General features: G+C 39.1%; 3 protein-coding genes across 3 annotated transcripts in view; 2 read left to right on the top strand and 1 right to left on the bottom strand.

The window, feature by feature from the left end:
• Positions 1-5521, top strand: part of lyn (LYN proto-oncogene, Src family tyrosine kinase) — a 14985-nt gene extending 9464 nt beyond the window's left edge. Inside the window, exons 9-13 of the mRNA XM_065276394.2 lie at positions 431-613; positions 754-830; positions 3497-3650; positions 3728-3859; positions 4073-5521. Coding sequence (XP_065132466.1) covers positions 431-613; positions 754-830; positions 3497-3650; positions 3728-3859; positions 4073-4275 — 749 coding nt within the window. The 3' untranslated portion in view covers positions 4276-5521. The remainder of the gene's footprint in view (positions 1-430; positions 614-753; positions 831-3496; positions 3651-3727; positions 3860-4072) is intronic.
• Positions 5522-8036: 2515 nt separating this feature from the next.
• On the top strand, positions 8037-16400 carry urod (uroporphyrinogen decarboxylase). Its single transcript, XM_065276393.2, has 10 exons — positions 8037-8195; positions 9454-9566; positions 9734-9813; positions 9893-9955; positions 11319-11516; positions 11723-11884; positions 12225-12362; positions 12674-12774; positions 14970-15036; positions 15449-16400. The coding sequence occupies exons 1-10, from the start codon at positions 8176-8178 to the stop codon at positions 15611-15613; spliced, it is 1107 nt and encodes a 368-aa protein (XP_065132465.1). The 5' UTR covers positions 8037-8175; the 3' UTR covers positions 15614-16400.
• Positions 16401-22727: 6327 nt separating this feature from the next.
• Positions 22728-62221, bottom strand: zswim5 (zinc finger, SWIM-type containing 5). The gene is made up of 14 exons (XM_065276392.2): positions 61625-62221; positions 36853-37209; positions 34457-34605; positions 33871-34021; positions 32471-32647; positions 32198-32374; positions 31580-31726; positions 31320-31457; positions 28656-28913; positions 27844-27979; positions 26734-26891; positions 26492-26655; positions 26317-26398; positions 22728-26222 (listed from the first exon to the last, which is right to left on the bottom strand). Exons 1-14 carry the CDS (start codon positions 62121-62123, stop codon positions 25360-25362), a joined length of 3456 nt encoding a protein of 1151 aa, XP_065132464.1. The 5' UTR covers positions 62124-62221; the 3' UTR covers positions 22728-25359.
• Between the last annotated feature and the right edge of the window lie 9868 nt (positions 62222-72089).

Below are 72089 nucleotides of genomic sequence, written 5' to 3'. Positions count from 1 at the left end.
CAAAAGTATGGAGGTCGCTTATATAGTGAACAAAGAAGGAAATGTTGTTTTAAAGAAACAAAGGATGAACTTGCGTGTTCAAGGTTGAGAAATAAATTTGATGTCATTTCACTTCTCTTTGGTTAGTTACTGTGTTTCACTTTAGCGGTGCTGTGTCATCAGTTCTAAGAAGTGTTGGGTTTATGGACAGCTGTGAGTTACATAAGACCTCTGGTGAGAAAGTGTGAGGATTCAGTGTCACATACTATTAAAGTTTTTTTTCCAGTGCAACAAGCAGCTACAGCTCTGCCAATAGATAGTCCTAAAAGTTTGTGATTCTTGCTAGGTTTTGTCTGTTCTGTGATCTGACTAGTCCCATTCAACAATGAAATCCATTTGAACAGGATTGATTATCATTATAAGCTGTGAAACGTTATCTACTTTTTTGCAGCTTACTACAATAACAGCACAAAAGTGGCGGTGAAAACACTGAAGCCAGGCACAATGTCAGTGGAGGCTTTCCTAGAGGAAGCAAACCTTATGAAAACCTTACAGCATGATAGACTGGTGCGCCTTTATGCAGTGGTCACCAAAACTGAGCCCATCTACATCATCACTGAATTCATGGCAAACGGTAAAGAAATTAATAGAAAGCTATTATAAATAATTACTGTAGATATTACATTTTATGTTAATAACATTTTAATGTCTTTGTCTGTTTGTTGTTGTTTCCTCGCGTCTTTAAAGTGATGATAATGTTTTTTTCCCTGACAGGAAGCTTATTGGACTTTTTGAAAAGTGATGCAGGCGCCAAAACACAGTTACCAAAGCTAATAGATTTTTCAGCGCAGGTAAATAACTTCCTACACTTTAAAAAAACTGCTGGCTTATTTTAACCCATGGTTGATCCAAATTTGGCCATTCTGGAGTGTTCTGAAACTGGAGGCCTGCGAGATTTATAATGAGATTTTATAAAATACATGAATTTACCATAATTCTGTGTAATTAAATATCAGAAAAATAAGGCTATTAACCAACAGTACTATATTGTATAATCATGTTTAGTATTGATTTTGTGGACTTATTTCAGTGACTTCTAAAAAAAAAAAAAAAACGTACATATATGTTGCAGTGTTACATATGTACAGTGTTATGAGACTTTTGCCATTATTATGTTTTTACTGAAAAAAGCACAAATGTGAGTGCATGTCAAAACTGCTCAAGGATGCCTTTGGTGACAAAGGACCCCAGAGAGTTAGTTTTGTTTAATTCAAATGTTATGTTTTAAAAAATGTTTTATGTCATACATTTTCTTTGGGGGAGAAGGGCATGGGGGGAGGCACACGCTGAAAAAAGTTTGAGAACCACTGCTCTAAGGGGCAGTTTCCCGGACAGGGTTTGTCCCAAACTGAAATGCATGAATGAGCTGCCTTAATTTAAAAACGAAATAAAAAAAATAGTGCAAGGTGTTTTTAAATGAAAGCAGCTCAAACATGCATTTTAAGGATAAAAATGTGTCCCTGTCCGGGAAACCATCCCTATATGTTAACTTAACCCGGCAACTGGTTTTTCTTTTTTATATGGATTTTTATAGATCTATCTGAGGTTACTTCAGCTTTTTTGTGTGTGATGTCACATTTTCCATTAGCTGAAGAAAAAGAGGAAGCTCTTTTTTTGTGGTAACTTCGAAACTAAGAATAAAAGAATAAAAAAACGTATTTAATAGTTTATTTTCTAGAATAAAAAATCACATTATACAAACAAACAGGCATAATTTTAAAGTGAAACGTAAATAACGTGAAAACTATCAATCTGCTGTAACCTGTGTAATGAATGGTAGAAAGCAATATATCGTTAGTTATGGGACAATATACTGTATATTTTTATAGTATAGGCTACTTAAACTCAAAACTATTTATATAAATTATATATTTAAAGGCTTTCTGTATAAGTGACTGTTATGTTTATTTAAATGCTTAGGTTTTTTCCAGAAGTGTATGTCCAAACATTCTAGTAGGTTTTGTGAGTTTGTCTTTTTTTACTTCTGGTAAAACCACACCAAATGGTAAAGTTGCACATCCTGTTACAGAGAGTGAAAGAGGATGCAAATGGGGAAGTGATACATCAACATTTTCCCTGTGTTAAAGCAACTTCTACAGTTGCTTGTGCAGCTAAAATTAACCAACTACACCCTGTCCAGAAGTGAAAAAACACAAATGATTACTTCACTGTCTAGATCAGGGGTCTCCAGTCTACAGATTTTAGCTTCAACACCAATCAAACACAGCTTAAGCAGCTAATCAAGGTGTTTAGGGTTGCTTTATAATTACATACAGGTGTGTTGGAGCTGAGTTGGAAATGAAGTCTGCAGGATTTTTTAAATTTAACACGTTCTCAATTCAATTCAATTTATATAGCGCTTTTCACAATTTGTAATTGTTTTCAAAGCAGCTTTACATTAATAGAAGCAGGGGAAACACCGAAAAATCGACAGACAATATAAGTAGCAAAATACAGCGGCTATGAATAAACTTTACAAGCGAGCGTATTAATAATGTAACTTATACAAGAGGGTGCTAAGTTAAGCCAATGTCGGATGAGTTCCCGGGGTTGAAAACCCCCCTAGGAGAAAAACCTCCTGACTTTTTAGCCAGGAGGGAAAAAAGTCCTAGGAGGAAAAAAAACCCTTGGAAGATATATATATCGACTGTATGTCCTATAGTGTGTGAAGTGCCTCTATGTGGTCATGACAGCACACAACGCACCACCATCAGATTAACTGATTAAAGAAACCCAGGAAACCTCGCAGAGTTCGGGCGATGTTTCTCACGGTCAAACGTGACTTCACAGTAAACAAACATTTCGAACAACGGGCATAAAGATATGGCATTACTACAATGGACTGCTGATCTCACTTTGGACTGTGCCTGCTGCGCCATGTAGTTGTTATGTTTTCATCTTTCTTAAACTCGCTTTCTGATTGGGTATCGTTTCACGTGACAATCTACAGCATGTGTATGCTTTGTCCACACAACAGGATTTCTCATTGTAAACATTCAACACGTTACATTTTTGCGATTTGAACGGCCCAACGTACTTCCGAGCAGATTCAGACACTCTTAACACACCGGGCACCACAGGAAAATCTGATAAGATAAACCGGTTCAACCACAAAGGCGATCGGGACCTTACGTAGGATTGTCCGGAGGGGTCAAATGTATCTTGTGGTGTGTACCCGGCTTTACCGGGAGCAGGGTTGGAGACACCTGGTCTAGATGTTGTAGTCTTTGATGTAGCATTACACATTTTTTTCTTGGACATCCAATTAACATTGGGACTGTGTTTGCTGAGTTGAAGAGAGCTGTTGAATCAATGCCAAAATTATGGATTTATTGACCAACACACACCTTATAAGATGTATACGTTAAATGCTTTGCAAGTCACTTTGGATAAATGTGCCAAATGCATAACTGTTTCATAATGTAACATGTAAATGAGTTTGGGTTTATCTTTGCAGATAGCAGAAGGTATGGCCTACATCGAGAAGAAGAATTATATTCACCGAGACTTGAGAGCAGCTAACGTGTTGGTTTCAGAAAGTCTATTGTGCAAAATAGCTGATTTTGGCCTGGCCAGAGTTATTGAGGATGACCAGTATACAGCTAGAGAGGGTGAGTTTTTCTTCCATTAGTGGTCGAATCAGACAAACTCAATCTTATTGAGATTCTGAATGTATTCTGTATTTTAGGAGCAAAGTTTCCCATTAAATGGACGGCACCCGAGGCAATCAACTATGGCTCTTTCACCATTAAATCGGATATGTGGTCGTTTGGAGTTCTCCTCTATGAGATTATAACATATGGGAAAATCCCTTATCCAGGTAATTTATTTGTGTTTTTGATTCAATATGAGTTAAATCAAAGCATTGTGATACATTAGTATGCTATACAGTACAAACTTATCAGGAGAGAGCTGCAGTGTGGCGATGAATCTAAATCTGCTTTGTCGCCATCTGCTGGTGTAACTCTATTAAATAAGTTTAAGATATTATTTCCAGTCAAGTGATGGTTGTTGACTGTGAATATTTCTCCAGGGATGAGTAATGGTGAGGTCATGAGCTCTATCCAGAGAGGCTACCGGATGCCCCGCCCTGAAAGCTGCCCGCCTGAACTTTATGACATCATGAACTCTTGTTGGAAGAATAAACCGGAGGACCGTCCCACATTTGACTATATTCAGAGTGTACTGGATGACTTTTACACAGCCACTGAGGGCCAGTACCAGCAGCAACCATGAGCCTGCACAACCATTCTTATTTCATTTCACCATCTTTGTACTGTTTCATGACGATCAATGATTTATCTGTAGATTCATGTATTAATATGTAACTAATTGATTCATTTAATCAGTCTGCTTACTTTTAAGTAAGAAAGGTTAATATTTTCTACCTCTGCTTCAAATTGAAGTTTTAATTGCCTGTTATCCTTTATCCTTTAACATTTCATACTTTAGTGGCTGTGTTTGCAAACAATTTTTGCAATGAAAATATATCATTAAAAATATATACAGTCAGTGTACAAACACCTTGCAGAATCTGCAAAATGTAATGAAATAAAAAAATCGATGTTTGTTTTTAATTTAATACTGCATTGAATACGCTCTTCCAAGTATGATGTTTATATACAGTCCACAACACACAATAATAACTGAAATTACCAAAATAACCAAGTTTAAATGTTTACATCCTCTTGATTCTTAATTGTTTTTATGATTTGTCTCCCGTTTAAAATACAAATTCCCAGTTGTAAATGTAGCTTTATGTACTATGCTTGTTGGCTCTGAAGACCAAATGCGAAATATAAATGTTTGACCATTGAGCCATTAAACTGCCCACTAGTCTTCAAAAAAATCCTCCAGGCTCTTTATGTATGTAAACTGTAAACCTCTGTTATGTTAAACAGCTTATTCATGGCAGTACTAAATTTTTATAATTCATCTAATTTACTCTTAACATTTTGCAAATTCTGCAAGCATTTATAACTTCAGCTGTATATATTAAACCATGCAATGCAATAACAATGATTAATCCTATTATTTAAACACATGTACATATTTGTTAGTTTAGCTTTGTTTTAAATAACAATGGCAAGATTAAATCCATGCACTTCAAACCAAGTGTGCACGAGCACAAGACATCCAGTTGTTTAAAAGCTTTGTATTTTCAGGCCGTTGAAATACAAAAAAATTATACTTTACTTAAAAATGACAAAGTTATATATTTTTTAATAAATGTAATATGTAATTAAATCTTTGAACTGCACATGCCTCAGGTTAAAATACACACGTACTCAAAGTACATTTTGTAAATTGTCTAGTAACATGATAAAGTGAATCTTTCGTGATTAAATTAATGATTGTGTAAAATTCTGCATCATATAAGTGAAGCCCAAACTGGAAATGTAACCTCTACATTTAAACCATCCTAGTGAGTTGTGAACACAAATACACCCAGAGCGAAGTGAGTATGACTACGTACTTATAAACAAAAAGTTTTTTAGAGGCAAATTTGATCTCTTTGTTTTGGCAGTCTTTTTCAAATCACAGGAAAGGCATCATTTATCAAATATATTCATCATCAGTGACACAGAATATTACGCTTGCACAGCATAATTAGATTAACAATAATTTATTAAGTCTGAGGTCTGGTGTGATCTGCTTAGTCCTGTGTAGAGTCCAGCACATTTGTGTCTAACCTGGACAAAGAAAAACGAGAAAAAAGTTCAAGGAAAAAGTAAGAGATGATCAGGTGCCTCTGCCTGACATTATTTTGGATTAAACTATCTGTGATGTAAGACCTCCTGTAACTAGAACCGGACTGATTTAACGTTTTGCACATTTTTCAGCCGATATGAACCTGTCATAGATATTGGCGTATATGCAGACGATATAAGGTCACGTGACTGACAACTAAAAATTGGTCTCTGATCAATGAATCACAACAAAGACATGAACCCTAAATTAATCTATTCTGCACTGTTAAAATACTTTTTTTTACAAGATTTAATTGTTTTTTACATGAAAATACCACATTTACTTTGACATCACAGTAAACTGAACCATCTGCTGTCATTACTGCATCTTATTCTTTAAAGATAGATTGTGATTTTCTCCTTAAAATAACACCGTATGTGTGTGACGTCTAAATGTTCGATGCTCTGATTAACTCATTAACATACCTATTGCCTGATAACAATGTCCAGTACGGTCATACTACTAACAACATAAACAAACGCCTTTAGTGGAACAAACGTAACTTCCGGTAAACTTATGCAAATAATCAATAACAATAAATTCCTTTAAGAGTATTTCTGATACGAGCAAAATAAAAAACAAGTAGATAGTAATCATAACTAAAGCATATCGAAAACTACACTGAGCTAACGTTACTGTGTAAAATGATTGTACAGATCGGCTGCCAAACATATATATATATATATATATATATATATATATATATATATATATATATATATATATATATATATATATATATATATATATAACTGAATATATATACAAATGTAAATGTTTCTTAAATACATACATGAATGTGTGTGTGTGTGTGTGTGTATTTATATATATATATATGTTTTATATATAGATATTATATATAGATTAATCTATGCCCAGCCCTATTATTAACCTATGAAAACAAGCAATAAATAAGTAAATGGACAAACTTGTTAGTGCCTTTAGAGTAACTGTTTTCAATGCTTTTTATTTTCTTATTTTATATGTTTCAAGGGGACAACCATAATAAACATTTCTGTAAATGTGCCAGAGCTAGCTAAAAATAAAAAAATCACCCTTAAATTAAAAGTCACCCTAAAAACAAAAACACACAGAATCCACTACTAAATTATCAAAAAAGGGAGGTTTATATAATATTAAATATAAACGGAGATCATGTAAAAAATCTAATAAAAGTTCAAATTGTAGTAAAAACATTAAGAAATAGAGAACTGTGATTAAAACATGCGGGTCGTGAGATCGTAAGACACGACTGCATTTGCTCTAATGGCATTTGCTCCATTAATTTGTTTTAAAGGAGAAGTCATGCTAGGCTAGTCTTGAATATAAGACAAACATCTGAAAATTATATAGTATGGCCTACAAATTGTATAATTCTATTCTTTTAGTATAGTTCTATTATTAAGTATTAAACAATAATAGAAATTAATTAACCGGTTTCTTAAGGGATTTATACAAACAATCCAATCATTTTAAAGTAGTTGTGATCAGTAAATTAGAAATAATCCAAAATACATACATCATACCAGCCTCAAGATACCACATTAAAAATATGACAGAATAAATTTAACCCAGTTGCACACACTTTAAGAACTGAAATCAATCTAAACTCCATATTTATAATTAACTTGCATAATTCCAAGTCATTTATAAAATGTGAAAAAATTACCAGGAGCTCATTTATTTTAATGTTTTTTTTTCTGTGTGAGCATTTTGAGAAGTTACCTGTTATGCACCAACGACAGAACAAAATGAGACTGAATGATGGTATGCCTTAGTTTAAATGTTTATTTAAATCCCTATTTAAATGTTTATTAGAATTATTTAAATCGTCTAACCATTACATCATCGCTCTGATAGGAAAGATATAGCTGAGAAGTTCACATATACACCGCATAACTTGGATTTTTTTTATGAGCACTGTTAGCAACTGCTTAATTATTATTACAGTCGTATTTAATTCGTATTTTTGCATTAACCGTTTTATAAACCCAATCAATTTAAAAACTACAACTCCCAAATGCTCTTATGCGAACGGTACGTACAAGTGACGTTTCACATTACGATTGGCTGTTTTTCATGCCAGTCAACTGAGGGACCAAAAACGTTTTGTGTACTGGCCGACAATAATTTGCTTTAAAGTTCGAAGTTATAGCAAGGACAATAACTTCATCATATGTGCACAAATAAAGAACAAACTTACTCAAACGAGTCAAGATGCGCTTCTGATATCGTCAGTTGTCATGTGACCATATCAAGATGGCCGCGCCCTTGAGTTTGGAGGCGTGGCGTTATATATATTTTGCTGCAGTGTTATACAGTGTTGTACAGTTCAAGTTGGGTTTTCATTCAAGCTTTCCTCTCCGTTGAACCCCGTGGACAACAATGGAAAAGGATCTAATTCTGTAAGTTAACATCGTGAATGTGTTGATATGTTTGCGTAGCTGTCAAATTATGTATTTAGGACCAGTAAGAATAGTTAGTAAATAAAGTAACTTATAATCTGTATTCACAAGAAGGCTGTCATGTGTGATGTTACATATCGAGTTTCGTGACTATAAACTGCATTCAAAACACTTATACAGCACTACTTTTGATTATAATTACACCACTGTTCAAAAGTTGTCAAACTGTTTTTCATCATAATATTGAGGGTATTATACAATATCAAACGAGTTCCCTTTATTCTAGGCTCCTATTGTCTACCATTGTTTGGTCTAGCTCATTTCAAACATGTTTTTAATAATATTTAAGTTTTCTAATTAAAGTTTTTTTATATTTTGTCTGCATAGGTAATGGTAGACTTTTAAGCAGCACACACCTTCTGATGGAAAAGAAATTAAGATTCTAAAAAACATTTTTAGTCAAGGGACTGTAAACGTTTGAACAGTGTTTTTTTTTTTTTAATGATGCTAGTTGGAATAATGATATGCTTTATGATTCCTAAAACAACAATGAACAATTGTATTGGGCATATTTGATTAATGTATCAATATTTGCCAATATATTTTTTTAGTATTATAGCATGACACTATATATAGGCTTTGGTGTATATTGTGTGGCACCCTCTGGATTGTCACCTTATCAGGATGTGAAGAAGCCGTTGGTCCAGTGCTTATCTGCTCTGTTCACTTGTTGCCTAAAACATCTGTCAAACCTGATCACCATATCTCAGAGGAAGGGACGGGCTGATCAGTTTAAATGATACACATGCAAGCAAATCCGGACTGTTAAAGGGACAACTCATGCAAAAATGAAAATTCTGTCATCATTTTCTCACTCTCATGTTGTTACAAACCTGTATAAATGTCTTTGTTCTCATGAACACGAAGGAAGATATTTTGAGGAATGTTTGTAACCATGCCGTTCGTGAGCCCCATTCACTTTCATTGTATTCATTTTTCCTACTATGGAAGTGAATGGTGCTCATGAATGTTTTGATTTCAAACATTCCTCAAAATATCTTCCTTTGTGTTCATAATAAGAAAGAAATTATAGTTTGTAACCACATGAGAGTGATTAAATGATGAGTAAATCATTTTTGGGTGAGCTATCCCTTTAATGATGTGAAAAGTTACTCAAGTCAAGTAGTTCAACCCATTTCATCCATTTCAAATATGAAAACTGAAGTTCATTTACACTCTGCTGCTGTCTTGATCCCAGTCCCAAAGATTTCCCGGAGCTGAAAAATGACACATTCCTGAGAGCCGCACGAGGAGAAGAGGTGGAGCACATTCCGGTGTGGTGTATGAGACAGGCAGGACGCTATCTGCCGGGTATGTACAATCTGTCTTCATCCCAGTTATTTTCAGGTGATGATGTGTACACCTGTCCTACATGTGGTCATTTATAATCAATAAAGGCATTTTTTAAACAAGTCCAGTGTGCTGAAATATTAAATATTTCTGTATGGCTTTTCCCTTCTCTTTTAAATCTTCATCAGAATTCCGAGAATCCAGGGCTGGAAAAGATTTCTTTGAGACATGCCGTTCCCCTGAAGCTTGTTGTGAACTTACTCTACAGGTCAGTACAACCGAAACACTTGTTTAGCCACAGATCTAGGCTTTCTGAGTTTAACGTTGTTTCAAATCACTTTTTGCAGCCGCTCCGACGCTTCCCATTCGATGCAGCCATTATCTTCTCTGACATCCTGGTAGTGCCTCAGGTGAGTAACACACCATTTATATTTCACAAATACTTTCACAATTATAACAAATTTGTCATTTTGCATGTTCTACACTATTGTGACAATGGTTAAAAAAAGGTGATTTGTTGCTGATTGTGAATATTTATCTTGACAAATTTGATATGCATACTTGACACTCCACTTTTTTTTGAAAATATGTTCATTTTCCAGCTCCCCTAGAGTTAAACATTTGATTTTTACAATTTTGAAATCCATTCAGCTGATCTTCGGGTCTGGCTGTACCACTTTTAGCGTAGCTTAGCATAATCCATTCAATCTGATTAGACCATTAGCATCGCGCCTAAAAATAACCAAAGAGTTTCAATATTTTTTAAAAATTTAAAACTTGACTCTTCTGTAGTTAAATTGTGTACTAAGACCGACAGAAAATTAAAAGTTGCGATTTTTTTTTTTTTTTTAGGCAGATATGGCTAGGAACTATACTCTCATTCTGGCGTAATAATCAAGGACTTTGCTGCCGTAACATGGCTGCAGCAGGCGTAGTGATATTACGCAGCAGCCGATAATAGTCCCCTTAGTAACGTTAAATGACAGGGGACTATTTTTGGGCACTGCGTAATATCATTGTGCTTCCTGCAGCCATGTTACGGCAGAAAAGTCCTTGATTATTACGCCAGAATGATAGTATAGTTCCTAGCCATATCTGCCTAGAAAATCGCAACTTTTAATTTTCTGTCGGTCAGAAGAGTCTTAAATAGGAAAGTTTTAAATAGGAAAAATACTGAAATTTTTGGTTATTTTTTAGCGTGATGCTAATAGTCTAATGGTATATTTTCCAAACAAAGTGGAGTTTCCCTTTAAAAGTACTATGAATATTACAGTCCAAAGACAATTATAGTTGTTTTCCATATGTTTTTACTGTCTTTACTAATATGAGTTTACTGTATGTGTACATATGTGTATGTTAGCTGCTTTGCAACAATGCCAAATTGTTAAAAGTGATATAAAAATATATTTTATATATGGACTGCATTTATATAGCCATATTTGCCATATAAAAATATATTTTTATATATGTCCTTACCCACTTTTTATATGTAATGATAGTAAATAAATACTGAGGTTGTTAAGATTTAAAAAGACTGACACGGCGCCATAGAAGTATTATAAAAGTTGTGTGAGGGACAGACCAAAATGTGCGTAATTATTCACTTGAACTTCACTTTTGTGATCCGCATCCATTTTCATTGATCATTCTAGTACTAAACGTTTTTGCGACTTTGATAAATGCTCATGTAGGAACTAAGAAGATTAGAGACTAATCTCTGAAGGAACTTGAATATTTAGTGTGCAGATTTATGCTTTTAATGTGTTGGACTAGGCTATGGGAATGGATGTTGAAATGACTCCAGGAAAGGGCCCCACATTCCCAGAACCACTGAAGGAGCCTGAAGATCTACAGAGACTTAGGAGCAAAGTGGACGTGTCATCAGAACTCAACTATGTTTTCAAAGCCATCACGTTAACACGCCACAGAATAGAGGGAAAGGTTCCTCTTATTGGCTTTACAGGAGCCCCTGTGAGTAGACAAGCACACACTAATAACTATACATCCTTGTTAGCTTTGCAAAGGCCATTGGTTCCATTTCCAAGGTAGACGCATACTCATTTAAAAAAGTATAGTTTTAATGCACTGTAAGTCACATTAGGGTCTGTCGAATGCATAAATGTAAAGTGTTTGGGAATAATGATAATAATCTGTTCTCAATCTTTTCTGAATGGTAGTGGACTCTCATGTCCTACATGATTGAAGGAGGAGGATCCACCACACACTCAAAGGCTAAACGCTGGCTATACAGACACCCAGAAGCCAGCCACAAACTCCTGAGCCAGATCACAGATGTAATAGTGGAGTATCTTCTAGGCCAGGTGAAAGCTGGAGCTCAGGTAAGTGAGACAAAGCTCATACATTCTTTAAGGTCAGTTCTGTAAATATGTGACCCTGCCTGTGATTGCCAGCTAGTCTTTCTTTGTGTGTGTTTTTTGTTTTTTACTTAAATCATCATACATAATTCAAACTAATTATATGAAAATATATCCTTGCAATCTTTATATTGACGGAGTAAAGTCATGTCAGAAAATAATTGTGAAATCAGTGAGTGAAATCAAACTTTGATGATTCTAATCTCATAATTAGATTGTAACCGATTATTAACCAAAAGGGTCACATATTTGAGAATCACAAAACATATGCATTTCAGCTGTAAATACACATTCTCTCTTTCAGGCACTGCAGGTTTTCGAGTCTCATGCTGGTTGTTTGGGCCCAATAGAGTTTAAAGAGTTTTCTCTACCATACCTGAGAGACATTGCCCGCCGTGTTAAGGACAAGATCAAAGAATCCAGTTTGAACAGTGTGCCTATGGTGAGCGGAGCTTTTTTTTTTTTTTTTAAACAAAATGCATTAAATTTGAAATTTTAAGAACTTTTAACAAGTGAAACATTTATAACACGTTTTGCCTTCTTTATATCATTTGCAAATGTTTTTAGTTCTTAAAGAATCAAAATGTTACCAAAATGTCATGATTTTATTTAATTTTATACTCGTATTATTTGAATGAACACTTGTAATAATATAATCTGCCACTAGTGGTCAGTATCAGATCTTCTTTCACTGTAGCTAGCATGAGTCACAATGGCAATCTCTTTACATTAACTCATGTGTTTTCTGTGCAGATTGTTTTTGCTAAAGATGGCCATTATGGGCTTGAGGACCTCTCTGACTCTGGTTATGAAGTAGTGGGTCTAGACTGGACCATTGATCCTCATTTAGCACGGTTAGTCACAGAGATGTGTAGCTGGTACCAGGTTGCAGTGTGCTGCCTTCAGCTTTGATAAAAGAGTTTGCTTTCTGATTTCACTTGTATGTGCCACCACGCATTACATCCAATGCCTTGCAAAAATTTGTCTTAGAAAAACGGTTTAAAAATGTAAAACAATGGGGTGGTTTTACGTATAGTGATTGGCTTAAGCCACGACTAGGCCTTAGTTTAATTAGGAAATATATCTAGTTTTAACAAACATGTCTAAATAAAACATTACTTGTGTGCATTTTGAGACAGCTCTTACATTGATTTAGTCTAGGACTAGTCTAATCCCTGTCCGGGAAAATGCCCTGATGTGATTTTAAGTTAATTCTTTTATTGAAATTTGCTCCAGATTATTCAAGCTAGTAGGATGAGCCGGATACAATGCTTATTTTGAGAAGTCTCTTTATTTAATAAGATGCCAAGTCCTTCTGATAAATATTCAGTAGTCTGTGTCAGAATACTTTTTCAAGGCACTTTGTACATAATATACCTGTCAAAACTCAAGACACATCTACTCCTGTATTATCTTTAATTTGCATTTTTAGAATAATGGCAAATAAGGAAAGCTATAAAATAATCAGTCTGATCTCACAAATGTCTGTGGTATAGTCACAAATATTTTGCTCATTTATCCGTGTCATTGTCATTTTTCCATGGCTGTACCACGACTTTCTTTTCCGTGTCAATTTCACGTATTGGTTACTCATTTGTTTTTCCTATTTTCTTACCATTGTCACTTGGGTTTGGGGTTAGGACGACTTTCTATGTTTCTGTTACATAAAATGTCAACCCAAACACAACTCTAAGCGACAATTGTTTACCAATCAGAGAATAATAGTATAAACCAATAGTTAAAGTGAAACTCCAAATCTAACCCCAAAACCCAAGCGACATTGATTTAAAAATAGGAAAAACTATTGAGTAACCAATACGTGAAACTGACACGGAAAAGAAAGTCCGTGGTACGGACACAGAAAAATGCAGAGATCCATGACAATACCATGGATAAATGAGCAAAATATTCTGTGACTATACCACGGAAATTTGTGAGATCAGGTTGAAAATAACACAAAATGAAGTAGGTATACCTTTCCATTATTTTAAGTTCCTGACGTAGCTGTTTCAATAGTATTATAGTTCCTTTATACTGTAAGATGGACACTTAATAGGCACAATATGTTGTGTACAAAACTACTTTAGGAATTTAAGCATATACATTTATATCAAAAGGTTTTATGTTTATGAAAAATATATTTAGTCATTTAAACTGTCATTTATTTAGTCATTTATATTTATGCATTTAAATGTATGACTTATAATGTATCTGAGCGTTATGGATGTGACATTTTCAGTCAAAAATTAAAATCTAATTTATTTAGATTTTAGAGAAGTTTTTTTACCAATATATTGAATCATCTGCTTATGTTTTAATAAGTCTAGACATCAGAAAAATATCAATTTGTACTCATGTATTATGGATGTGACAAAAGTTTTTGGGAGACAACATACTTTGTATAAATTCTGTGTATAAAAATACACCAAAACCAGTAATACTTGAGAAGGGACGCCTCTTCAAAGAACAAAAAATATTTTATTTAAATTTCCGTGTGTGCATTTTTGAGGAAACATGGGCGTGACAGTTCTGTAATCTGTGCTTTCCTAACAAAAATATTTTAAAAAGTTTGAGAAATGTAAACAGAAACCTCACATCGGTATTTAAGCCACCAAATATGGACATATTCACTCCAAAAAATAAAGGTGCTTAAAACCTTTTTGGTTCAACAAAGAACCACTATGTTCTTTAAATAACCATTTCTTAATGCATTTTTATAATCTGAAGAACGGTTTTTCACTTTGAAGAACCTTTTGTGAAACAGAAAGGTTTTTCAGATGTTAAAAGGTGCTTTAAGGAACCATTTAGACAGAAAAGGTTCTTCTGTGCACCTTTATTTTTAACTCTTTCCCCTTAAGCATTTTTCATGATTCTTCCTGAAAGAGTTAAGAGTGTGAGATACCAGCATGGTTAAAAAATAATTTTAATTTGGTTAAAACTTAATTTTTTCATGGTAAGGTTCATATGTATTTGTTTGTCGGTAAAATAAATTTGTTCTTATTTGGAAATCAGTGTCACTTACCTTTGGTACATTTTGTTTTACTTTCAGTGTGAAAACTGGAGGAAAAGTTAGTTTGCAAGGCAACATGGATCCCTGCGCTCTTTATGCCACAAAGGTGAGCACAAGCATTTAAAAACAACACACAACTGACTGAAACGTTGAACTTCAGCCTAATTTTAAGTTAGCTAAGATGTATTAAAATCTTGAAATTCTGGTTACTCAGTTTCAAAATAAAGAGGCCCTTTTGTTTTTACAAATTTGGGCCCCGCAAGTAACCCGACCCTTATGAACAGCTGTTTTCCACACAGAGCTCTCCCTGGCTTTCATTGCTCATGCATAAAAAGCATGGCTTTCATAGCATTGATGTTCAACCTCCAAAATACATTTCCTCCCTAATCATTTCAGAAGTTATCAGGGAGTGTCTGTCTAGCTTTTTTTGGAAAATTGCAGCTCAAAAACCAGAGAACTAAAGAAGACAAGGTTTGTGTATGATAAACAATTTCAAACTTCTTTGTTTGTGTGTTTAGGAGCGTATATCAGAGATCGTGAGGAAGATGCTGGAGGGCTTTGGCATGAAGGGCTACATTGCTAATCTGGGTCATGGGCTGTACCCTGACATGGACCCAGAAAATGTGGGCGCATTTGTGGAGGCCGTTCACACCCATTCTCGTCAGCTCCTGAAACGCAAATAAGACATGACTCTGCATTTCTCCAATACAAGAACTAAAGCAGAAACAACCAATGAATGTGTTATGCTAAGACTGTGTCTGATTCATTTCAGTTATTCTATAGGCCATCAGTTTTACCTAAATCAGTTTTATAATGGCTTTACAACGATTCATCTGATCTTTAATTAAATTTACATTTACATGCATTTAGCAAACGCAAGGATAATTAAATCCTTCCTCTAAACATGTCTTAGCCAGATTGATGCGTTTTCATTAAAGCTTGATGCACTGAAGAATGTGAAATAAGTGATGGTGGATAAAATCTGATTGTATAAGGAGCACTATATGAGTTTAATACATTATCATAGTAACATCTGGACTTATGAGATACACTGGAATTATGACTGACTCAAATGAACCTTTGAGAACTTGTGTACATATCAATGTATGTTTTATATAAAGTAAAATAAAGGGTGTTTCATTTAAGACAAATACAAATCATCTGCAACCATTTTTGTAATTTTTTAAGGAAGTGGTGTGGGGTTACAGGTTTGATTTATGATTTACTCTTTCTCTTCTTTGGCATTTAGTAATAGAAATGTTAATCCCAGTGGGCGTAATGCCAACCCACGAATAAGCACCCTGCTTGAGCAAATCCTTAAATCCTGTTGTTTTTTTGTTTTTGGGAGGTAGAAGAGGGATTCCCCAGCAACACATCATGCGATGTGACGTATAAGGGATGTTTTTAAAGAACGCTGATTGTCAAAACAAGGATTTAATGGAGATTTTTCTGTCATGTTAGAGCTCTTAAAGCATTACGTTAAACTTTTATATATGTCCATATAGATATTAAATTCATGTATTAAAAAAATGCATTTTTATAATTCTTTTTTTTTTCATTTTCAGCTAAAGTGTTTTCATTTAAGCTGTTTATCTTTCAGCCATGATAGATGTTTTTCAACACAAACACATAAAATCATTTAGCCCTCATTCACCAGCCCTGTCACTGTAAATCTGGCTGTAGTCGTGTGTTAGGTACCATAAGCCCTGTTAAACAAAAATGTCTCCCCTTGCTGTGTTGTTTAATATTTTGAACACTTTCTGTTGCCGGCTTTGTGTCCACAGCTGCCATTTTCTAGATACATACACACATTCTGTCTTACCTCCAGGGGCTTCTGGCATTATTTTTAATTGCAACAATGAATCTACTAAAAAAAGCAGAACTCCCCAAGGCCTCTTTTAAGAAGCCACAAGGGGGATATGAGTGGGGGTTTGTGGGGGGTTCGGGTTTTCTCAGCAAATCAGCAGGCCTGAAAATCCAATATGTTCCTTAAGACAGCAGGCTGTACATCGTTTGTCAGGTCCTGCTACTATCAGCGCTTTATCAGATGGAAAGGTTTTCGGGTCTTGGCCCACGACTGAGTTAAAATATTGCAGAATGAACAATAAAGTATTTTCTGTTTGGTGGGTGCTTACAGAAATTATCACACATATTTGGTGGCAAGTGTTTTGCCTAAACTTCTATAGACGTTTTCAACGGAACTTAAAGGGGACATATCACGGAAATCTGACTTTTTCATGTTTAAGTGCTGTAATTGGGTTCATAGTGTTTCTATCAACTGAGAAAATGTGAAAAAGATCAACCCAGTAACTTAGTTTTGGTAAACCATTCTCTGCAAGCATGTGAAATTTGGCTTTCCCTGTGATGTCAGAAGGGGATAATAGCACCCCTTAATCTGCACTATCCAACCACAGCACTGCCATTTAGTGCAGAGATCAGCTCATTTACATTTAACAGGACACACCCAAAAACAGCACATTTTTGCTCACACCTACAAAGTGGCGATTTTAACATGCTAACATAAATTATCTATATAGTATCTTGAGCTAGAACTTCACAGATGTAACCTGGGGACATCAAAGACTTATTTGACATTTCTGGTCTGTGTTTGATTAATGGTCTGACTATAGCTTAACTGAAGTCTGGAACAAATACCTCGTAGAAAATAAATGTTTAGGTTTCCTGAAGACAAGGGGAGACCACTTGGATCACTGCTATGTGAGGAAAGCCCAGCTGAAAAAAACCCCCAATAAAACCATTACAGAATGGTTTCCATTAAAATACCAATAGGAACCATTAGCTTTTACCATTAAAACCACTACACTGTAGTGTGTTTTGGGCCATATTCCATTAGAACCAATATAAAGAACCAATACATACCATTAGAGACCAACAAAGACCAATACACTGTAGTGTGTTTTGGGCCATATTCCATTACAACCAATACAATTTCCAATAAAACCAATAGAATTTCTGTGATGGTGTCTGTTGGTTTTTTTTTAGCAGGAAGGTTTAGCAGCCAATCTGTAGTTGACATTGTATATAATAATTTTATAGTTAAAATAATGTTAGCTCAGTGTAGTTTTTGATACGCTTGAGCTATGAGTTGACTAAGGTAATCTTCTTGTTATCAGAAATAAACTGCTTTAAAAGGACTTTTTTAGTGTATAACTTTTACATTATTTATTTAGTACTTTCAAGTACATTTTATTTTACTTCGGGTAATCATTAGTCATGATAGAAACATTTAAGTTGATGAAACATGCGCTAAAAAATGCTGGGATATTTTCAATACAGGATTGGGTCAAAAATGGGAGAACCCAGCCCTCTAGGTTGTAATTTAACCTGTGCGGTGTTGTTTCAACTCAAAATGCTGGGTTATTTTAACCCATTGTTGGGTTTCAGTTTTTGTGTTGATTTGACCCAACGGGCTGGGTTCGTACCTTATTACCATATTGTTTAAATAAATAAAAAATAAACTATATAAAAATATAGTGCACTTAAATAAATAGTTATACACTACAAATATACTAAAAATAATTACAGTTCTACTTCAGTAGTACTTCACTATATTTTAAAAAGTAATAAATTCCAGTAACACTTACAGGAAAACACCGCTGTTCAATATTTTACTATGTTCTTACCTCAACTTAGATGAATTAATACCTATCTTTTTTCAATGCGTGCACTCTTAATCTTTGTTCAGCACCTCGTGAATGTGTTAGCATTTATCCTAGCCCCATTCATTCCTATGGCTCCAAACAGGGATGAATTTTAGAAGCCACCAAACACGTCCATGTTTTCCCTATTTAAAGACTGTTACATGAGTAGTTACACACGTAAGTGGTTGCACAAATTAACTTTTGTTTGGAGCCATAGGAATGAATGGGGCTAGGCTAAATGCTAACACATTCAAGAAGCTGTACAAAGATTAAAATTGTACGCATTGAAAAAAATAGGTATGTATTAATTTATCTAAGTCGAGGTAAGAACATAGTAAACTATTGAAAAACTGTGGTGTTTTCCTTTAAATTGATTTTTCATGTATTAAAATAAGCATAATGGCACGGTTGAGTAGCCTACATTTAGATCTTCTAAAGTTTATCTTAAGAAGCATATCAAGTAATTTTGTACTTGTATATCAAGTACAAAATTAGTGTGTGAAAATAGTACATTTACGAAGTGTACTTACAGTAAAGTGTACTTACAGCTTGATCTTTGTTCTTACTTTCACAGTACTCTCCACCTCCCACCTATAAAGTCCCCAGCTTCCCCACCCTTCCTTACGCAGTCTTCCAACAACCCCAATTACAGAGGGATTCTGGGAAAATCAGAGCAGCAGAACAAAGCTTGGCAAATCAGCTCCCCTATGAACACAATGTGTTATTACGCTGACAGCTAAACCTGACGCGCAGGGTACAGAGGACAAAGCTTCCTTTTACTGCACAAACCTGCCCAAAAGTACAACCATTTTCAATGTTGTCTGACAAGCTTGTGTGCACCATTGCTTTCCTTCTGATGATAGCTTGGCTTCTAATTGAAGACACCAGTGAAACATTGTTACGCTTACAAACAATGGCTGTTTTCCCCAGCAAGCCGAGCACCGAGCCCTACTCGACACTCCAATCTGACAGCCTCGTCCCGAGCTGGAAGCTCCCAACAAGGTGGGAGAGCCAATTATACGTCTCTCCTTCCTGGTGTGTCACTCCTGCTAAATCACTGAGCTAAGGAAATGCCGTCTCTCTGCAGCATGGCTAAAAGAGCCAAGCCCATCCATATTTCAGCCGTGCTTGACAAACACTTCCTCAGTGGTCCTCACAGGAGAGCTGCACCAGGTCCGAGACACAATGAAGAGCAGCAGCTGTGAGGGATCCTGATTGATGAGATAGTTTGTATTAGCAGGCCCAAAGAGCATTGTTCCTGTCGACCGCATCTCTAACACAGTCTATCACTCTTGACACAAGGTTTTCATTGAGTTTATTGTGAGCAACACTACGTTTCTAAAGTGGAGATAAGAAGAGCGATATGACACGTTGGGGGTTTTGTGGAGTTGACTGCTAATTCTCGAGTATGTATTAAGACTGTGTTGATGACCTTGTAATGTTGTGCACATTTAACAAGCACTTACAATGATATTTTTTCCCAAAAATGAACCTTTTGTCATCATTTTCTTACCCCCATGTTGTTCTAAACCTGTATGAATTTCTATTTTCTGATGAAAAAGAGGCACACAGATAATAATAGGAAAACTAATATTATAAAAGAATTGTGATAAATGACAAGGCAGATATTTTGATAAATGATGGTAAGCAAACAGTTCATAATACCCATTGAATTCCATCGTATTTGTTTTTCCTATTATGGAAGTAAATGGTTCCAATCCGCTGTGTGCTTACAATAATTTATCAAAATATCTTCTTTTGGGTTCATCAGAAAAAAGAAATTCATACATCTTTAGGACAACATGATCGAAATTATCTTCCTCCCTTCAAACCTTCCAGCAACACTTTACTTGAAGGGTGTTCATAAGACATGACACCTTCATACCCAGGTGAAAAAGTAGTACACTTCCATATTGTACTTAAAGTGCTTTATTTTCGCACACTAATTTTGTACTTAATATACTAAAAATTCATCTGCAGTATTTTTAAGATGTTCTTAAGATTATCTAAGTGTCCTTTACTGTGCTATTTTGAGACACCATGAATATGAACTAAAAACACTTTTAACATACTATATCTGTATTAAAAATGTATTAAGTTAACACTTGTATTAAACTTGAACTCAACTTTCATACAAAGATGGTTTCAAGTTTACCTAAATACATTTTTAAATACATTTTAGCACATTTTAATTCATATTTATGGGGTCTCAAAATAGCACAGTGAAGTACACTTAGATGATCTTAAGAACATCTTAAAGAGTAACTAAACCCCAAACCAACTTTTTTTAGTTAATGATCTGTAAGAATGATGCTTTATTAGTGCTGTTCATTGATTTGAGTAAGTTTTTTGACATTTGGATATAAAGTGTTTCAATACTACAATATATGGTGTAAAAACGTCTGAGTGCTGCCCTCTTCAGGTTGAACGGTGGCTACTGCAGTTGAATTTTCCTATTGGATGTTGGGTCCAAGAAATGACTCGTGACGTAAGCAGGTTCAAGCTCACCACGCCCTTGTTACGATCTCACCACACACTTAGTTCGTCCCCTCTATCTCCGTTGGGATCTGCCCACTTCTCTTGCATTTTTCAAATATTGCAGTGGGTGGAGTCAGGCTCTGACCAGGGGTTTAGTTACGCTTTAAGAAGTACTAAAGATGATTTTTTTTTGTATATTAAGTACAAAATTAGTGTGCGAAAATAAAGCACTTTAAGTACATTATGGAAGTTTACTACTTTTTCACCTGGGTATATAGTCATGACAAGACACGTATCATCAACATAAAGGAGATTTTATGCACGTTTATGACAACTGTCATTAAGTTTCATTTGTTCAATTATGTCATTTTTAATGCAAAGATGACATTGTTTGAGATGTCTTTGTTACTTGACATAAACCAATACATCATAACTTGTCATGACAAATTGACATTACCAAGACAACATAACTGACCACTTTTTACCAGTGATATTGAATCTGTCATATAGTTTTATCACAGTGTCATTAATATTTTTCTTGACCTCAACTACAGTGGTACAAATATAATTTAAATATAATTGTTAATAGTCTGTCATATAGTTTTATAACATCATCATGAATTGATTTTATATCTTAAACACATTGAGAAACTTAAAAAAAACATTATGAACTGAATAATGTTCATGGTAGTTGTAGATAGATGTAGTTGAGGTCAAGAAAAATATTCATGACGCTGGTATAAACCTACTTGAGTATTAAGACTTAATGGAATTTTAATGACAAATTCAATTTGTATAAAAAATGGTCAGTCATGGTAATGTCAAGTTGTCATGACAAATTTTGATGTATTGGTTTATGTCAAGTTGTCATAAGAAAGACATCTCAAACAACGTAATCTTTACATTAAAAATGACATAATTGAACAAATAACATGTCATAAATGTGCATAAAATCTCCTTCATGTTTATGACACATGTGTCATTTCATGATTATAAAGGTGTCATGTCAGTCTTATGCACACCCCATCAAGTAAAGTGTTTCCAAACTTCCTTTACAAAATATTTATTTATAAAATATTTATTACTGTCCAATCAAAAATTCATGCACTGTAGTGGTTCATTATTGTGAAAAAAGGGTCCAAAAAGGTATGAAAGAAATAGTTCCTTGAAGAACCTTGAACTGAACTGTCCTTTGATGAATCAAAATGGTTCTTCCATGGCATTGCTGTTAAGGACCTTTTAAATGGGACATATCACTGAAATCTGCCTTTTTCATGTTTAAGTGCTATAATTGGGTCCCCATTGCTTTTATCAACCTAGAAATGTGAAAAAGAGCAACCCAGTTAACTTAGTTTTGGTAAACCATTCTCTGAAAGTATGTGGAAAAAATAGCTCATTGAAACTTAGCTCCTCTTGTGATGTCAAAAGGAGATAATACTGCCCCTTAATCTGAACTATCCAACAACGACACTGCCATTTAGTCCAGAGATCAGCTCATTTGCATTTTAAAGGACACACCCAAATGTTAACATGCTATAAAACATTATCTATATGATATTTTCAGCAAAAACTTCAGATTCGTACTCTGGGGACACCAAAGATAAGACATCTTAAAAATGTCCCCTTTAACAGATATCATGAAAACTTAAAGACAAAGAACGTGTTTCACACTTTATTCATAGAAAAGCACTGAAATTCAACACAAGTCATATAAAATGGTAGTAGCATTACATAAATAGTAATAAATTTTTGTTTATAGACATTAGCTCAAGAGGTTGCACAAACAAAAAGTGTTGATGAACTATACTTTTGTGGCAACAAATACTGGATACCTTTTTATAATTCAGTAGCACAAAGAGGCGACAAACACTTTCCCTTAAATAAAAACGAAACGAAATCAAACAGTAGATGAACTAGTGAACAATCTCTACCAGCGATTATTATTTTTTCCTTCTAAACTCTAGGGACAGAACGAAACACTGGTACAGTTAACACATACAGACACTTAAGAGTATGGAAGAGAGAAATAAAAAGCCAGAGGAGGTTATTCTCTTTTTGCAATGCCATTGGACCAACTAGTTAGCTACAGAAAATGCTTGTCTTTTTTTTCCTTTTTGTTTTTTCTTCGTCTTTTTTTTTTTCAATTTTATATAATATATTTTTAAAGGAACAGGCAGCGCTATAATTCTGCAGTTGTGTTTATTAAAAAAAAATAAAAAAATCTCTAAACTGTCAAGCTTTCCCCGGGGGTCTGTCTTTTGAGCTAACTGAATGAGCAGGCCAAGGAACAAAGGCTGCATAATGTGACACCTTAACACCTTGTGGTTCAAGAATTCCACAGTTGAGGCAATTAACATGAATCCAGATGAACTCTGTGAAAGAAACAAAAGCAAAAATGGAAACCATAAAAGTAATCAACCGTAGCCATCAACCTTGCGAAATATCAAGATTTAGCCATTAATGAAGCATCTCCCAGTCTCAAAATAGGCAATGGTATGTCACAAACTCCAAACAGATGGACCCTATATGCAAGATATCACAACTCTAACCCGTGCTGTTGACCACATTGCCATAGAGGAGAATAGTAGCAGATGCATCCTGTAGCATCCCGCTCGGGCCGTTTAAAGACGCAAGTCCGTTTTCTCTGTGCTGTACTCCATTGACATTGGCAACGCAATGTCCTGAAACACATGCAGTGCTTTCAGAGAACACTATAAGGCTTCAAAGTAAAGAGTTGTACGTAGATCAAAGGCAAAGTCCAAACTTGCAGCTCGTGCAGATTACTTACAGATACAAATTCCCCAACCCCCAGCCAAACAAGGAATATCCCTAAAGAGAGAAAAAAAGGGAGGAATATCGGGAGGGCGAGGGCAAATGGTAAAGTGGTTCTGCATAGTCTGTTCATAAACGTTTGTCCCCTCCTTTCTTCAATCTCCCCGAATGCTTCCTCTTGCAAATAAACAAAAGTATTTAAAAACAAAAAATAGAGGTTACAAATAAAACTTTAAATCAGAAATGTACACAGGAGCACCTGAGAAATGTTTCTGAAGTCTTTCCTCTTACTGTTGTCACATTCCCAGCCCAACAAATTCAAGTATCCGAAAAGAAAAAAAAAAACATACAATTATCATAAATAATTATAACTTTACAATTTTTTGAATTGACACTTTCATATTTACAATATCTTAAATGCTTATGCTACTACTTTTTTTCTGTTTTGTTTCTTTAAGTGATTCCCTGAGAACGGAGTTGAGCGTCTCTTTTCACGTGTACTCCCTACTCTTCTTTTTTCCTTCAGATGGAAGCCGCAGAGTGCATTCTAAGTGTTCGGATCCACTGGGGCACTTGTGGAGGGTGGAGGTCATGGAATGTGGAAGATATTATGGTACAGTTTTTTTTAATGCCATTAAAGTCTGTCAATAAAGCATTTAGTCTTGCGTGTCTATACTATTTTGTACACGGATTAATAATTGCTGATCCGAACGTGTCGTGAAGGGGATGGAATTGAATGAAGTGCTAGTATGTATATTATTACTGCTACTCAATCTCAAAAGTCTTTTGTTTCCTTTTTTTTTCACTGAGAGGTAACAGAGAAACGTATGGCTGATAATGTTAGACACTGACGGGCATCTCTGCTTTGTTCAGGAGAACATCTGGAAGGATTTAGCACACAGGTATCCTCATTTATTTTCATCCTCCTTACAGTGAATTTTGAACTGGAGATGAAAATGAGCAAACACAGTAGAATATGGAGGAACTCGATGTTGTGTGGCTCGTGGTTTGGAGCTTCGGCGGACTTGCTTGTCTTTGTAGCATTGAGGTGATGCGTCCATCTACTGTAAGTCTCGGCCGTTTCACTCCTCCTTAAACAGAGTTAAAGCTGATCCTTAAAATACGATCGAGGTATGACGGTAACACTGTGTGCGAGTGTTTCAGGAATGACCATTTGATTTGAATGTTCCAGCCCCTATTCATAATTCACCTTGTAATCATTTGGTTTCTCTTTATGTGCCACGTTTACATTTTATCACAACAGTTTGATTAAACGAAAGTAAGAACAAGCTTAAACGAAACAAAAAAGCGTTATAACCACTTGTTCTTCCCTCCACAAGTTCGACCTGGTAGAATAACTTAGTGAACAGGGATTGTTCACGATATAAAAAACAAGACAGATCAAAACAAATAAAACGTAGAAATTCACCAAAAAAAGAATAAAATAATGCCTTAAATAAATGAATTAATGAATGAATGAATGAAAGATGATCAAGTCCCCTGTCGCCACGTGACGTTTAACCGAAACGTTCCCGTACCAACATCATGAGTTTCTTTTTGCCCTTATAGATCTGTTTGAGGTTGTCTATAAACTGAGCAAACTGAATGTGGCCATCTTGGGCCAATAGGAAGGTCTCACGTGCCTTACTAAGGAACTCAATGAACTCTCCGTAATGCCGCGGGCTGATGTGTGTAAGTCGGGAGTGGGTGGTGTTGATGTAGGCGCTGATGGTGGCGTCAAGTAGCTGTCTCAACGGCGCTTTGTCAGTGCTCATAAGCTTCCCCGAATTGCGCCTGCCGGGGATGCCGGCCAGACCGGGGGCCGTCATGGTACAGCGCCGAAGGATGTCCGAAAGCACCGTCGCGCAGTGAACGCTCTTGACCACCAGTGGAATGATGGTGGCCAACTCGTTCTTACCCAGCGAGTGGCTTAGGGCGCAAGCCCACAGCACGTCATTGATGGCCGGGTGCGTGTCTTGGTTGTAGGCCAGGTTTAAGTGGGTCATGGCGAGAGACGCCAATTTGAAGGCTCGAAGCGGGTACCCGCGGTGCTCCATGTAGCGAGCGATGGTGAAGAGCTGAGAGTAGGTCATGCCCGTGGAGGCGGCATCGATGACTATCTGATAAGCCGTCTCGAAGGCGATGTGGTCCTTTTCGCAGAGAGTGAGGGCGGACAGGGCGCAATTTTGGGGGTCCTTCATGGCACACTGGAGGGCTAGAGTGCGTGCACAGCTGGCGAGCTCCTCCCGTTGCGGGTAGTCGAGGCTCAGACGCAGGATGGTGTTGTGGGACATCACGGTGGCCGCCACTATACTGGTGGCTTCGGTAGGGGTGAACAGAGTGTACCAACTCTGTAAAATGCTGACCAATGCTCGAAGTCCTACAAGGGGGCAGACAAAAAAACAGATTAGATGGGAAATCACGTCAGTAGTACAAACAAAAAAAAAAAAAATCTAAATTAGCTTGACACTTACCGACTTCAGTAGCACATGTGACTAACCAGCGAACCATCTCCCTTCGCCTCCAGTTGAGCGTAGAAAGAGTCATCCTCATAACCTGCGGAGAAACGCCATATTGTGTTAAACAAACCAGACATTCAGAAAACAAAATGAAACACGATAGCACTCAGGGATTAAAGTCTGACTCTACCTGAAGGCCGAGCTCCATCGCTACATTGAGCAACGTGATGTCGGGAGGGTTATCTGCGGGAGTCGCAATCTTGAAGGCGTCCTGGGCCAGTTTAAAGATTAGGGATGAGGAGTGAATGTGCTTCTGAATGGCCTCCAAAACAGTCCGCAATCTCAACATGTCACCTGAGACGCAACACAGACTTCTCTTAGCTTTTAAGTTTTGTTTAAAATGAACTCTGTGTGATTGTTTCAAGCACTCACCCTTAGCAGCAGTAAGCATGGTGGAGGCCAATTCGCATTGCTGAGATTCCAGATGGCCCAGTGTGAACCAGCGTGGGTATCTGCTGGGCACTATGGAGATGCCATGGTGATTGTGCCCTACGTCACCTGATGGAGCTGTGGACTCCAGCACTGGAAGCCTGGGGTAAACATAATCATATGGATTAGTCACATACTACAATGTACGCAAGGAATAATTGACGAAAGGCCGTTGAATTATTCGGAAAATAATGTACACCCAAGGTGGTAATGCGAAGCACAATGGCGTTACACCGTGAGTGTGCATTGTTTTCAAATAATTAATTCAAAGGACATTGCTTTGATGGTTATTTAAAGACATTTGACAGAAAAATTATCAACACCCATGGAATTTACTCAACCAATCAGAATAAAGCATTCAACAGCCCTGTAATTTAACAGTATATAACATTCCTCTTACACAATTTTGACATAATATAATACATACACGATACTACGCACAGTTTGCATATTTGCATATCACACAATACCAAAAATATCTACTAAATTTGCTAAAATGTGCCGTATACAACAGGGCAGACAGCACATACTGTATTACACAATTAACTTTAAATTCACTTTTAGTTTGTTTATTTTAACTATTTTTGGGGGTGTACTTGCTCTTCAAGCGCTCGGGGTCATGCTTGCTCTCTCTTATAAACAACAGTATGGAAAAACACTCTAGGCTCTGCTTCTCCTATCTGAGTGAACTCAGCCTTAGACTCAGGCTGAGCCCTGCTATTGATTGTGTATTAGTGAGGACCCTGATGAGCTAGAATCAGATAATGATATGCAGTGAAGTGCTTAAAAGTACAGCATTAAGGTCCCAAAGAGGCTTTATACATCTGGGGCGAGAGAGCACGGTGCACAACTTGTATCTAAAGGGTGAGGGGGGTTGTGCAACTTTGCATTCATAGCATTGTTGGTAAGCTGGGCATGTACACAGCCAAAGTGCTAAACTGTGGATCCATCATAGTTAAAAAGTGAAAATATGAGAACATGTACATTATTGCATAAAGGGGATCACATCTTTTAGGAAAGATCTTTGGTCTTAATAGAGAGAGAGTGTCTCACCTCATTGCTCGGAGGGCCAGTTTGTACGCCAGGTCCGTGTCGTGCGGCAGCAGAGCGGTGAACAGGTACTTAGCGAACGTGTGCATGGGAACGCTCTCTCTGTGGATGACCTCACCAAGACCACTGAAGGGACCACCTGCACACATGGCCAGAAAGAGAGAAATTGATATTTTAACCCGGAGTCCAGGCTTGATTTTACAAATATATCTGTACATCTCATTTGCTGCAATTACACTGCATTAGCTTATGTCATATATACATCACCGTTCCACTCTCTAGTTACCATCCATTAAAAAACCTATATCGGTTGACCTTTACTGATGAATCGTTAAGGGCATGCACAGCAAGCGAGAAAGCAATTTGAGAGGAGTGCATCGCTCAGTGTATGGACGACTGGGGAGGACGATGAGAAAGTAAACAGGCAGACGAGGCCTTATGGGCTTTGACAGAGTCTGTCCTCCCTAGTAGCAGCCCAGATGTCTGCTCTAAGGTTACACTGCATGTCGGCGGGAGGCTCAGATGCAGGGTGGCCTGTTTCGGGGCAGGGAGTTGGGGACACTGCAGAGGCCAGCCTGCAGATCTTTTTACATGCTGAGCTCTCTTACACACACACACACAGACAGACAGAGAGAGAGAGAGAGAGAGAGACAGGCTAAAGAGAGGGAGGAGGAATAAACAGAAGGCGGCAAATATCCACACAAGGAAAAAGGTTATGGGAATAGCAAAAAAAAAGAACTGCAAAGAGGGAATTGGCTTCAAAGGGAGGAGTAGATCCTGCTAAATAGGTGGATAGTGAGAGGAAAAGTTTGTACCTTCTAATAGTAGAACAGCTTGCTTGCGGAGTGTCTGCACTAATACGTCATCCAGCTCCATCTCCTGAAGCTTGGCCACAATCTGCTCCTCATTCCGGCACACTTTATCCTGAGCGTACAGGCCCTCGGGCATTAGCCGCTGCTGTCCCATGCCCATCAGCGCAACCTCTAGCGCCAGCGCCAGGTACGACTCTCCTCCGTCTTGACATCCCCACACCGGCACATGCTGGTAGATGGGAGGCTTGGGCTCACCTGAATCTGCCAAGAGATAAGGTGGTGTTATTGTTAGTGTGATTAATTGCTTCATTGCATTGTTAACATTTTATCATGGAGGCATCTCTCCTTTAACCTTGAGCTCTGAATGAAATCAAAATTTAGCAGGGGGGGTTAACGTTTTATGAGTGGCGTTGGTCATTGACAGAGGAGCTTATTATGCCAAACACCGTCTTTGTGCTTCATGGGTTAGTTCAAGTTGACTAAATGATGATACGGCTAATGAAGAAAGAAGTTCCTCTACCTAAACATGACACCCCCCTGCACTGACAAGGTATCTATATGAGTGTCTGTGGGTATGTGTATGATACAAAAGAAAAGCACCATCTGTTTGATAAGAACTTAGACCATCAACACCAACAGACTTAAAACCCATTGACAAATTATCTTTTTTACCAGTCCTGTTTGTATAGTGGGGAGTGGCTGGGGATAAGGGTTCACCAACACACTTCTCTTTTTCTCTGCTTATATCTATTACTAATAGCTGGTGGCATGAACATTGTTCTGATACAAGTCAGAACAAGATTGCAATGGATTTCATCTCCATTTACAAAGAAAAATTGTGTTATTCTGCTTTAGACAACAACAATTTAGCCAAATTATTGTGAAATGCACCTCATCGAGTGTCTCTCGTTTATATTTTAATACAATTTCAATACGTTTCTTTAGTGAGGTTTGGTCTGAAGGTGCTCTGAGCCAATGATAAAACAAAACTGTGGTTAAAGGGATAGTTCTCCCCCACAGAAAATAATAATCTGTCATCATTTACTTACTCTCAAGCCTGTATAAATTTAATTAAGGAAGATATTTTGAGGAATGTTTGAAACCGATCAGAGGTCCCATTCACTTCCACAGTATTCTTTTTTCCTACTGTGTCAATGGAGCCTCTGATTGGTTTGGTTACATTCAAGCCTGTATAAATTTCTTTGTTCTGGTGAACCAAAAGCAAAATATTTTGAGTAATGTTTGTAATTAAACCGATTCAAGGCACCATTCACATACATAGTATTCTTTTTTCCATCTATGAAAGTCAATGGGGCCTCTGATCGGTTTGGTTACATACATTCTCAAAATATCTTTCTTCATGCTCATCAGAACAAAAACAATTAATACAGGTTTGTAACAACATAAGACTGAGAAAATGATGACAGTAACGGGGGAGTTACATACAAGCCTGTATAAATTTCTCTGTTCTAAAGAACCAAAAGGAAGATATTTTCATGAATGTTTGTAATTAAACCAATCAGAGGCCCCATTTGCCTCCATAGTATTCTTTTTTCCTACTATGAAAGTCAACGGGGCCTTTGATCGGTTTGGTTACATACAAGCCTGTATAAATTTCTTTGTTCTGATGAACCTAAAGGGAAATATTTTGAGGAATGTTCGTTATTAAACCGATCAGAGGCCCCATTCGCCTCAATAGTATTATTTTTTCCTCATATCAAAGTCAATGGGGCCTCTGTTCGGTTTGGTTACAAACATTCTCAAAATATCTTTCTTCATGCTCATCAGAACAATACAAAAATCATACAGGTTTGTAACAACATGAGACTGAGAATTTTTTTTTGGTGAACTATCCCTTTAAGAAAATTTGTAGACATTTATATTAAGTTCAGCCCAGATTATTCCCAGGTTCTAACAACATTTTGTCCATTTTCTTGACCCCGTCGGCTATAACGCTTTAAATTCAGCAACATGTTTTAGAGTAAATTGTTTCATAATGAAAAAACCCAGATAAGTTTTTGTTTTGGCTTTCCGTACTGCTACAGCTGCTGTTGCTGGTCCTGCTAAGCTAAGATTCAGAGCTCCAGGGCAAGAGCCCACCCCCATCCCAGGACATGCCAGATGTTTCCAACTGTGCAACGGAGTCAAACAAAGAGCCATGCTCTCTAACACACATACTGTCATACACAACAATCGCATACACACAACACGGCCGCTATTGCACTGTGGCCAAAAGGGGAGCGCTGCAACGGGACAGGCCCACATATATGCACAATCTCTTCCAAGTCACAGTACCATTTGCCAGTATTATTCAAGCACACAATGCCTCTCTGTGGGTTCCTCACTACAGGAATACAATGGCCAACACTTTCCATTGGTTTGAGCTTGAAGGGATGTATGGAATGCAAATGCTGATTGATTTTACACGTTTTACACCACAGTGTGTGTGCAGAATGACCTTTCTGATACAATAGCTCCCCTTAACACTGCTCAAAAGAGGAGAGCAATTGTAAAGACCGGAGAGATTGGGGCACCAGAAGAATGAATGAAGCTCTCAAAGACACAGGCCAGTTGCTGAGCGAGGAACCAAATAATGCCCAAGGCGTCTTGAGGAGTCATAAAAAAGACAGAAGATTGCAGGCGCACTGACAGCCTATAATTGTGTACCTCCGGTATCCATGGTATTGTCATCCTCCACTCGACACGTCTCCGTGAGGGTGGCGAAAAGGCAGCCAACTGGGTCGAGGGGATGGCCTACCCATCCCTCTAGATTGGTGGTGTTGGTCATTCCTCTTTGCAGCAGCTCTGAAGACAGACAGAGAGAGTGTTTGACACATTCTTTAAACACAATTTATTCTAAAGCATTAAATGCAATAAAAAAGCTACCGTAATTTATGCAATACATGTTGTCTGTGTGACTATGTTACCTTTCTTTTGATGTTTGTAAATGTCTAATTGTCGTTGCTGTTGGAGCCGCAGGGTATTGATAATGGCAACAGCCAATCGCAAGGCTTCTCTGGGGTAACCATGGGAACGCAGAGCATCCACCCTGGCGCATGCTGTAGGTACATGATCTGAAACATAAGTCATATAAAATGTATTAAATATATGTAAATAAACAAATTATGCACCATGTATTAACATGGTGGGGCTCGCCAACTTATTCTCTTATTAAATCTGAGTGCAGAGTGGGGTTTAAGTTGCACAATTTTTTAGCACAAAAAACTATTTTAGCTTCTGGATCAAGCAGAAGTGAAATCAGACAGATTTCAACACTGACCACTGAAGGGACTCTGTATTTGTAAAGTTTGGTCGTAGTTGTTGCACTGCCCCTAAATTGCATTGCAATAGTTTAAACTTTTACATTTAAATTTACTAACAAAAGAAACCGATACATATCCAGACACATTAACGAGAATTTCAGGGGGGAACATGATTTGCATCCGGACTTAATAGCCTCAGTTATTGATTTTGGGGTGAAATATGATCTTGAATGCCTCTGTGAAATTAATTTTCTTATATACCAATGTTCCCGTTCCACTCACCCAGCCACAGTGGCAGGCCCTGGGGGTTAAATAGGAGGCTTTCTCCCTCTCTCTGGTAGGCTGTGGACATATAGAAGTCACTGCTTATGATTCGTTGCAAATGACTATCCTGCCAGTGCAGGTCGCAAGCTTCCATGGCTCTTGTGAACACTGTTCTTCTAGGCCGGGCCATTGAGTCTATGCAGAGTAAAAAAGAAACATGGTTATAAGAGCATTCGACACTAAAAGAAGTGAGGAAGACTTGAGGTGCAATTCAATAGAACGGATACAAACCCTGAGCAAGGTTGCTCTGTGGCAGGGCATTGGTGATGTTGGGCAGCTCGGTGCCGTAATTGCCATCCTCTAGAGGGCAGATGTCCATGTCTCCCCACTTCTTCAGCTGTCTCAGCCAGGCGCTCTTCTCTTCGCTCTTACAGTGTGGGTTTAGCACAATACACACCCAGAGCGCACCTGCAAATTCACATCACACAGAGAGGTCTTTAGTACTGAAGTGCAGATTTTAAAACGGAGGTGGGGAGAAGGTGAGAATAAGTATGAAAGGGTATAAGAAAGCATAAAAGAGAAAACAGGGTGAGGTATAGAATTTTGATTTGCCCTTTTTTTCAAAATTGTATACTTTTCAACCCATTAAGGCTTGAAAGCCTGGTTTCTAAAAGTAAAATGGAAAAACTAGCGTATTAAATGGAAGACGTTCTAGTGCATCAACGTCAAACGTTGGCGGTGAACAGTGCATGAAATTTGGCAGGTTCAGGGTTGTCTGGTGGGCTTGTGTAACTGGCAGGGTTGCACATTGCTTTCTTGGTATCTAGGTAACAGATGGTTAGCCTGCATCTTTTTCCATTGCTGTCATGTACACCATCACTGATTGGCTGAATTGTGGAGTTCACGCCAATCGGCAAAACCGTCAAGCTTAAACAGTAACGCTGAACCGTCTGCTCAATTGTTTCAAGGCACTGGTCATTGTCAATTCAATTCAATTCAATTTTATTTATGCATCGCTTTTCACAATTGTTTAATTGTGATGGACCAGAAGCCTCATCTCGAGAAATTAGAGCGCTTGGTTTTCCCAAAAGGAATGACTTGTTTACAGCTACAGCAAAAGACAAGCAGCAAAAATATGCTCTTAAATGAGCCTCCTCAGGATGTGCTCCCATCAACCCCTTTAAATGGCCCAATCAATAGGGGGCAGCCTTAAAGCTCATTGATCCTGGCCCTTTCATGCTATCCCGATAGATATGAGTGGCCTGACTTTTGCATGTACCTCTGTACTGTGATCCACTAGCTGTGCCCGAACTGTTACGGGTCAAGACGCTACACAGATGTGCTTAAGGCTAGCGATATTGAACCAAAGAGCCGAAGAGTAAGTACTGATGATAACCGTTCAATCTGTAGAAGAGTGATTAGGATACGTCTCAAAGCCGTGGAACAACATTCCTATCAAAGAACTATGGGCCAAACTCTATTCCAAATCTGACAACTCCTCAAATCAGAAACAAAATAGTTTTTTTTTTTTTGAAATTTAAAGTAAATGAATTAGCTAAGTAATAATTTTGATGATGTGTGTGTTTATACCCCAGCTATAACATTATCTTAAGAATCTGAATGGCTAATATAAAAGGTAATTTCAACGCAAGAAATAATGTAAGTGGGAAACGAAATTAAGCAGAACTCACCCAGCTCATCCCAGAGTTGTCGGCATTTATCGGTCATGCCTGTGCCCTGTTGTCGCCATAGCGACAGGCGTGGGTCAGCCATGAACTGCTCTGTGATAAGTGTGAGCATCCGTGCACCGTTTGAATCCCTCATCCGCAGCATCTCCCTCACCTGTACAAACATGTTTGTTTAACCTGATGTACTAAAACTAACACACACCTGTATCCAATACAAACCAAATGTAAAACCATATCACCATATGTATGGAAAAGCATAATGATTCTTGTAATAAAATAAAGCATGGAAGATGTGAAGCATTTTGTATAAAACGAGCGTTTAGCTCAAAGTACAACTAGATTAAAATGTTCATGTAAATAACTCACTGGATTTAACAACAGGCTGTAGAACAGTCCTTAATATTCACAGACATATGACAGCAAAAGCAATACACTACACTGGCTATTGAAAATTAGAGGCAGCTTGACATTTCATTAAAATACATTGATTTAAATAGGCCTCCCAGGATTTCATGCACCCATAAATCACCACAACAGCACCTTTCTCACCGAGCATCACTCACAAACACAGATAGGGACAGTGTCTCACCTTGGCAAACATGGAGTTTAGCTGCTTGCCTGAGCCATAGTATCCTCCCTGAGAGAGAAACTGTTTGACCTGTTCCCTCACTTGCTCTTCGTCCAGGTGCCAGCAGTTCTCATCATCAATACTGGCCCCTGCTGTGGGATCCGGGGCCCCTGGGAGAAAAATACACCAGGTTATTTTGGATACTTGATGCATATATCATTTAACAGTGCAAATGCACGGTGGCAGCTTTAGTAACAAGCTGTTACCATTAAAAAATGAAATAACAGAGTGGGAAAAGATGCTTTCCTAACACTGAAAAACAGAACTGCCCAATCCGGTTTGTTTTAAAACCACAACCTAAATCAATAATATTACTTCCTGTTTGCAGAATGCTCATTTTTTGACCAATACAAACCGATAACAACGCTGAATGGAGGCGAGTCAAATCCCAGCTTTCAGGGTTTGATTGTCAAAAGATTGCTTGCCGTCACCGAGCTACGGTGGGGATAATTGTGCTTTTTTTAGCGAGGAGCACACAATGATTTGCAAAAAAGGACATAAAGGGAAGAAAAGCCAAATGCATTAGAGGCAATCACTTTATCTAAGCACAGTCTTACTGTATTTCCAATATGTCAATGCACTTTAGGTTTACAGCCTGCTTTTCTAGAACAAAACACATCAGCACATTTGCTTCTATTGAATTTCACTTAAAGACACCATAAACCTGCCCTATATGAGGAACTCGGATACAAAAGCCCCTAAACGCCACCTCTGTCAAAAATGAGATAATGAGATTAACCGAATGGTCTTGTCACATGTTGCATGTTCATCAAATGCTATCGATTTAGATCTAATTAATCCCAGCTTCAGGCCATTCAGAAATAGCTATTTGTTGCCAGAATCTATTAAGAGTCCGATAAAAAAATTGCTATTTTACAAGAAAACATGTCAGACACTTAGAGGGTTTTGCATCTGAGCCCTTTAAATACAGATTAGACAGACCATATTTATACATATCTGAAAGCAGACCATTAAATTCTTCATTGCTTGCATATTTCCTTGGCATGTGTTATTTGATATGAAGATCCATCTTAAACAGAGATTAGTTTTCAGAAGTCTTGGACGGATTTATTAGCCTGGTTAGCCAGACCTACATCAAGATGTAAGGTCTGGCAACTCTTCACACAAACGGCTCAATGCAAGGGGCGGGATATAAGGTTGTCCCTCAAAATGCCTCTGCACGCAATAGGATAGCGCTATGACGGATCAGAGCAACGAAGAAGGTGACATAGTTACCGTAACCAGTCGGCAAAACTCCAAACACATCTTTCTTGCTTAAAAGGGACTTCAGTAGGGTTTATTTGCTCTTCTCTCAAAGAAAAACATAAGTCTAAGTCCTCCAGAGTCGCGGCCAAAGCCGCTTCAAAAGAAAGCTGTTCGCCAGCAGAAGCAGCCATTCTCTGTTTTCAAGTAGGAACCGTTGCAGCTCTGTCGTCATCATGTTAAGCCCGCCCCACAGACGCTACACACGATGTGATTGGCCTGACCAAATTTTGGTTTTTGGACCGGTTAAGTGTATTGTGAGTGCCTAGACTAAACCCTGGCAGCAAATATATTTTGCGGCCGCTAGGGTGCGTCTAGATTTCTAGGCTACGGATTTATAATAACAATTTACAAACTGCAGATTATCAGAAGTAAGTGACAAAGCATTGGCATTGACACACTATGACATTATTTCAGTACATAAAATATATATGGAACCAGGAGTGGTGTATATAACAGCATTGCTTTTGAAATACCTGTTGAATTAATTACATTAAAAGGAAACGTATGTGTGTGCATAATGGCTTTAAGATCTGCAATAGGTCTGGTTGCACTTTTGATCTGTTTAAGTCCCACAGGCAGGTTAACACATTGTGTACATTCCAGAACCAGAACATAACTACTGATTAAACATTGATAAGGGGCTTCTGCCCAACCTCTTCATTCCTATTCAAAACAAGGTCAGAGAGCATGAGGATGGACTTCCTTGTTTAGAAGGCTCTTTGGAAAAATATGTTCAGGAAGAAATGTGTGTTGCAGGAAGAAGATCTAGAGATCTAAATACCAGCTTCTTAAAACTGCACATGTTCAGGAAGAAATGTGTGTTGCAGGAAGAAGATCTAGAGATCTAAATACCAGCTTCTTAAAACTGCACACATCATGCCTTGACAGATATATATATATATATATATATATATATATATATATATATATATATATATATATATATATATATATATATATATATATATATATATATATATATATATATATATATATATATATATATATATATATATATATATATATATATATATATATACACATATCAGCACATACATTTTTATCTCTCCGGCACATTTGATTGTTCTCACCATGTACTTGGTTAATCTCAGAGTTGGAGGACAAGATTTCGTCAGCCAGTTTTTGGGCGGTGGGCAGCACTTCCGTATGGTGGGCCGTAATAAGATACTGTACCAGCTTCTGCAGCTGGTCTCTGTTCATCTGGAAGAGTGTCTCTGAGATGGGCAGCCGCAGCTTGACTTGCTCGGGTTTGCGGATGCGGTATAAGGACAGCGCCACCACGTGTGCGCAATAGAAGATGTCACGGTTGCCACAGCCGCATGTCACTGAGGTGATCTTACATCGGTCGAAGCTGATGGCCACTCTGTGCGTCGTCTCCGGCTCGGATTGTGTGGCCGGCTCCGTGACTGTGCCACTGAGGTGAAAACCTAAACAGGCAGAGAGGGAAGTTAAAATTAACAGTGGCATTTTTAGTAGCAATGACAATGATCTTTTTCATTGGTGTTGAACAACTCTGTGAACATGGATATGGGGTTAGTAACCAGAACCTGGTAACCCGCTCAACAGGAAGTTAAGTCACTACCAAACTATTGTTTGAGTGTGCAAGAGAATAGTTTGGTAACTAGTGGCTACCAAACCACAGAACAGGTGATAGGTTTAACATATATAGCCAGAGGAAGATGTTATCTAGTTGCTGGGGATAACCGATCTTAAAGTTACAGTACATAAAACTTTAACAGAACTCTAGATGAGATAAACTGTGACTGGTCCTGTAAAATTTCCACTCAAGCCCTAAAATTTAGCTCTTAATCATTATTTTAACATTTGTCTGGAGATGATTTCACAGATTAAGGTGGTTCATTTTTAGGCCTAGTTCTGCCCGATGCTTTAGGTCCCATGCAACACATCGCAGTAAACATGGTGTTCAACTCCTAAAAGAAACTAAGCTTCATTCAAGATTCAAGGGAAGAGAAAATAAGCTGAAAGGATAAAGAAATACTGTATGCACATCTTGGTGGCCAATAGGATCACTCTTCACTTAGACTGCTAAATTATTAATCATAAAAGCCAGAAGAAGGGGGTTGGGAGACTTGAATTACTGTATCAATCTTAACCAATAGAGACTTTTATAACAACACACATGGACGACATTACATATGCACTTGCGGGGGGAAAGAGAACATTTGAATCTCAAATCACTATAGACAGAAGCAAAACTCAACATTTTGTTGCAGTACATAAACGGTCAGGGCACGTCTTACTTTGGTTACCAGCCCATATGCCCCAGAAATGCATCCAGCTCATAACTAAAGCTCTGTATCATAACCCCTGACCAGAACAAACCACACAATACCAAAGCTAGAAGGTGTGCCCCAATATACACATGCAGACAGACAGACAACCGCACACATCACAATTAATTCTAGGGTACGACTGGTGCGACAGGGGTGCCTAATAAGCATGAGCAAAGCCGGCTGTTCCCTTGCCAAATCCCACAAAAGGCTTTTCCAGACGAGTTCTTCTGAGAAGTCGGCCCCCTCCTCAGCCCGAGATTTTGCAGAAAAGAAATCCGACGTCCAATTTACTGCCAAACCCTTTCAGGCACTGCCAACACAACAGAGCCATCTGATTAAGGGGAGTTTATGGTGATGTCTGTTTTCATTTTGATAAAAGACAGAAAAAGGAGAGGGAGTGCCCCTATGTGTTGCAAATTACTTTTGGCACAATGGAGAGTTCAAAACGAATTTGGTTAGAGAGACAAAGATTCACGGGAGTGTGTAAGAATCGAGAGGAGTGCATTTATTGGGCTCGTTTTTCTTTGAAGAGCTACGGCAAGCGCAATCAAGCTGTGCATTTCACTGTGCTGCACAGTAAAGATCTGACATCTCTTTGCGGACAGTGGCGCAGCATATTATTGGAAACAGCGAGATATGTAGGGGCTTAGCCTGGGTCTGAACGTAAGCGTTCCGGCCAATGCATGTTTGCAAGGCAAACAATGAATAATCTTGCCTACCACAATGTATGCAAAGAGCGAATAGTTTTACATTTCAAAATGGGAGGGAATGGGGGTGCCTGTATGGCAAACCATTCCATTATCTGATCATGCATTATCTTAGACTGTAAAACAAGAGTTGAGACTAAACAGACTTAAATTTGAACAGAACGACACACTGTGCTGGCTAACACCATCAGTTTTGCTTGACCTTTCCAGCGACTGGGCCGCATTAGTCACACGAAGGACGTGTATCCCAGCCGGCATCAAATGCAGCCGACCGTTGCCGAGTGAACCTCCCTACAATGATAATGTTTGCCGTAATGGTGTCTGATATAAGTAGACCTCCCTGCTGTAAATCTCCCAGCTGCTTTTAAAAGGAGTCACTATACTGTTCTGTTTGAGTCTACTCCTCCCATGTGTCACCCTTCATCAGATACACAATCACTTCTTGCAGAGAGATCACTTATGATGAGAAAAAACAGAAAGCAGGAAAATATAAGGAACAAAGAGAAAGAATATAAGACGAACTTGTATGTGTCTGAGCTACGGTGCATTGGTGCATCTGCTTCTACAAATTAGCTCATTTCTGGCTCGCAACATTTCCTGATCGCATTCCCCCAACAGTCAATAAGTGACTTTATTCTAAGCATTAGTATTTGAAACAAACCCCTAAGCATCACTAATAAAGAACTGGATTTCGGAGTTATGCAGTGTTAGGATAGGCCATGACGACGTCTATGACTCATCTGTTAATGAGGTTATAGAGAAGCAGAGGAGCCCATAGGCTCATATGACAGGGCTTGCAATGGAGAGCATGCATCTGCTACTGATGGACATGAAGAGCCCTCCTTGCCTGTTTATTCTCGGTCTCTCATCTCACTCCCCCACCCTTTCCACCAGGCCTTTTGTTGCTCAGATGCAGCACTACATGCTGCTCCACCATGCGCTCCACGATTGCTCTTTTCAGGCTAACCTCCATCTATGCTCACACCATGATCGGTCCCTCCTCCCCCCTCCGATCATTTACTACCTGGCTGAGAGCAGTCAAACCGGAGGGGATGAGGAGAAAGGAATGAACTGTAGAGGAAAATAGAGCTAGGATGGATGTCAGTTGCAGATAGAGTGTTGGTGTCAGTCACAATGAGCCATGCAACGTCATCTACAAGAAAGCAGTAATTAATATCGTCGTTCTAACCACACACAACAATCTCTTGATTGTGTCTTGAAGGCTGTTGTGTTCACATTTCATCTCTTCGTTCTTGAGAGGCCTGTTAAACTGGATTGTTGGATATACACAAGGTTTTGGCCTGAAAAGATAACACGAGTATAATGTGTGCTGTAAAATAGCAGCAAAGAAAACTAGGTGAGTCTTTGTGGCACAAATAAATGTCAAGCCGAAGACGAAGAAACTAGAACACCAAACCAAACTCCAACGGCAGCAAACTGCTAGGAACAGATGTGCTTCCCTTTCCTTACACATGAGATGCAAACAACAAAACCATACACATAATAAAGCCTTCAGGTAAATAGATATTCATGCAGAGTGTGATACACTACAACCAAAACACGTATCATGGGCTTCCCTAAATTCAAATGCGTTTTAAAGTCAAAAAAAGCTGTGCACAGCTTGTATTTAATAATGCATCTCTGGGGAAGCGATAGGGGCTTACATGTCACCATCCATATGACACAAGAGATTTTTCTCTCAGGATACAACCCCTATGCTCTCGGGTCGACTCGTATCTCTGTGCCAACCTTTGTGGCTAGCTTAGCAGTGTTGCTACACCTGTCTACGTTGCGATCCTCTTTTGTATGGGTAACAATCGTAATTAAACTTCCAGCGATGCCCGCTATCACACGCTCACCCAGCCTGGGTTTTCACAGTCATTTTAGCCACTGAGCCCCAGTGGCCATCTGTTGGAGAAGGAGGCGTAAGGGGAGCTCACACCACTGCATAAAGCAATGCCCACCGATCAGGGAACTGGAGATGAGGAGAATCGAGTAGAGAGGAGTCCCCCCTTTTCATTCATTTACTTGTAGTCTCACTTTATCTGTGCCATCTGCCGCCCTCTTGGACACACCCACCAGAGAGCTTTTCAGCCAATCGCTGCAAAGTCCCCGCACACTCTTAAACCATTAACCTCTAATCAGCCATGGAGGCCAAACGGGGTCCTTTATGGCAGGCACTGGGCCAAAACTGCATGCACGAGAGCTTCCCACCCCTCCCCACCTTTCTATATTCCATCTGTCCCAGCAGCAATATGGTTAACACCGCATCAGCATTCCCACTCCCCCACCCATATATCTCAACACAACAGACATGCATATGCAGGGGCACACACATTGAGCCATGCGCAGGGGGCTTCTATCTACTCTGATAAAGGCTTGATTGATTCATTTGTGATGTCGCTCAAACACCATCCCAAGACCCTGTGCTTGAGTCATTTGTCACGATCACATGTAATTGATTTCTGACCTACCGAATTGTGAACCTTAAGAAAGGAGGCTCGCAGGGCTCAATCAGCTTCCCTTTCAGTGGGCCACCCTGAGCAGCGAGTCTGACTTCCATGGAAATCTCAGATAACACCAAGGCATATGCAGCCTCCATTAGCTTGAACCATGTGCATTGTGCATAAAGTGAAGGGGGGAAATTAAAGCCAGGCTAATCATACAGTGCCGGGGAGTTCAAAACCAACAATTTAGCATCTGATGCAAACTAGCTGGCTGAGGAGCCTTTATTCTCGGATAATTCAAGCTAAAAACAAACTAGAGCGGCAGATGAATATGAAGGCAGACGGGCAAAACGGAGGAGATGAATCGCACTTTTGGACAGGCCGTAAGCACAACCAGATGTCCTGCTTGAGATAAAAGCAGATGCACTTAAAGTAAAACCGTGTAGTGTGGATAGAGAGGCGGGGGATATCCTTTCATTGTTATTTCTGTTCAAGGTTACCTTCTATTCCATTTAAAAAGCTAGCTGAATATGCATATGTTTCCTTTTCATTGCTTAATAGGGAAAGCATGCTTTTTCCAACAAAGTGTGATACAGATAGACCTTTACTAGATTGTGGAGCTGCCCCTCTTTTCATTGCATTTACGTCTTGACGAACACACGTTTTATCATGTTGCAGAAATCATCACTGTAAAGCATTTTGATATGCACCAATTGTAATCGCTCTGTATAAATAAATTTGACCTTAATCTTGAAGTTAGCATCAAACCACATTGCAGAGATTTTGGACATGTATTGTTCTGTGGTCATAGCTGGATGTGGGCAGTCTGTGTGGTTAAGACAATCTGACAGCAGAGAAAGGTCACCGGCCTGCACATTCCCTGATCACTGATGGATTGTTTGTGAACAGCCAACCAGCATGTGCACTCCGAGCACCAATCCGGCACTGACGTTCTGCAGCTCTCTGGCCTTTACTTCTCATTTCCCTAAATGCAGACTCGATTCTGTTTAATATGCGAACATGTACAAACCATCTGCTTGCCTGCAATTGACAAGCAGCAGTCTGCAGGACACAATAGCTTTTTGAGCTGAGCTTACACTAGAAGTATAGCCTGGACTGATAGATAATTATTTAAGCAGCTTAAACTTCATGAGTCATCCACCTGTACCAAAAATAAAAATCCTAATCAATAGGAAGGGTAAGAACCGGAGAACGTAACTTAACGTAGGCGTCCTCATATCAAACCATATGATGTTTTTGACTCCCGCAGCATTCCATCTTTAACAGTTTCCTACCAGGAGGTATGACTTCAGTTTGCCCCGCAGCTGTAAAACCAGTATCAGATAAAAGAAGGAAAAAGCTCCTGAGGACCAATGGGCTTACATCTGTTGTGTGCTTTGTGCTTACATCTACAAGGTTGGAAAATGTCAATATGTACTCTGGGCTTGTCCCAGCAGTGTTACCTCGCCTGCATTTCCTTCCCACTGCCCTCTAAACTATTCAACTGTTCACCTTCTACCTCTCTTTTATTTCAAGAAGCTATAATCACATGGTGAAAGCTGTAACATCATATTTGGTCCGTTACGCACAAAAATAGTTACGCAATTGTCTAAGATATATATCCACCATCACATCACATCATTGGTGTGGATGCATAAATGACTATCACACCACATCCAGTCAACCTCATTGCATTTACTTCCACAATTGCTCATCTAACCAAGCAAACCATATGGACAAGAACAAAAAACAGGGAAGAGGGAGCACAAAGACAAAATAATAATGGCCTTCCTGCTTAGCTTTTGCATGCATTAAAGTGATGAGACCCTGAAGGTGTGCATGGCTAAGAAATCAGCTGAGACAGCAATGGCAGCATCTCTAATTACAAATGCTCCTCCTCCAACTATCCCCCCCCCCAAACTTCTTATTGTCTGTGGCCTCCCTCCCTCTGTCTCTCTCAGGACTGCCTTTTGAGCTGGCATGCACCCGTTAGCCCTCTGCAGCGTTTGCCTTAACACTCTTAATCTGGCCCTGACCTGCTTTATTCCCGCTGCACCGGCTGCCCACTGGGCCTCTGATTCACAGACCCCCATTGTTGTGGATGGGTTTGTCTAGGCCTCAGGCTGGGGCCTGGCCTGCCATTGTTGCCCACAAAGAACCATCAGCGCTTAGCAGGCGTCAGCTTGGAAGCAGGGTCCTGCACGACCACCACTGCTGGGAGATCAGAGGCCTAGACAGAGAAAAGATAGTGGATAGAGGAATGTTGGGTAGGGACGTTGGTGCCAATGCAAACCCAAGCTCACTAAGATCTAAACCAAAAGGCCTGAAGAGAGACAGCGTTTACTCAAAACAAGACAATACCCTATTGTATGCCTCGTGCATTGCCATTGTGGTTTCCACAAAATAATCAAGCATTAGGGAGTATAGTCACTGCTTAATCACAATAAACTAACCTGATCAGAAAATCCGGATGCCTCCTTAAATACATTTTCTATTATGAAACCAGAAATATTTCGGCAAAATTAGCAAGACTTTTTTTGGACTGAGCTGTTTCATGCATGTGCACACATACAGAATAATAGGAACACAATGAACACAACACAATGCACTTTAGCTGGGCTCTGTGCACAAAGAAGGGCATATTGCCAGATATCCATTCATTAAAACGGCCCTGAAGCTCTCAAAAGAGCAGCTCACCAATGGAAGTCTCTCTATGGCAAGCCAGGAGGGACACAAGGAGCTGAAGCACTAAAAGAAGAATAAGATTCATGGAACACACTCTTGTCCAGTGTAATATTATTAATGCAGGAAAATAAAATGGCTATGTTTAACAATAACAGCTTATATCATTGCTTATACCTTATGTAGTAAATTTGATCAACCTAAAGCTCTACAAATGATTTAGATTCAGTTTGTTACACTAATGCACAAGCAAGCACACCACTAAACTCAATAACCTTCTATTTTCTCTAGAGCTGCACAATGCTCAATTGCGCCTCATTCAGGCTTTATGAAGCTGGAACTGCTTTAAGGGTCTGGACACAGACACAAGTGATTTAAAAACAGCCTTTGGCTGCATTTAGCCAGAGCATTTGAGTAGCTTTTGGACTGTTAGGAACTGTCCTACAATGGCAGCTTGATTACAAAGTATGGCTCCTTTTCTTGAGTGTGTCAAAAAAGAAAAAAGGCCATCTGAAAGGCACTTAAACAGAAATTATGTAGATTTAAGCACTGCTTTAAGTAACCCAGGACAGCTGCATGAATATTCATAAATCGCCCTCTGTCCCTGTTGGAGAGGGCAACCAGAGAAAGGTCTCAGCGAGAAAGCTGGCCAATGAAGTACTTGTGCACTCTCAAGAAGTTAGCCAAACTTTGCAGACGTGTCCTGCTGTTTCAAGTAGAACGGGAAATGTCAGACAGCATGAATGTTTTTCATAATTGCCTAGTACAAAGGAAGCTAACCAACTTAACCAACTAATAGTCAGTATCTACATGTACAGACAACAAATACACTAACACAATACAGTGTATTTCACCTCGCTCTTTCGCCAAGGTCGTCACCACCACAATGACTCAGGCCAGTGACAAAACACTGTACGACTGGGCCTGAATACAGAACATAGTAAAACAAAGAGCCCTTGCCGTGCCAGCTGGATCCTTCGAAACTTGGCACCGCTGTGCCTGGCTCATACTGCCACGGGCAAGCTGGGAAAAACCCACCTTACCAGGTAGAGCCTCTAGAAGTCCTACACATCCATCAACTAGAGAGCAGAAGAACCACAAGTGCGGTTTAAAGGGCAAAAAAACTCTCATTTAAATGTGAACATTGAAGAATAAACAGGATAGAGACATCTGGCACCTTTCTCTGGCCTGCTTCAGCAGAACGCCGGTGGAAAGTGAAGGGTGTTTTTTGTTCTCTGCCTGAGATTAGAGGACTCAGCAGGGCCTGGCAGGCCTTTAGACGAACCGCGGGCACACTAGCAACAACAAACACAAAACATTCACTCCTAACCAAAGCATGCAGGCCCCTTCCCTTGACCGCCATGAGGGAGGATGGAATTTTGTACACCCCACTCAAAAATGCTTTTAGGGCTGGTCTATGGGGTTTCCTGTTACATTACTCTCACTCCACTATCAACTTGCACTAGCTGAAAAAAGCCATGAGTTTTGTATGCTGGTGTAAGATTTATTCATTTTAAAGGGACACCATGAAACTTTTGGCCACTAGGGGGTGCTAGACACGTATTTTTCACTTCTAGCGCCCCTAGAGCCCACAAGCGCCGCAGCACTGTCGCAAAGGAAAGGAACTGGCCAACCTTAAAACTAAACTAAAAACTAAACATTTAAAATGCTAAACGATCAACATTTTGAGACAACAGGGAGAAACGCAGTCATGTTACAACTTTCTGATGAGGAACTCGTCGTGGCAGAAGCCATTTCTCAATCTGAAGGTTGCAGCCTCCGGATGTCGTATTTCTAATACGTCATCAAGACTGTCTTATTTCACAATATTAACAATTACAAAGTTGACTATTATACTTACTTAATCGTAAATTGTTGCAGTATGCTTATGACCTGCGAATGTAATGCTCAGTTTACCTTAATAACCCAGGCTTGACGACGTGTGCAGCCTGCATATTTGACCTCCGGAGGCTGCAGCCTTCCAATTCAGAAACGACCAGACGTATTTCCTTGCCTTTTTCCAAACAAATATTGTTGCATCCTCTCTCTCTCCCTCGCCACCAGGATTTTCCGCAATGGCGCTCGTTATTCCTCTTTTTTGTGTGAAAATCGCTCCAAATCCAAGTAAACCGATGCGTTTAGGTCTGCCGCTTTGTAATGCGTCACGCGAGTGACAGCGGAACGCAGCAAATGAGGAAGAGAGAAGAGAGAAACGCTCGGATCTGATTGGTGAATGAATAGGGTTTGGTTTTACACTGTGAGCAAGTTTGAGTGCTATAGCATCCTGGATTGTAATGTAAATATCATAGACACAGTAAAAAGAAAGATAAATACGTGAACACAGCATCTGAATACAGGGAACTATATGCAATATAATCGCCGTAATTTATAAAGAACATCGCATTTATGTATGAATCAACAGTTTATATAAAAAAATTGCCTTAAAGGGGAATCGAACCCGGGTCGCCCGTGTCATAGGTCCGTGACACTAAAGACTGTGCCACAGAGTCACATATTAGAAACTGCTCTCTACACTCCTTAAGTAGCCTCCAGCAAAATTCACGTTAAAAACAAATTGTGTGGAGGAAGTGACGTATGCCGTAAAGCAGTCGAATTTTGTAGTTTTTTTTTGTGCTCTGGTTACTACCAGAAACCCTAAGTTTTAAAATACGAGTAAAAGTGATACAGACCCCGTCAGGCTATGGTAGACATGTCATTCAACCTATTTAAAGTCGATGTACTATCACAAGGGTCTTAAAAATGTATTATGAAGGTTGAAAAATTACATGGTGTCACTTTAACCTATTCATATAGAAGTAATTCCTGAGGTATTCTAGCATGTGTAAGGTGGAAAAAGACTTAACAAGGTAAGGTGATGAGGTCTCGCCCAACCATAGGATCTGTTCAGACGGATCTCCGATAGAGGCCGGGTAAAAGCTTTATGAAATGGAAACTCAAAAAGACATCCCACTAGATTAAATGTCCGCCTTTTCTCAAAATAACTGCTTTGCGGATGTGTAATCGAAGTGACTAAAGAGGAATAGAAAATCAACAATACAATAACATGAAAGTGAAGCAGGGGGAGGAGATGCCATTTTTATCGACTTCTTTCATACTGTTCAGGGTGTTTCTCATCAATCCAGCAGTGCAGCACATAGAAATGAGGGCCCTGAGTCAGCAGGAGGCATCTGCCAAAGCCCAGTGGAATCATGCATGGGGTGAGGGGTGGCAGGACACCCCATCCAGAGCACGTGCCAAACATAATGACCCACACACAACTGGCACAGCAATGGGAGGCAACAGGAGGGTTTGTGTGTGTGTGTGTGGCAAAGGAGGGGTATCCAGTGGAATGCATTACTTAAATTCCATGGGCATGCTGCCTCCTCTACCACAGCCACAAAGAGAGTGTGTGGACTGCACAGAGTTGGAAAGACAGCGGGGAGGAGGGAGGTAGGAAGACATCAATGGAGAAACCCAGGCACTTTGCCAAACTCCAGCATTACAATAAAGGAGGGAGAGGGGGAAAAAGTGTGAGATGAAGTGCAGGGAGCTAAGAGAAAAGATGTAGGAACCGAGCCTGAAGTCTGCGCTATAGGTGAAGGCAATTCTATTATCAGAGAGCGGTCAAGGGTCCGATTAGATTTTCTAAAAGATAGACTAAAAGAAAGCACTGAATATTGAGGAAAAAGTAGAAAGGATAAAAGGAATGAAAAGGTATAGCAAAGTCAGTAACATAAGCATGTTTGTCTTATAAAACCCATGTAACACATAACCTTTTATCTGCAACCATACACAAACCAAAAATGGAAATATTTGACTATTGAGCAGATATTTGACTACTTAACGCTTGAATACTCAAGAATATGACACCAGCATCAACAACAAAAACACCTCACCAAACCAGTACAGCAAGCAGTAATAAAACTACCATCTTCTTAGTGCTAATCCAGGTGTACAAAAATAAGCCCATCCAAGCACTTCTCAGTGTAACTGCAGAATAAGACAGAAATAGTGTTATAGATGATCCTGCCAAGCTGGCCACAGCAGACATGGCTAAAAGCAGATGCTGGAGAGTTAGTATGAGGTTCCTCCTTTCCCCTCTGACCGAACAGTGCTGTATATGCAGGACTGGGCTGGAAGGCCACATGACCTGACAAAACAGGACAGCGCCCAAATTCTTCCAGACTGCCGCAGTGCTAAGGTAGGCTAGGTCAGCATGCAGAAAATGCTATGATAGCCGACTGCTCAAACCCAGGTGTAAGTGGCCTATAAAATTTATCAAAATTTACAGCTACATGGCCAAGGCACTAAAAACAAAACAAAAATCATTGTATTAATGCAAACAACCTTAAAATAAGCTCCACCCCGTTCTATCTGGCATGTCCAACAAAGCACCATCTATCTACCTCATATTATGTGGACAGTGCATGAGTTATGACCATGACACTGGACTCTGAACTTTAGGGTCATGGGCATGAATCTTAATTGGGATGCTGTTTTGGTGCCCTTGAGACGACTGCACTAAGTGTCAATGTTTAAATGAGGGATCTACAGAGTATTTCTGACATCTGTAAACAGTTAAATCTGTTAAACAGATACACTTCCTGTTTCTTTTAGTTTAACTTCAACTCTTTAAGTAGCATTTTTCATCATTCTATTAGTGATTATCCTGTTAAATATGCTATGCATGAAAAGCCATTTTGGTGCTCTAAAAGAAGCTTAAAATAAGAATGGGCCAGTATGGGGTGGGGCGGGGCATAACAGTGATACAAGCAATGAAACTGTCATTGTCACGTGGTTCAATGTGGTGTGTCTTGGTAGCATAAGTGGGGGTCCTCATTCGAGCAACTCTTCCTTTAAAGTTGCCCTGGGGAAAGGGGAAGGTTTTAATCAGCGCATGAAGACAGATCCATCAGATATGCTAATCAGAGATCTTACCTGAACAAATACCCTCAAGAGTAGTCTCATCCATCTTAATTGGGGGAGGGCTCTTTAATAATGCAAGGAAGGAGGCTTGGAAAAAACATTATGGAAGGATGAGAGCGGAGGGCTTTTTATCTAATCAGCACACAGACTGAGCAAAATTCAAGCAACATTTCTCAGTGAGACAAGATAAAACTTTTAAAGATCTGAGGGCAGCAGTCACGAAGGTTAGCACACATATGGACCATTTCTTATGTTCTCATTATTTCCAGAGATGCTTACACAGAGAAAAATGTGACAGGAACGCATAAAATGCATTTTAAGGGTAATCAAAAGAAAAAAATACAACTAGCCCTCTCTTATGTTATCATTGGTAAACAGATGCCTACATCAGAGTGGGTCACAGCAAACGTAGGCTAATAATGCATCTAAATCACTTTCATCTGGACATCACATTGAAATACATTATACCATAACTGAAGCAAACCATAAGCTTTGTAGTTTATCCAAAAGACAGTGTTGCACAAAGAGGCTTCTAGGTTTACAACTGGGAGAATTGAGAGGCAGCCGTTCATTGTGATGATCTATTGACTTCAAAGCCAGGGTGTGTTTATGACACATGCACACACTATTTGAATCGGGCTGATCTCCGACAGACTGCGGCACCCGGGGGAGAGGGGGAAACCCAAAATTCCAGCCATGGTGAATGATGTGATACAAGGTAGAAATTACATTAAAGCAGGAATGAGAGAACAGAATGAGCCATCACTCTCACTGCATTGCTTAGGCTGGTTTCAATTTAACGTGGTCTGGCATGAATAAGTGACGTAACAACAAAGGTATCTCTTAACATTCAGCAAGCGTTACGAGCTAAAACAAAACTTTTCTAATAGCAATACAGGTAGCATTCTGCATCCAAGCATCAAATATTTTACTAAGAACAAAGTCCTAAGGGGTGAAGGGGAAGATTGGACAATTGAATTGCCTGCTGATATGGTCCAATGGCTGTTTAGCCTTGGGGAGTTCCCAGCATCGGGCTTTTGTAATCAAGTGTAGCACTAACCTCCTCGGTTTACCAAAGACAGCTTTGCCATCTGAAAGGACAATGCGAGCTAGTGTTCATGACAGGATAGACATTGCAAAGGGTGATTACAGACATGCCAGGTGCAAAGAAGGGTTAATTTACTTCTACATCTAAAATGTCTCATTACACAGTCCGTCACTTGTAGAGTGTATTGGAACATAATCTTAACACTTCTAACTGTTTCCTTAAGCAACAACCATATATTACGTACATGGAGTGAAAAACAGGCCAGATCATATGAAACTGTAACACAGGTGAAGATGATGTGGTGTCAAGCCACAAGGAGGCCACAGAGGAAATAGTTACCGGTACATGAACAAGCATTATAAGCTTTACTTCCTGTGCAAGCAGCATATTGAAACCAGGCACCAGTACAATGCTAAAGAAGTAAACGCCAACCCTTGTAATCCTATGACTCACTGTAATGGTGCATTGTCAAGGCAAAAACATAGGTTCTCACACTATGCATTTGAATAGCTGCACTTGTGCAAGAGTCTTTTTGCACCTTAAAGAAACTGTGAGTCAACTGTGTAAATAAACGGTGTAATAGCCACAAAAAAAAATTATGCTTTTCATGACAACTCATATGCAAGCTTACAATTGGAAAAAAGCGAAGTACGAGTCATTCGAAGTTCAAATGAAGTTTTGTGCACAATAGAATAGCAATGCCGAAACACATACTCCAGGCCTCTCTACCTCCTGTTCATTTCTGCATTGTGATCTTCAGAAAGAGATGAGCATGGTGGAGTAGGGTCTAGGGGGCGTCTCCATGTTGAAACCGGAATGGTAATGAGAGACGAGACTCCAATCAAACTGAATTATCCCAGACAGGCCTCTTCAATCACTGGCTGATTTACCCCACTGACATTTTCTCTCTTCCCCCCAACCCGCTTCTCTCTCTCTCTCTTCTTCTTCTTCTTCTTCTCCTCCCCTTCACCCACCAGATGAAGGATAGCCGTCATGAATATTCCTTTAAAATCCCTCTTTAAATGAAAGCCCATCCCCAAGAGGACACCTGTTTTCATCCATGTGCGCAGTGAGTGGTGATGATACCAGGGCCACAGCTATTGCCTTTCATTAGCCTGTCTTTGTGCTTTCCCGTCACAGCCACAATGATCCACCATTTACTGCTGATGAAAACAAATTGTGCACCGGGTGCTTCAATACAACCTTAGATTGGCTAGCTCAAAATACAGCAAGATAAATCCATTACTCTGTAATATCTTCAGAATGGTAATAGTCTTATAAAGAAGGTAATGTTGCACCACCAGCTTAATGTCAATATGTGAAGTTAACAACACAGCGAAAGGTGAGACTAGATTCTCAAACAGGGTCAGCTAACATGTATTAACATTAAGAGCTATGTTACACAAGAGTGTTTATCATATTAGTGACGCATGACAACATACACATGTATTTCTGTGGGATGCTTTTGACACTCAAAAAAGTCTTCGTCCATATCTGTCAGAATTACTTCCCAGTTATACCGCTGGTTCTGCGTCTTTCAACCAAAGTGGAGGACGTTTTTTACTTAAAGAGGGTAAACGCAATGGGATCAGATAGTGTTTAATTGTGGCTTTCATGAGTTGTGCTTTAATGCTATTGTTGCAGGCTGGTTTTTATCCAGTAGATAAGGCAGCGCGATTTCAACACTGATTTACACTTTCAGACGCCGCCTGCCTTATTCTGCTGCCACTGCAAAAAAAGTGCTTAGTGTTTTGCCCTCTGAGCAGAAATTAAACCAGCCAAAAAATTTGAATTTAAAATCAAAAAAGACGCCAGAACCTTGGAATGCTCTCAAAATACTTAAGCTTATACCAACTGGTTATCCAATAAGCCATTGCAGCAACAAAGGTTCATAAAAAACATTAAAAAGTAAAAAAAAAATGTACTTCCTTGCTTACTTTACCCCTACTATTTGTCTGCAAAGAGCTATGGTTTATTCATCATCCCCAGTGACCTCTAAGAATGGAAAGACAAGTGAAATGTCCTCTGCATTTGTCTCTGGTGTAGGGCTCAGAGGACATCACCCCCACGAGACGAGCTCAACCTGAGTTGGTGGCCCCCACTGCCTTTCTCCAGCGGCCTAACAATGGCTGCCCTCTGCGCTCTAGGGTGGAGGGCGCACTGATCCTGTTACACCATGACAAGTACCACAATCCCTCATTCAAGAGCACATATTCTCCCCCCTCAGCCTATACAAGAGCCAAACCTATTCATCACATTGTTTTTTTCCAGCACATGACTTCTGTGTTGGGCCTTGCCAAAGTCAGGTGTTTGAATATGACCTGGAAACTGCAAGTTGCCCACACACTATGTGCATTGTGGGTAATGATTCAAACAAAGACCTTCTTTAGACATTTAAATATCGCTGATCAATATTTAGACATAAACCCCTAAATATTCTGCCAGCATTGTAGTTCTCACACATTACTGTTGGGGGTTAAAAAGACTAAAACCAATTATCCGAACTATAGTTATTTCTGCTGAACAGTGCAAAAGTCAAAGTTCTGGGTCCCACAGCACTGATTGTGGAGGACATAGTGAATTACGTTTCCAGAATGCATTCGCAAGTCGTTATGGGAGAGGGATGAGAGCAGGGAACCAGGGTATGGACAAGGGAAGATGTTGAAGGATGGAGCATGGTGCATAGTGTGGGGGGAGAGGACCAGACACATAGGCTCATGGCTGTCGGCCACATTAATCATGGTTGGAGTATGGATGGGAGGAGCCGGGGTAGCCCCCTCTCTGCATGCATGCATTTCCGAGGCTGCACTGACGTGTACGCTGTCAGACCTAAAGTCAGGGAGGGCTGGAAGACTAATGAGGACCTTCTCTTTTTCCTCTCTCACTTGTCTCTCTTGCCCTCCAGAGGATGGCGGCTCTGTGTAGTGGTGTGGGGGAGCAGAAGATGACAGGTTGGTTATTTACTCTGCCTTTCATATTTGCCTTTTATTTCTGTCATTTCCCCCTCTATCCTCCAACCATTTTCCTGCAGTCATCTGTTCACTCAGCTGCCTGCAAGAAACTGGTGGCTAATGGGCCATATCAGCACAGCCACTGCAGGGGAATAGAGGCCTGTTATTAGGCTATATTGAAAAAGAAGCTAGTAGGCAGGGAGAGGGAAAAAGTGAAAGCCATTGATATTTATAATTTGCACACCCACTACGACACAGTCTTAAAGATCAACTTGTGACGCGTTCCTGCAAACCCTGCTTTGAAAAAAGGCGCTATCAATATTTAATTAAGAATCTCTTTATAATATTAAAAAGGCAGTTCTGTCTGTGTAACACAAGGTGGGCGTACAAATATCCCGGACTAATGAATGGTCCTTTCATTATTCAGTAGTCATATTATTTTTATGCCTCTCATATGCAAGTAATGATTGACAGAGAGAATGTGGATAGACATTTTTTAATGCTAATCTACCATAAAAGGAAGGATGGCCATCTGCAAATCCTCCCATGAATTGTTTCTATTATATTTGACAACTGCACTTTGGTAAATAAATGGAGTAACAGGCTGCAGGAAATGCTGAAAGAGTCACATGCAAAGTCATGGTAGTTTGGAAGTCAAACAGAGGTTAAAAATCCTGAGTCATATAAGAGAAAACGTTCAGTAGTATAGAAAGCTCAAACAAGCTCAACAAGAAGAAGATTTCCTGTACTTTAACTGCATGGCATCAGCAAAAGCAAGGTCATGGGTTCAATTTTCAGGCAATGCACGTACTGAATTGAAAAAAAAGTGACACTACTGTACTTCGTTTGGAAAAGAACATTCACCAAATGCGCAAATGTAAACAAAGACAACATAAAGAGTCTGAACATGGTTTGCTATTAAGCAACCAAGTCAGTTGACTAACCAAAATGTTAAAATGCACAAAACCACTGCAGTCTCAGAGCTCTTTGAATCCACCTTGCTGATGTTCTTACCTTGCTGATGGGCATTTAGGCTTTGGAGCCAATTAATGTTTATTCAGGGCAGCCAAGACTGACAGCCACACATTAGTATAACTGGGCAGTTTCACCCAATGAAAGAAGTGAAAATGGCAAATGTTCACTCCTTTAAGAAAGTGCAGGAAGAAAACTAGAACAAAAGGTGCCTCCGTTAGTGGTGTGAAGCCGTTTGAAGTAGAGAATTCACATATTTCGAGCTTTGTGCTCAAAGACCCATCAGCCCTTCAAAGAGCCCTGCCAGACCTTCTAAGGCCCACTCTAGACAAATAATTCAAAGTAAAAATAATGGCTGTAGGCTGGACTAAACTGGTAAAATCTACGCAAAGACAGCTTCAGGTTGACTCATTCTGTCCACTTCTTTTAAAGAATCTCACTTTGAATGTGTGCCTGGTAAGTCCCTGGTATCAATTAATGGTCATTTAATCAGATCAAATCTGACCTTTCAACCACTCATCCCATCTCCTAAATGAGCCAGACAACTGTTCACAGCTGCATAAATATTCATGGTCAGGTATACCATCTGGGTGCAAATCTCATTTTAAAAGCAGTGAAAAGGCTGCAAGTGGATTGCAATAAACAGAGTTTCTTTTTAAAGTGTAACAGTGGTGCACTTTTTAACTTGAGTAAAGTGATAATGTTTTCGATCAATATCATGCTGCTTTTATCAATACTTACAAAAAGTAAATTTTTATCAAACCTTCCACTACTGCACACTGAGCAGAAACCAACAAAATAAAGGTAGCTGAAATAGAGTCAGGTAGAAATCAATAGCACAAGATGAAGCTGTTCAATATGCAGAATTAAATAATTGTGAAAAAATGGCTGCAGAATCGATACAATTAAGCGAAGACCTTTAAAGCACATTGTGCTAATCGTAGGGCCTTCAGCAAAGCCATGTGATTGGTGGTTGGCAACAAGTCAAGCTGAAAACAGGAACTGCAATAGATGGGTTTGTATGGCTAGAACAACACGCATGAAGCGATGGCTTTAAAAAGTCCATAGCCTCCCATGTGACATTTGCATAGAGGTTTGCACATTGCTAACTGCCACTGACTGGGGCCTCTTTCTTTCACCCTCTGGCAGGATATTTGACCCCATCTCCAATACACATTATCCTTCCTCTCTCGTCCAGACTGAGAAAATTAAGTTTCCATGTGAACTGGCCACAAAAACTCCCTGCACACAAAATCTCAGCTGGATGAAAGGCCTCATATGGGGGAGGGTAGCTGCCTGAGTGCTGCTTGGGTTTCCTGCACTCCGAGTTTAGTGTTACAGCCCCAGATGTAAGGATTTTCCTTCACGTCTTTACAAATTGAAGGTTGGGACGGCCCACAGTTTTCTGCCTGCCTAAACATACCTTGTCATAGTATATGATTCCATTTCCTCTGTTCAGTCTTCAAACCAAATTTTCCCCTCCTTCTGTTCTCGCTTGGCTGATTTCCCTTCTCCATTCTCACTTTTTGGTTCCTCTGGAATTCTTTTACATTTGTTAGGCAATTACAGCCAAATGAGGCCCCATTAGGCATGTCTGGAGGCCCCTGCTTTATAAAGAGGAGCACCCTCTATCTCCGACACCCAAATGACACCCAAACAGAGAACAGGCTGAATGCATAAGGATGCATAATGCTTAATTGCGATTAATCTATAGCAGCATAAAAGTTTTTGTTAACATCAAATATGTGTGTGAATTGTGTAATAATTATGCATATATAAATATGCACACACGCATGTATAATTTTAAGAAGAAAAAAATATATATTTATATAAGTATTTATATTTATATATAATATAAATTATACATAAATATACAAATGTATATACACATGTAAACATTTCTTAAATATATACATGCATGTGTGTGCATTTATCTATACAAAGTTATTATACACAAATATATGATATATGAGAACTTTTATTCTGCTATAGATTAATCGTGATTAATCGTTATGCATCCCTAGGCAGGAGGGAGAAAAAAATAGAGAAAAGGGCAAGTCCTTCCATACGATAACGAAAAAAGTTTACAGCAGATCCATGAGCTTTGAAACGTGTATCTTGTGTAAATCCAAGCTTTTAATGGCTTGCCAGCTATATATGTCGCTCCTCCCGGTGCATAAAAGCATAAAAGTTCCATTTATTTGGCAACTTCATGACAGAATATCGACAAAATAATCAAGAGCCTGTGGGCAGAGATCAAAGAGGTAAAGCGCCTATCATAGGGGACCTTTAACAACCACCGCTTTCAAACTAGGATTGTAAGGGGCAATAATGCATAATGAGTGCATGTGTGTGTGTGTGCACGCATCTCGGTGAGTTCCAATAAAATACAGATAAGCCACAGCAGGGAGAGGAGCTTGCATGAGTTTGCAGCCCAGCTGCACGCAGAACAGAGAGGGCATGGATGGGAACCTTGCCCCTGGCCCCAAACTGGAGCTCCATTTTGCAAGCAAGCAAGAGCAAAAGCAGAGATACAGAAACAAACCAAATGCCTTTATCCCAGCTGTGCAGCAGATGCAACAGCATCCATCTAAGGTAATACTGATAAACTAAATCTGAGGGTACGGGCATTCTGCAGCAAATGATTTTCAAAGCTTGGGTGCCACATTCACTAAGGGGGAAAAGAGAGAGAATAAACACACCTTTGCTTGTCACATTAAGTCGAAACCCATTTTACGTAGCAAGTGCATGTATTTACAAAATAGCTGAAAACTACTGTATGCTGGAACCCATACAAGAATTTTGCAAGCCTGAGCTCAGCGTTCAGGAACGAGAACCTGATCAAAGTCTCCGACAAGTCTTTGTCCTGGAATGCGGCGAGTTGTTTTTCACCTTGCTCCAGTCGTTGCTGATTAGCCGACAAGCCGGCTAACCACCCTCTTCCCTATTTCCAAATTAATTTCCCTCCTTTGATAAAGACAAAGGGGGAAAAAAGTGTTTAATGACCGTGTCCTTCAAAACTAAGAGTGCTAATAAGTGTGAAAAGGAGATTTGTTTAAGTGATTTTCTTTGAGACTTGCAGGCATGGAATTAATTACCTTGATTAAATATTGTCTGTACCGCTGATGAAAGATAGAGCAGAATTAGTGGTCCCTTGTTGAACTTGTATGGTGCTGAATGAGATGTGTCCCGATTACAAAGACCAAAATGATGGCAACACTCAAAGGAGACAAAGAGCTAAAAACAGGCCTACTGACATCACAGAGCAGCCATGGGGCCAATGCTTAATGGCTGCTACCTTGCAATTGCTTTCAAACTGGCTTTAAACTATCTTGCACAAAAACTTTTTCAAATGCATGACTGAAGCACATTGCCAGACATCGTGCCGTGTCCCTATAAAGAAGAATTATGTTTTGCGGCCATGGAAGTATGTTCATTTATTTTACCGTTACACATTTGATATAAACGTCTATTAAAACCTCATAAATAAAAAAAGAAAATTTAAAATAGTTACAGTGTTGTTCCGATTCCCAACTGCAGAAAGAGTTTCTAAACAACCTGAAACCTTTTAAGTCACTTGGCAAAAATGTAACATAACTCCAAATCAGGGTTATTATAGTTTTAAAAAAAATATTAGTTTTTATTTTTATTTCGTTTTGTAATGTGTTATTTTATTTCAGTTTAGTTTTAGTTCTTTTTAGTGGTGCATAATTAGTTTTGATTTCGTTTCTATTTTTCAAAAATCATTACTTTTAGTTTTTATTTAGTTTTAGTATAGTTTTAGTCTTTAGCATAATATCATGGTTGTGTACATACACCTTGCCAAATCTGGAAATGTTAAAAATAAGATGAGAATAAGAGGATTTAAAAAAAGTTTTGTTTATTTAGTACTATCAATCAAAGGCCGGGACAAATACCACACCAACCAACACTCTAAATTTTGTTGTGTTATTTGGGTAAATATAATATACATACATAAATATACATGTTTGGTTATAAATAATCATATGCTGGGTTGTTGTTAACCTAAACATGAGATAAAACAACCCAGCATTGCATTGAAACAACCCAGCATATGTTTATTTATAAACCAACATATGTGTTCTGTCCAATATTTTCCCAGCATTGGGTTAAAAATAACCCAGATAATTTAGAGTAAATCTTACTTGTACAAACTTATGGCTGTGCACAACAACTGAAAATCAATGCAAAGTTTAATGTTCTGTCTATGAGTGTCCATTTCTTTACCAGAAGAGATCGCTGTACTAACATATTTATTTGTTGACTAAATATTAATATATAATATTATTTGTTGATTATCCGCAAAGGCATATAATGGTTTCAGATAGTTAAGCGGACGTTCTGTATAACATAGCAACCAAAAAGCGTCAGCTAACACTGCCAAGCAAGCGGTTGGCGTCAGCGTTTTCACCCATATTTAACGTTTTAATGCTTCCGTGTACAGTACACTGAGATAATTAAGCCTTCTTCAGTTATTGTAATGGTTTACCAGCAGAAACAAATTGTCTTACTAAACTAGCCGTTAGCAACAAGATGATGTTTTCTGAACCGAACTGTTCGGGGGCAGGGATCCAGTGCCCTGACAGCATCATACACATCATGTGACGCTGCTGTGCAGGTCACGAGTTCTAATAGACTGCCTTCTATTGGTCATTAATTATCCAGCAACATCTGCTCATTTGCTTATGATCCGGTAATATGAGTGACTCCGTGTTCAACTGCTGATCCAATAACATTTAAAAAACGAAAACGCAAGTTTTGTTTTCCTAAATTTTAGTTAGTTTTAGTTAGTTTTACAGGTCCACATTATAGTTATAGTTTAGTTTTAGTTTTTTTTAGAAACCTTCGTTTTTATTTTATTTCAGTTAACGAAAATGTTTTTTCACTAATAGTTTCAGTTTTCGTGATAGTTTTCGTTTACGATAATAACCCTGCTCCAAATAATGCCTGCCTACATTTTAAAATGGCACTATGGGGACTACATAACCTCTCACCAGCTCTTCCATCCATAATCTCACAGAACTTTTGCCTCCTAGCCAAAGCAGGAGGTTTCATAAAGGATTCTTATCACAGCTTTGTCCTCTGTTACGTAGAGCTATACTTTTAACCACCCTTCCACCCCACAAACACACACACAACGACAACCCCCATCCCTGTGTGAATGGGGGGAGTTTTCTACAGCTGGGTAACAAAGCATGACCCAATAATCCACAAGCCTGACTTAAAGCTAGAACCTCCTCTCTAAGGACTTTATAAGACGGAGGCTGTGGGCTGGGGTGGGCTAGCTGAACTATACAAACATAAACAAAAATGTATTATTCTTATCAAACCAGCTTCCTGTAGTACGGTGTCCACTGTCCAGTCCTTAATATTTGGGGCATGAAATATGATCGCTCAACTTCTGAGGCTAACTAAAAATTTAGCATCTTCTGCATTCCCAGGTTAGGGTATTGCAATACAGGTATGACTTCTAGAAAGAGTTGAAACTTTCTAGCAAGCCTTATTGTAAGTAAGCCTTTGAGTATAAATATATATACAGAGAGAGTTTATTCAAGCAGGCACGGGTGGATCTTGTAGTATTATTGAAGCGAAAATAAAACACACCCACGCACATAAATCTAAAAGATCTTATGTTTTCCCGTGGTTATAGATACATGCAATAGATCCATACCAGAAAGTTTATTGTTACTGTATCTATCAACACCATCAGAACACAGTCTACAAAGGTAACAAACATGCTTTTATGGTTGTCACTTTAATTTTAGATGCCTGTCAGCTCTGGGAGATCTTTTAGATTGTATGATTCCAATACAAGAGTGTGCTTGGTCATTAATAAAAGGACTAGTGTGCATATTAACCTGCTATAAAGTACAGACAACAGTCATAGTTTACTCATTTGAAATTTGCATTTGTGGGATTACCTACAATTGCCACGATACAAAAACAAACTAGAACTACTTTACATCACATGTTACTTTATCAGTTGCAACAAGCAAACACATTGTCTTTAATAAAAAGCCAGTTTATCACATGTCTATAAACTTTTTTATTTACCTCTGATAGGCTAATGTGTATGGTAACCTTAAAAACACATAATTACTTTAAACAGTTTTGATCAATGTAAAAAGGAGCTACATTCCCCCATGAAGGGAGCTTTTCAAGGTTGCTAAATACGTGCCCATGTTATTTCATTACGGCTGGGTTATCACATTTCCACTAACACTGGGCTTTTAACGGGACACACTGGATCATTGTGAGAATAAATGAATCATGGCTTCTTTATTGAATTAGATATATGTATACTTTCACTACTCTCATAACACCTACAATTATTGGAGATTTGGGGCTTCCTGTAACTGCTATTTCAAGAAAAGAATGTTTAAATTGTTGGAGAGCTGTGACTTCTCCTCAAAGTGACAAATTTCCTTTTTTATCCTGTTAGTATGTGCTATAGGTTAAATATTTAATAGTGTGTATGGGTGTGTTGATCTTAACTAAACCCTCAAGGTGCAAACATAAATGTCAGACCAATGGTTTACCAATGGTGAAATGTTATGACTTTATATGAGCACTTCGTTTATCATGCTGTGTTTAGGAACCTTGCACAGTCCAATATCTATTTTTTTTTTAAATAACTTACTTTCTTTCCAGACAGTATCTTGCTAGCATGTTTACAGAAGTAAAGTGAGTGGGGGAAGGAATATGTATAGACATTTGGGTAGCCATTGAAACAGCCGTCGTGCTACTAAACAACGAAGCATTTGAGTTACTTTTATATTTATTAGATTATTTCTGTTTTAAATTAGATTTGGAAATGTCGAGACAGATTTGTATGTTTTAGAAAAACATTTCTATATACAATCTTTATGCCATTCGACGTCGATTATAGAGAACTAACCCGATAGTGTGAGGGGGGTATTGAGCTATTGTGCTGTAGCCTGTACGAGGGCAACACACGGTTTTAATACTACATATTTTAGAAATTTTAACGCTTAAACAAGGAAAGAATATTCGAAACAAAACAAGAAACGTCCAGAAAAGGTTTAGACACAAGATTAACCATTCGTTTCATTTCGGCAAATACGCGTCCTTTGTCTTGACCAACCAGCAAATAAACAAAAGATATGGGATTTGGATCCAAGCGGATTATCCTGGATTTAATTATATCAAGAGACCCAGCAACCGTCAAGCAAACACATTTGTCCTGTGAGAAACTACTATTTCCACAAAAACACAACTTTTGCGGGAATATAGTCGTCAAAAACACTAACATAGTGTGGTACGATAGTGATTCATTATGACCACTACGTTTGTCTTTTCTTCCTCCCGACCTGTTCCGTTTCGACAGACCTCATTGTGATCGTTCAAATGGTAAAACAAAATATTGTGGCGTTTTAAATTATTTTCTCTGTAACTTCCGAGATATGTCGATGTTTTTCCAACACTTATACGCACATTATAGCCATTTGAAAAAGCCAATTTAACACTGTAGCCATTGCAACATGCCCAACGGGAAGCCCTTTAATTTTTAAAACGTGCGCTCCGTTTCTTTCGCAATACGGCAGGCAGTTCAACGTTCCCTCACCAAATATTTGGAAGTGACAAATGCTTATTTTATCTCGCCAATAAAATGATACTGCTGGATAAACATGGCCACTTGATTTAATGTTAGGAAACTTAATTGGTTTCCAAAAGTAACAAATCACTTCAAGATGGTGAAAATATTATTGATGTAACTTTCAGCGACACAAATAGTAACAACTTGCTTTAAAGAACCGTTAAACCGACACTTACCGACTTGTAAGACATTGTCCACACAACCGGTTTCCAAAAGCCGGATTCCCCGGCGGAAAGGCAGTCCATCTCCGGTACCCCCAGTCCCAGCGCTGCCGGTGGTGTTCGTAACCCCTCCGGGGACCGAACTGGGTCCAACGGACGTGCTCGAGCCAACTACGGGACCCTCTTCGCCTGCCACTCGGCACTGAAACGACGAATACATACATATTTCCCTTTCGTTCCTCGGGAAAGACCAATAAACGATACGACGTTGAACGGGCTCGGGAATCCGTTCGAAGCGCTCCTCCACCCTCTCAAAGGCCCATTTCTCCGCTACGGCCTTAGCAGCGCAGTCCAGTAGAGATTCCGGGCAGCGAAAGCGAGAGTTCGGAAATCCCGGTCCAGGCCCCGGACCGGGTCCTCGAGGAGCGGGACGCAAACACGGACGCTTGCTAGCCGGGGGTAAGGAGAGTTGAAGCGGCGGCTGGGGCAATAGCTCTCCACGTCCCTCCGCCATGACAACCAAATAAACACTGAAGCGAAGACCGTGGCTCTAGAAGCGCACCGCGCGACGGGAGGGTCGTGGGTGAGAACGGATTCTCATACGTCACTACCAATAACAAACGCGCTCGAGCCAATAGCGAGGAAGTGCCGCACCGACAGCGCTCAAGCGAGGCCATACGATGCGCATGTGTGTCAGAAATGACAACCACACAATGCTGGTTAGAGTGACTGTGGCACAAGAATGTATGACAAACTATTTTTATTATTATTTTTTTTTAATACGAACGTCTTTGTTAACACAGTAATGTACCCTATATAGACACTTATAATATCACAGAGAAATAAAACTGCAAATTGCCCCATATGCTGGTATCTCGCCACACTGTAAAATCAACATTCCAGAAACGTATTCCATACAATATTCAATATATATTTTATACATACTTTTAAATAACTCCAGCTGCTCTTTTGGTGTGACACAAAGTTTATCTCTCTTTTTTTTTTTGACAATCTACAGATGTCTACTGCCCACCCTGCTGGCCAAATATATAATGCCAATTGATTGGTGTTGTCAAAGTTTATCTAACCATGAAAGTTTTAAAAGTGTCTAAAACGAAGTTATTGTATTAAATATGATATACACACATTCGTAATCTGAGACTACCACAACCTTCAAACAACGACTAAGCACAAACCTTTTCAGTATAGATCTGACAAATTCTTAATTTTTTATTCTGTTTAATGTTGTTACACACAAAAAGAAATTATATTGATTGTAATTATATTTAAGACATAAGGATCTTCTTTTAAAGTTATAGACATAGTTTCAGCAGTAACAACATAAATAAACAGCTTTTGTGGACTAAACTCAACTTCCGGTATACTTCCACATAGAATCAGTAACTAACAGAGTCCTTTTACAGTAGTTTATTTGTGATAACAAGGAAAATAAATGACAAGTAAACTACATTTGTTCATATATCATGTATCAACTAACATTATTGTGTTAAATTAATATATAGGCCTACAATGAATTCTTGCCTGGCTGCCAAACCTCTCTGCAAAGTTGTGATGTATAATTGTCATCTCCTCTCACCTCATCTTTAGCAAACCGAAACATTTTATTTTCGCCAGCTTGGTAATTTTTAGAGATCAGTTAAGCCACCAGCCAGACCGTTTAATAAAGACAGACTGGAAGTTCACTTTGGTTCAGGCGTGTAACCGCGACACATGCGTGCCTTTGATGAAACCGTCTTTAACACTTTAATATTTTTCTATTAACGTTTTCTCTCACCTCACACACTTCTAGCTTCTTTTTGCACATCACTTTCTCAGTTCCCCTCTCATTCTTACTCTTTGTGATGACACATTGAAGAAACTTCACCTCCTGCCCTGTGAAGACAGTGAGAAACTTCTGTGGCCTGCCCTGCTGTTGTCTGTCAGGCTGCTAACTGTCACAGACTCTATGCTATTTTACTTCCAATGTTTGTAATATAGTTTCACTTCATTATTTGCAAAAAATTTCCTGTGGGACCTTTGCAGATCTCCCAGAGGGTACCTGTACTTCCAGTGCACTGTGATCACTGGAAACCTGGTGCTAGGTGCTTGTGTCTTACTTACAATAGACAGTTTGGTTATTATTTACGGTATTTTGATAACAATGCACTCGGAGAATGTCAAAATTCAGTTAAAGATCATATTTAATCCAAGTGGAAATCTGACCCCTTGTCTATTCATTTAAAATGAACCCTCTCCCTTCAGTGACACAAAAAACACTGGGCTCTAAACACTTGGTATGTCTGAGTTTGTTTGTTTATATGTTTATTTGTTTGACGCCTCTTAAGGGAACCAGAACAGCAGGTGCGGGGAGAAGTAATGACAGGACTCCATTTTAAAGGCTGTCATATCCCAGCATGCTCGCTGCTGTCCAGTCGAGTGCACCGACTAAAATATGACAAGCTGACAGCTCACCACACAGGATACCAGGCATCTAATGACATTCTGTGAGTCCTCTGTATGAGTGTGTTAGTGTCTACGCGTATGTGTATATGTATATGCACCGCAGCCGGGAGTCTTGTCACTTCTGGTGCTTTTCAAAGTACCAAAGGCCCTCGGTGTACGAAAATGTCCTTGAGGGCAGAGACAAGAGATGCACAGCACCTTGCGTGCCAACTGCAGCAGTTATTATAGAGGTACATGCACATGGAGGTGAATGGAGGACAGTATTGTTTCTGCTATCAAAAATGGTCATTCAGGGTTCTGATATAGTACTTACCGCATTGCCATAACCTGATCTCTCATCTATGTATTTCAGGATCGTTCATCACAGGGAGCGTTGCCAAATTGAACAATGGACCCAAATATAATGGTGGTGGATGCTACCAGTTTCCAAGGCAACAATTGTGACAGATTTGGGGGAGACAAGACAGGTAATTGGAAAAAGATTGATGGGGTACAAGAGAGTGGAAAAACCCTATCAAAGAAGGTCTCTATGGGAATAACAACAATACAATACAGGGGCTCGCATCCTTTCAAGCCATCGGCAGCCTCCTGTCCATCTATTTCAGATAAATGCACAATTCAGTAGTTTCAACACATCTGTCTGTGTTCAGTAATACTACGGTAAGAAAAGATTTTGTGCCGTCAAAGTATCATTCATACGCAAATAGTGTTTACAGGCCCACTTGCAAAACACTTTGATTGCAAAATTCTTGTGTCTTTACAGCATGCCATCATTCTCATTTTTAACAGTAAGGCAGCCATGGCACCTCTTCCTCCAGGCTGTGTTTGGACTTGGCAAACTCAAGCGGGGTGTTGCTCAGCCTGACACAGTGTCTAAGAATGTAAAGAAGCCTTTAGGCTTAATGGTTGGGACTGCAACACCGACAGCATGTGTCAGTCATTTTTAGCATAAGCAAATCTCCTGGGCTTAAGAATGAGAAAGGAAGTAAGAGTGGTGGTGGGACGGACTGAGATGTCAAAATCTTTGGGCAAATCGGATAGTTTTGATGACTGTCCTCTCGTTCTCTCCGTATGTAGTGATGATGTCAGCAAGATCGGGGCTTTTTGCTGCACGACAGTTGGAGAAGGGAACAATGGCGGTGTTGATAGAGAACCTAGCTCCACCTGTAGGGCCTGATTTTTATCTGCACGGCGGCCCCCTCCCCCAGGCACTTCTTGTCATCGGCCTTCGCAGGAGTCATTAAATTGAGTTAGACTTCGGCAGAAGAAGAGAACCCAACTTGTCCATGTGAGAATAAAAGAGTATCACCTAAGCCTTTTGTCTAACAGAGTGTGGCTCAACTTATGTCTTGAAGGCATGCTGATCTCCTCACAAAGACTTCTTCCCACACAATAGAAAAGACAGCGTGTACTTTGGCATGCAAAACGTATAAAGCCTACTCTCTTTGTTGCCTGTGGTGAAGGCTTTTTCTGTCTTATTTGGTCTGTTTGATTGTGGAGATAAGATGCATGTCAGGGTCAGGTCAGACTGAGCATTTGTTGTGCTGACAGTGTGATGATTGAGACTTTGGCGTCAATTAGGTGTTTGCGTATTGGGCCCGGGTGCAAGTTCTTTTACAGCGCATGTGTTACTTTGGCATTCTGAGCTTCCTCCCACAAGTGTGCCCGTGTCACCTCCTTTAGTCTCTTTTGTCTGTTCATTCACACACTGATATGTCCTCCTGACCACACCTCCAGTCTCACAAGAGCAAAATTTATGACACAGTCCGTCCTCCTCATCCACACGACCCCCCGGCGGCGTCCAATTCTGCTGTGTTCACACCAGCAGTGACAGAATCTTTTAGCCCCACTTCACACATCCACCCTCGCCCTTGTCTTCCTGGTTCTGTGTCCTCGCTTTATTTTCCATCTCTCATTCACCTTTCTCCACCAGTTCTTGTTCTTTGTTGAGGCCTGGAGCTATTTAGGGGTGCAGGATGGAGCTGCTCTCATGAGAGAATCCAGGACAAATACTAGGAGTGTTTACTGTGGGCGGCACCGATACGTCCTTTGAGCCTAAGCATGCAGCTGCAGGAAAAAACATTGTTAAAGATACTACAGAAAGCCTATGTGTGCTGACCCGTTCACCTGTCCTGAAGAATAAGTTAATGTTTAGCTAGACGTAAATGAGTCCAAATGGTGCCATTATTGGAGATTGAAACTTAGTTGGCAAACTGCTAGTTAATATTCCTCAGGGTAGGATTATTTCTGTATAGGCACATTCCTTGGCTACAGCGTTGGCTACAATAAAGCCATTGTAGATTTTCACTGTTACTGCCTGGGGAAAAGATACAGTTCATTGTCCTATGGCAATATATAGTGCAAAGTAAGGGCATGTTGTTACACTTAATGGAGTTTCTATTAAGCCTTTGAGCTAAACTAAATTGAAACAATTAATTAAAGGAAAACACCACCGTTTTTCAATATTTTACTATGTTCTTACCTGAACTTAGACAAATTATTACATCCCTATATGTTTTCAATGCGTGCATTTAATCTTTGTACAGTGCATCGTGAATGTGTAAGCATTTAGCCTAGCTCAATTCATTCCTTAGGATCCAAACAGGGATGAATTAAAAAGCCACTAAACACTTCCATGTTTTCCCTTTTTAAAGACTGTTACATCAGTAGTTACACGAGTAAGTATGGTGGAACAAAATAAACGTGGCCTATTTTTAAGCGGATAAAAAATGAGAACTATATTGTATGGCGGAAGAGCACTTAGTTTGCAGCACTTTGACCTCAGTGCGCAGTAACAACATCACTCCTGACTCCTCCCCCTCTCGCTCAAACTTCCGTCAATATTACTGGGCCCGAAGTCGAAGTGGTGTTTTCCTTTAAACAGCATTGTTGTTGTCTACATGTACAACATAAGATATTTATTATATTAAAAAATATATATATATATTTTTTTCAAATTACTGGCTACAGAGAAAACTGTGATCACTTTGGATTTTTAGATTTGTTAGGTTTCTCCCAGGCCTTAATGTCACCACACATAGTCTGACTTGTTATTCAATTTTTATTTATTTAATAAATTCTCATTTTATATTTCCAACATTTAAATTGGCATAAAACCTGCAACAAGCTCATATGTATAAAATAATCGTTGTTAGGCATCAAATAATCTTTCTGTTAAAACCGTGTCATTTTCTTCCGCTTTCCCCCATTATAATATCGGAAGTTTTGATTGGAGGACAGAATTCAGCATTGGAAAGCAACATACAAAATCGCTGCTGGAGGGTTTTGACTCGAATCGGAATTATAGTTACTGAGATCTTTGTAATAACCTTCCTATATAACAATTACCTCCATTTCCCATTTATATATTCTCTACAATCACAATCATGTTCATGTATAAAGAATAACCTTTTTTTTTTCGCTCTGTAAAAGTCAAGCTTCAGTGAGACAGGAAATAGGCAATGGAAATGGCCAGTCTCCTAAATGAGCCTCTCCACAAAATGGTATGAATGACTTTAAAATGGCACGGAGAGAAAGCACTGTTGTCTGTCTCACGCCCATGTAGTGTGATTGCTTGGATGTTTCTAATGGTGTTAGGGGGTGATTTTACGCACAGCAGGCTTCTAGGCCTCACTTGCCACCATGCAGTCCAAGAAAGGCTATAAGGAGGTGGGGTGATCATCCTGATAACCACGATGTGTGTATTTGAGCAAAGCAGATACCCATGGTCTGTGTTATACCATTTATACTCATTTGCATGTTCAAATAAGTCAAAATCCACAATAGAATAAATACCACCAAAAGGGCAAAGCTTTAGATGAATGACAATGAGATCAGGTTACCAAAGATTAGATATAACCTTGCAATGCCACCTTGATCTATGAAGCTTGTCTCTATGGATACCAGTCAGCTAAATGCAATAAAGATATGTAAGAATGCAGGTGAATTTACAACAACAGTGACATGCACTGCATAATGATTATGCTATGTATTTTTTTCTTTTGACTGGCCTTTCTATTGTATTTATCCTGCTTACTGGACTGTACAGAAGGTTTTTGTTTTTATTTCCTGTCTAGAAACTTGGCTGGCCGTCCCCCACACCTCGCAAATCTGTGTGTTTAATTAACTGTAGTAGCGGTCACAAGTCTCCTAATCCCTAAAACTAAACAGGAAAAATCTGCACTATTAAAAATGAATGCAGTGTTTTATCTTCCTATTGTTTTTGTGCTTTGAACAAGCACTAGGCAACAGAACAGTCGATTGTCTAAATGCCATTTACACAGTTAGCTTAAAAGGGTTCATTTTCATTTTGTCTGTATGGTATGTGGTTTAAAATAAGCCATAAAGACACTCATTTTCCATTTAATGCAATTTCTGAAGACATTCAGTTCCTTGATGAAGTTATTGTGCAGCCATTGTTAAATGTTTCATTGATGAACCAGCTTTAATACCTCAAATTCTCTGTTGTTCATTCAGTAAGATCTCACCCTGCTGAGAGTCTTCTACCCTATAGTACTGCATGAGTGAAACTGAGTTTGATAGAAGTGAATGCTGTTTCTGTGGCAGCAGTAGGTCTGGGTATAGTCAGGCTAGAGTGATCTTAAAAAAGTGCTTAAACTAGCCTGAGATCCCAAAAAGCACACATACCGATATATATTGAATGCAATTTGAGACACTGTTGATAAAAGCTTGTGCCCAAAGCATAAATGTAAGTATTAAGCTTGAAGACAAGCTGAACCATCTTCTCCAGGTATGGTGACAAGCGAAGTAATTTGATTAAAGGGATCGTTCACCAAAAAATGAAAATTATGTCATCATTTACTCACTCTCATGTTGTTACAAACCTGTATAAATATCTTCGTTCTAATGAACACAAAGAAAGATATTTTGAGAAATGTTTATAACCAAACCGATAAGTGGCCATATTGATTTTCATAGTAGGAAAAAAAATTATACTATGGAAGTCAATGGGGCCTCGGATCTCTTTGGATACAAACATTCCTCCAAATATCTTTCTTTGTGTTTTTACACATTTATAACAACATGCGAGTGAGTATACAATGACAGAATTTTAATTTTATCCCTTTAAGGATGTTTTTACATTTAATAAACAACATTTTTGGAAGTTAAACATTGATGATGGGGGTTCAAAATTAGCTTTTAATGCTCATCAAAACCATCAAATATGTGGTGTATGCAACAAAATGAACACTTTAAAGCTATTTAATGAACAAAATAAGATGACAAAAGGCAAATCGCAGCATATTAGGGAATATGGATTTTTATTTGAATTAGCTCACAGGTAATAATGCATAGATTGACTTCAATTTTACCTGTTATTAATATTTGTTGATGCTCTTTTGTGGTTATATTTTGTAGTCAGTGTCCTGGGCTTTTTAAACTTTGCACATGTGTTGTGTATAAATTCTTACCAAGCCTTCTTAAATTCTTCTCAAAGCATGAGCTTCAGTTTATACTCCAAACACACCATACATACAAAATATTTAATGGATTTCTAATAACATATTTGAATAAAGAGGCAAAATGTCAATTGTTTAAAGTTCCACATCATCTTTGGCCATTAGGGTGACCATCCCGGACATGTCCTCTTTTAGGACCTTAAAAAAAAATTATAAATCCCCCTTAAAAATTAGAATCATCCCTTGTAAATTAACTGACTATTTTGTGAGTCCAGGTAAAACAGAAAATGCTGTCCATTGCCGGTGTCTGTCTGGCTGCCCCCACTATCCTCTTTTTTTGAAAAGCACCTATTTCATTGCTAAAAAACTATGTTATTTTGTGTATTTGGTATAAGACAATGTATTTGCGTGGTTTGTTGTTAAAAACACATTATTTTTCACATACTATACATATGTAGCTCCAAATTACACTCCCTGAAACACACTGATTTAAAAAGCTCTGTGTCCCTGATTGGCAAGCTAATCTGTACATTGTGATTGGCTTGAATACCTCTGACGCCAGCCAGAAATGTGACGCTCCTTACAATGTTTGAAAGATTCCCTCACAATGCAATGCTAACAGGAGATAACTTACAGGCTGAGTCTGAAGCGGGATTAATTATGATAATGTCGGTCTTGTCTACATCACCAATCCCAGGAAGTAAACTGTTGCCTACAATCTGTGTGTTTGTTGTAGTCCACGAAAAGAGATTAACGTTGGAAAGGATAACTCGCCTCATCGTTTACTTTGGGGTTTGTTGCATAACGTTAACATGTCCTAATACACACTTACACACCAAAGGAAATGTAAAAATGTGAATCGGACAATATGTGCTCTTTAAATTTACATTATTTTAAAAAGGTGTGGAAGAACAGTTTAACTGCTAATAGCTGCCTGTATGTGTGAATAATTCCTTAATTAGTCTGTTTTTAATTCCTTAATTTGCAGTCATTTTATGGTCAAATTTTGCCACTGTTGTTTTTTTTACATTTCTTTATCACTTTGTCATTAAAAGGCAGAAGGCACGAAAACATATAAGCCTTTAAATTCTTAAAGAGAACAAGTTTAACAGCATGACAAGCGTATGCAGTGCTTTGTTAACACAAGGTAATGGTGTAAAATCATGTTTAATTATGTTTCCTGCTGTCTCTCTCTGTTTAAGGATTCACTGTTAGACAGCAGTTTGAAAAACAGTCACCTGCCGAATATTACTCTTTTCCCAGCACCATATCAACACATTCTCATGGCAATTCATAACTATTGACAAGGTGGCTCATCGAATGAATTCATACGCTTTAGGAGCAGAGTTTTCTAGCAATCGTAATTTTTATTACAATTCACATCATATGAATGAATGCATTAGGCGCCTTGTAAAAAAGTTTTGAATTTCTGTGAGATCAGGCAGACTGTTTCCTCGATTTTACTTGAGTTCTGTAAACACCTCTATTGAGCTCTTGGTTTCCTCATGACCAATATAGATCTCCATACCTGCAATACCATCGGTCCACTTAACATCATGCACTTTGAGAGCGCAGTAAATTAAAGATCATGAATCATGCACTATTCATAAGAGTCTTCATCCTGCTCCATTCACCGTTTGCTATCCTCCTCCCCCGCTAATGGCGTTGAGCGTTCGCAGGCCTCTGTCCCGTTCTGTTCCTTTGACTGAACATAGCGTTCTGGACCACTGCATTAAAAGCTGATACCCTGTGCAAAGCCAAATGCTCTCCATCAGCCCCCATCTCATGAGACCATTGTCCGCTAGAAGAACCACCAGATGGTCTGCACCATATCGGCCAAGGTATCAGTTTTACGCTAGGGGAAGCACCAGGGATGTGCTCCAAAGCAATTATCATTGGAGTATAATTGAGAGATGCATTATATAGTGGTGTGGTTTTCTTGTTTTCTCTCTTCTGTCTGGGTCTGATGTGTGAGCTTTCTACTGTTACTTCGAAGAAACGGTTCAGGTCGTATTGAGCAATAGAGAGAGAGAAACTGTAGGACCGGTGGAAAGGTAATTCACCATTGCATAGGTCATGGCCCACATAATCTGGTGCACTCTCACTAATGACTGATAACATGAGGTAGGCAAGGTGTGTCAACCCTCATCAGTCTTTCTAATTAGAGATATGAGCACACATCTTTCATAAGCCCTCCCTCCACAACAACATTATATACATGCATACGCTTTTGCACACGGCCCATCAGTCCTGCTGTTGTTAAAGGGAATGACCCAAAAGGAAATGCCTTGACTTTGGAATGCACCCTCGGTGCAACCGGTCCATTTGTCATTCTTTAAGTCTTCTCTTTCCTGCACTGTGGTATGGCTAGTCTTTATGTAAGGTGGGTTTCCAGAATGACTGATGTCCGTCTATCTCAGGAAGGATCCTAGTGTGGAGAAGGGCCACTCAAGCCTTTTCTAGATACACACTTACAGTCTTTGTGGTGGGAGGGTGCAGGGTGGAAAGTGGATTCATCTTGTTAATTGAGGGAGGAGAAAAAATAGGTAATTCATCTGCGGTGTTCAACTCTCTCTTCTTAAAGCCACTCCCATATG

The sequence above is a fragment of the Paramisgurnus dabryanus genome, chromosome 6 (assembly GCF_030506205.2).
Source record: "Paramisgurnus dabryanus chromosome 6, PD_genome_1.1, whole genome shotgun sequence".
Lineage (NCBI taxonomy): Eukaryota > Metazoa > Chordata > Actinopteri > Cypriniformes > Cobitidae > Paramisgurnus > Paramisgurnus dabryanus.
The sequence above is the reverse complement of the archived record's forward strand: the minus strand, read 5'-3'. Positions and strand labels throughout refer to the sequence as shown.

What these genes read in the sequence shown, in the direction of transcription:
- urod (XM_065276393.2), top strand. Translation starts at nt 8,176, where the DNA reads ATGGAAAAGGATCTAATTCT. An exon ending in AGGTGAAAGCTGGAGCTCAG is followed by an intron (nt 11,885 to 12,224) that starts GTAAGTGAGACA and finishes TCTCTCTTTCAG; the next exon opens with GCACTGCAGGTTTTCGAGTC. An exon ending in ATTGATCCTCATTTAGCACG is followed by an intron (nt 12,775 to 14,969) that starts GTTAGTCACAGA and finishes TTTTACTTTCAG; the next exon opens with TGTGAAAACTGGAGGAAAAG.
- zswim5 (XM_065276392.2), bottom strand. Translation starts at nt 62,123, where the DNA reads ATGGCGGAGGGACGTGGAGAGCTATTGCCCCAGCCGCCGCTTCAACTC. An exon ending in GGACAATGTCTTACAAGTCG is followed by an intron (nt 37,210 to 61,624) that starts GTAAGTGTCGGT and finishes CTGCCTGTTTAG; the next exon opens with GTTTTCACCTCAGTGGCACA. An exon ending in GGGCCTGCCACTGTGGCTGG is followed by an intron (nt 31,727 to 32,197) that starts GTGAGTGGAACG and finishes CTTATGTTTCAG; the next exon opens with ATCATGTACCTACAGCATGC.